This window comes from Saccopteryx leptura, chromosome 4 (genome assembly GCF_036850995.1).
Source record: "Saccopteryx leptura isolate mSacLep1 chromosome 4, mSacLep1_pri_phased_curated, whole genome shotgun sequence".
NCBI lineage: Eukaryota > Metazoa > Chordata > Mammalia > Chiroptera > Emballonuridae > Saccopteryx > Saccopteryx leptura.
Genome location: NC_089506.1, coordinates 207,491,274 through 207,562,807, shown reverse-complemented (window position 1 = coordinate 207,562,807; position 71,534 = coordinate 207,491,274). Strand labels below are relative to the sequence as shown.

The 71,534-nt window shown below is 48.5% G+C and overlaps 1 protein-coding gene across 3 annotated transcripts; it reads right to left on the bottom strand.

Annotated features, from left to right (window-relative positions):
• Window positions 1-40,864: 40,864 nt before the first annotated feature.
• On the bottom strand, window positions 40,865-58,446 carry TMEM114 (transmembrane protein 114). 3 transcript variants are annotated; one of them, XM_066379978.1, is made up of 5 exons: window positions 58,214-58,446; window positions 57,858-57,938; window positions 57,449-57,601; window positions 43,711-43,848; window positions 40,865-41,703 (listed from the first exon to the last, which is right to left on the bottom strand). In XM_066379978.1, the coding sequence occupies exons 1-5, from the start codon at window positions 58,431-58,433 to the stop codon at window positions 41,471-41,473; spliced, it is 825 nt and encodes a 274-aa protein (XP_066236075.1). In that variant the 5' UTR covers window positions 58,434-58,446; the 3' UTR covers window positions 40,865-41,470. The 3 variants fall into 3 exon arrangements, with proteins under 3 accessions (XP_066236075.1, XP_066236076.1, XP_066236077.1); XM_066379980.1 differs by lacking the exon at window positions 40,865-41,703 and adding an exon at window positions 42,822-42,945; XM_066379979.1 differs by lacking the exon at window positions 57,449-57,601.
• Between the last annotated feature and the right edge of the window lie 13,088 nt (window positions 58,447-71,534).

Sequence of the window (71,534 nt, the reverse complement as noted above, 5' to 3'; positions counted from 1 at the left end):
GGAGATAAAACCCCCAACATTAGCCTAACGAGACCTCTTGGGATGTCTGTCTGGCCCACAATAACGAAAAGGGTACTGCTATAAGACCTCCTCCTCTGCCAACCCAGCCATAGCTGCATGATCGCAGGCATGATCACCTGACCAAAGCTGGGCAAATCGGATTCCCTCCTGGAGAATTTAACATGGGGAAGACTAACATACAGAGCCTCTATCTGACTAATACAGAGCTTCTGTGTCACTGGAGCTGAGTCATGGCACTCCAAAGAGAAGCATCATGGGTCCCTGAGCATACGTCCCAGAGCAGACCCGGACTCTGCCTTGATTGATTCTTGGTTATTTGCTACTTTCTGGAGCTCTTTACACTACCCCGGTAGCTTCCCAATAAAGCCCCACTATTTTAATGTGTTGATTTTAGAGAAAGAAGAAGGGAGAAAAAGATAAACATTGCTTTGCTGTCCTACTTATTTATGCATTCATTGGTTGATTCTTTGTTTGTGCCCTGACCGGGGATCAAACCCACAACCTTGGCCTATCAGGATGACGTTCTAACCAGCTGAGCAACCCAGGCAGGGCGAAGCCCCAGACTTTAAACTAAGTTCACCACAGTCCATTTCTAGTGCATGCAAACAAAGTAACTATAACTGATAAGATAAAATTCGGAGAGGGTAAAAGCAATCGAACTGGACTGAGTAATATGACCATATACTTCCGTACTGTTTGCGTGGTGAATGTCAAGATTCTGTGCTTTGAAATTAGACCCAGTTTAGAATTCCAGCTCAGTTGCATGTTGGCTGAATAATTCAGAGTAAGCTCATGTCTCTGCACCTTGACTTCTTAGTCAGTAAAATAGGAATAAAGCTGCAGCTCTCTCGAGGCTATTTTGAAGAGTACCTGAGACCCTGTGTGTAAAGCACAGCCTAGGCACACAGTAGGTAATCAGCAATTACTCTCCCAACGGGAAGCTCGCGACAGAGTTGGGATTGTCTTCCAGGGTCATGTCGGAGCCCCGCGTAGTAATCCCGGAGGCTGAAGGAATGGGCTGGTGCAGCCTGGATCCACCTAGCTCATTAAAACCTGGTTTAAAATGCTTAACAGAGTCTCCTCTTGGAACAGCTAGTCCTCAGAGAGTGGCATGGCTGACACTGAGAAAGGGGGGTTCATCCCAACCACCCAGGTGTCCTCTGTGAAGGGAAATTAGGGCACCCCTGAGTGAGGACCAAAAGCAGAAGAATGAACTGGGTAATGGGTCTCACGTCACTGCATCTATTCAACAGTTCACATTATGGCCTGAAACCTTCATCTTTAGTCTACCCATCCTTTCCATTTCTACAATCTCTTCAATCGGGCCACTCCAAATAAAACTCACTCATCCCCCGGTGTTCAAGGAAAGCTAATGGATGTGGGCTGAGTTAGTGTCCCACCAACCCATGAACATCCTCCCATCAATGCTTTAAACTTGAGATGTAAAGACTTGAGGAAAAAAAAACAGACACAACAGGACAAACACTGTGTGATTCCATGTGTAGGAAGTATCCAGAATGAGCAAGTCCATAGACACAGGAAGTAGATTCGTGGTTGCCAGGACTGGGATGGGGTGGGGGTGATGGGGTGGGTAGCAACTGCCAATGGCTATGGAGTTTCTTTTGGGGTGATGAAATATTCTGGAAGTAGATGGTGATGACAGTCATATACCTTTGTGCATATACTAACAACCACTGAGTTGTACACTTTAAAGAGGCGAATTGTATGATATACAAATTATCTCTTAATCCTCCTCCCCCCCAAAAAAAAGGAAAACAGAGGGAATGAAAAATAAGAGGGAAGAGAAAATGGAGTAAAGAAAACGTTTAAGTGAGGTTCTTAGGAGTCAGAGTCAACTCTGAGGAAGAGTCAGAGATGGGGAGGGCTGAGGAGTATGGATTCTGAAGTCAGACGGCCTGGGCTCTATCTCAGTTCTTTCCATTATCAGCATTTCAGGTCTTTTGGCCTCACTCCCCCTGAGGAAAGGTACCGATGTGGGGATTATTTTGAGGATTAAACAGGATAATCCATGTAAAGTGCTTAGCATGGGACTTGGCATATACTCAGGGCTCAATAAATATTCATTAGTAGCATTAAGAAGGAAGGACAACATGGAGTTAAAGGGAGAGGAAAATTGGGGTAGAGAGAAAGAAGAGGCAGGTTGAGGAGGTGGGGGAGCAGGAGGGGAGGGGCGAGGCAGCCGTTGGAGAGGTTGGGGCTTTGTCTGAGACGCAGGGACAGTCAGGGCAGGAAGCCTTCGCAGGGAGAGGAAGCAGGCCACACACCCGAGGGCAGCGCGGTCCCGGTTCGGTTCGCTGTAGCCAGGGCTCTGCCTCTCCGCCCCTGCTTGGATGGCGTGCTCAGAATTCACCCGCCAAGAAGGTCCGCAGCCCTTCAATGTCACGTTGTGTTTCCCAGTCTTCCAACTGCCCTGGTGAGGCAGGAACACGGGATGTCTATCCCTCCCCCGGCCCCCATTTCTCAAGGCTGAGCCAGGCCCGAGGTGGGAAGAGGAGAAAGCACTGAGCTCCCACTGTTTTGGGTGCCTTTCTGTGCTTGACTGTGGGGAGCCACAAACCAAACCAGGACTGACCCTGTGACGCAGCAGGTGCAGCCACCCTCATCAGTACGAAGGAGAAAAGTGGAGCTCGGGAAGAACGAAGAGCTTATTGATCCCTTCATTCATCCATTCAACAATATTTATTGAGCCAAATGATGACTCTAGGACTGTGGAGATAGCAGGGACAAGAGAGAGTTGTTTACATTCTCCTGGAGGAAAAGAGACAAACAGGAGCTAAATCACTAAACACCACGTTACATATTGTACCGATTGCAGGGAAGGCAAGAGGGTGGCATGACAGAGTGGCAAGGTAGGAGCATTGCTTTCATAGGGTGGCCTCGCTGAAGAGGTGACACTAGAGGGTGATATCTGAAAGATGAAAAAGAACCGAGGTGTCCAGATAGTGGGAAAGAGCATTCCAGCAAGTGCAAAGGTCCTGGGGCAGAACTAGCTCACCTTGCATTATACAAAAAAGAATGGAGAATGACCTACCCTTATAGCCAGCATTGTGTTTAACTCATACAGGTGCATGAATGGTGCTTAATCCATGTTCGTTATTGACTGTTCATCTCATAGGCCCTTGTAGCTTCCAAACCTATGTAGGAAGTCCTCCAGGGCAGCAAACATCTTCCCTTAACCTGTATCCCCAGAGTCAAGCATGTAATCAAGACCACTTGCCAAATGAATTCATGAGGAGGCTTTGACAAGTCTGTACTTGCTAAGTGAGGTGGCATGGGAAAGCAGAAACTCCCCAGTTTTGTCGTCAGGGAGACCAGAAATCAAATCCCAAGTCTGCCTGTCAGTACCTGCATAATTTAGGGCACAATATTTATCCAAGCCTCAGTCCCCACATCTGTGAAACAGGCATGAAATGGACGGTTCCCCATGGGTTTATTGTGAACACAAAATGAGATAATATAAATATAAGTAAAACCCAAATAAGATGCCTAGTCTGCGGTAAGATTTTTTTAAGTATGAAATTTTGTGTCTGTAGTCAACTAACACGGAGCTTTTGAACTCAGCTCCTCTCTTGTGCTGTCTTTTGATCCTCCCTTTAGACCATTAAGGGAGGTGCCGGTTTATGGTTTTCTTTCTTTTCTTTTTCCCAATGCCCAGAGATGTTCAGTAACTTGCTTAATGTCACACAGCTGTAAACAACTAATAAACAGGCTCTGACTCCAAATCCATCACATTGCCCTGTCTCTTCACAACAAGGGGTTGGGAACAGGGAGGAGGGGGCTGTGAGCTCATGTTAACAAGTTATTATTTTCCCCTCCTATTACCTCAATGCTATCTGTTAAGCCAATTCTCTTTTTCCTGACAGTTTCTGATAGGAATTTGTGAATTTGTGTATCCAAAACCATGCACATGTGCGCACACACACACACACACACACACACACACACTTTCTCTTTTGAAAGAATCCATAAATTCTGATAAAAAATAAAAGAAAAAGAAGATGCATCTCCTTCCACCCGGCTGTCCCCCCCTCGCGCAGACGCCCCCATGCTGTTCTAGTTAATAAGCATCAACACCCCGCGCCCCTTCTGACTTGCTCCCCTAAACACAGCCAGTTCTCTCAAAGCATCCAATCATCCCTCTCTCGGCCCCTGCACACCACAGGGGAGAGCCCGGGCGGAAGCCCGCGCAGGGGGCCCCTGCTCTTCAAGGGGAGCACCGCAGGCTTTTGGCAGCTCCGGGGGACCGACTCTGCCACTCTTCACTCTGTTAACATAATGAGGGGATAACCTGGTATTTAAATCGCAGCCAAAGTGGTAAATCTGCATTGTCAGCCTTCAACGTGATTTACAAAATAACTTAAAAATGCATGAGCCTTCTTCTTTATAAAGCACGGGGGTGCTAAGTTAACTTCTAAATATTTTATTGCCCAAGGTGAGCGGTTTGCCTCGTGGCCATCACTCACGGAGCCAGAGAGCTGGGGCAGCTTCTGAACACTCTGTGAACAGGACCCTCTTGGGGGAGGGGGAGGGCTTTGTGGCTCGTTTTTGCCTCTGGTCATTTGAACAGTGCTTTTGTTCACCATCTTCTGGAAAATGTCTGCTGCAGGTATCCCTGGAAGATGCTAGACATTCTTCATTAATCCGAACTGAGCAAGAGACCATTGACAATGACGGTCTCATCGACCGGGGTTTCCGGAAGGGAGGGAGACCTGTCGGAGGGGGGGAGGGGGAAGGGGAAACTCTCCCCGTTCAGTACTTTTGAGGACAAATAGCAGCACCCCCAGCATGTCTGCCACCTGGAAGAGATTGCAGCGGGAGAGGAGAGGGTGCGAGCAGGCCGGCGGAAAGCTCCGTCAGTCTGGGGAGAGAAGAAATGCAGCACCGGGAAGAGACTGCCCTTTCTCTCCGCCCCTAAGGCGGGGCTCATGTACACACCCCTGTTCAAGGCGGGGTCCTGTGCACATCCCTGGTGCTAAGTGTGGAGTGGTGATATCCCAGGCCGATTCTGACCAAGGCTCCCCAAGGAGTCCTGATTCTGGGACTGTGGGCCTTGGGTCAGAGCTCCAGCAACCGGAAGTCCATCCATGGTTGGAGCCGGTTCCTCCCTGTCACTGGAAGAAATGAAGGGGCTGCTGATAGGCAGGGGGGTGTGGTGAAGAGCAAGGAATGTCACATGGGAGCGTGGCCAGGTCCCCCACCCCACCCCCATGGACTGAATCTGAGTATCTAGGAAGAGGAGCCCAAGATCCTGCGTTTATAATTAACTTACATGGTGGTTCTCAGGCACCCTAAAGTTTTAGAACTTCTGGACTATTCTAGAAGTCCTGAACCTTTTCTAAACATTGGAATTTGTAAAGTGGAGCTTTCAGAAGTACTGATATCGCCTGATCTGTGGTGGCGCAGTGGATTAAGCATAGACCTGGATTACTGAGGTCGCCAGTTCAAAACCTTGGGCTTACCTGGTTAAGGCTCATATGGGAGTTGATACTTCCTGCTCCTCCCCCCTTTGCTCTCTTTCTCTTTCTCTCTCTCTCCTCTCTAAAATGAATACAGGCTTTAAAAAATCTTTTTATAAAAAAGTACCGATGCCCCAATGCCCCAGAACCCACCCCCAGCAGTCCTGATTTAATCCACTGGCAGTGTGGCTTGGGCGTGGAGGGCATGTTGAAGTTCTCAAGATGTTTCTAAGGTACAGCCCAGATTGGCAATTCTAGTCTGAACTAGTCCTTCGGACTGTTCCAGCTCTCAGGATCTAATCTGGGAAAGAATTGAGAAGGGCAGGAAACATGGCTATTGTAGTCAGCCAATGGATGGAGAATGTAGGAGAGGGGTAGAGGAGGAAGAGATAGGAAGAGAGGAAGGGAGGGAGGGAGGGGGATGCCGTCAAACAATAGAAGGAAGATGGGAGGTGGGGAAGAGGGAGAAAATAGGGAAAGAAGGGAGGAAAGAAGGGAGGTAAAGGGAAGGGAGGGAGGGGGAGGGAGGGAAGAAAGGAAGGTAACCTTTTGAGAACTTTCTAATGCATCAAGCAAAATATTTTGAAAATTTAGACACCACTACTCTTTATATAGTTACTTATTACACGGTGCTGGTGTGCTGTTTGAATCACAAATTGCATGCTAATGGCCTAATTCATAAACCATTGACATTCTTTATGAGTCCTTAGTATTCAGAAATGAAGAATTTGTGTTCAAAATATAATTTGCATTGCAAAACTCAATAATTTAGTTTCTCATATTCATTAATGCCTAAAACCACAACACATAACTTATCCCATTCCAACTCCCTCCTTAGGACACTGGGCAAAGAAGGGTTGCAGCCGGGAAATCAAGTACTGCTCTTTATGGCCAAGTTCAGAACGATTCTGAGAGTCACCACGTGGGGAAGCCATGCTGTTTTCCTTCAGGAGTCCACGCCGAAGGATAATAGAGCGAGAAGGGGCTCTCGAGTGCCTGTTGATTTAACCTTTCCGATCTCCAAATCCCAACTGAGACTAAAATTCCTGCTGAAATAGATGTACATTTCCAGTGAAGTAGTCAGAGGAAGATTCTGTGAAATGATTAGTCTAACATTCAAGGGACTAGTGGGACACTCCGAAATATTGTCAATCAGATATTTAATGGAAAGGGCTATAGAATCCTCTGAGAACTGGAAATGGAGAAGAGTCCCTTGGTGGATCTATCTCCTGTGAGAGAGACTTGCCGGATTCATAGCACGTATGGCTATTTTTGTGTCCTAGAATACAAGGTAGGCAGTGAGAATTGTTGGGAGAAAGAAAGAAGCAGTGGATTGTTTGTGGAAGTGCCAATGGAAATGCCTACCTATGGCTCAGGTGCCCCCTAAGAACAGGTATTTTAAGATTCTACCCAGGGTTCAGTTTCAACACACCTATCGTGGTTTGCTAAGCTTGATCAAAAAGTGTTAGTGCTGCCTGGCCAGGTGATGGTGCAGTGGATAGAGCATTGGCCTGAGAGGCTGAGGACCTGTGTTCGAAACCCCGAGGTCACCAACTTGGGCACGGGGTGGCTGGCTCGAGTATGGGATCATAGACATGACCCCATGGTCACTAGCTTGAGCCCAAGGTCACTGGCTTGAATCCCAAGGTCGATGGCTTGAGCAAGGGGTCACTGACTCAGCTGGAGTGCCCCCCAGTCAAGCACATATGAGAAAGCAATCAATTAACAACTAAGGTGCTGCAACGAAGAACTGATACTTCTCATCTCTCTCCCTTCCTGTCTGTCATTCTCTCTCTCTCTCTCTCTCTCTCTCTCCCTCTCTTTCAAATAAATAAATAATAAGAAAGTGCTAGTGTAAATTTGTTTCATTTGAAACAATATGTAGGCTACTGGGACAAAGCAGAACTGTTCAGAACCCAGACCTGAGTGTCAGGACAATGAGATTAAGCCAACACAAGTTCTGGAGTCAGAAAACCTGGTTTTTCACTCTCATTCTGCCTCCTACTTGTTGTTTGAACTTGTCCAATCTGTGCCCTCTCTCTGGAACTTATAAATAGAGAGGCTTGGATGTCATGATCCTTAAAATCTCTTCTAACCCTGAAATCTCTAGGACTTCAGGAGCTGATCTTAGTATCATGACCAAAATTGGACAGTGGTTATTCCTGCCTGGGTGTGTTTGTCTGAGAGCTATTTATTTGAGTCCCTAGAAGGTCAAAGACCAACCAACTTATTAGAATGTAAAGTGGGCCCTGGCCAGTTAGCTCATTCACTTAGAGCATTGTCCCAAAATGCCAAGGTTGCAGGTTTGATCCCTGGTCAGGGCATATATAGGAAGCAACCAATGAATATACAACTAAGTGAAACAACAAAATGAATGCCTTTCTCTCTTTCACTTTCTCCCTCCCTCTCTCTCTCCCTTCTTTCCTCCTTTTCTCTGTCTTACTAAAAATAAATAAATAAATAATAAAAAGAATGTAAAGTGGTCCATTAAAAGGACTACTTTAGTGTCTCATTGAGGGCTATATTCCCAGCACTTAGCACACAGCCTGCACATGATCAGTGCTTGAGAAATAACCACTGTTTCATTCAAGAGAAGTGTTCTGAGCACTGACAACGTGATGATCTACATTCCAAGAGGTAAAGGTACAGTGATGGGCAACATAAAGTCCCTACCTTTATGGGATTACATTAGAGTGGAAGTGATCAATCACAAACTAGTAAAGCACACATAAATCAACAAAACAAGTTCAACTGGGTGATTAGAGTTGATAAAATAAGGTAATAGGGTAAAAAGTGGTTGAAATGGAAGGCTACTTCAGATTAGGTGCTCAAGCATTTTCTGATGTTTGAAGAAACATTTGAGTTGAGATCTAATTACTGAAAGAAAATGTGAAGGCAGAGCATTCTAGATAGAACAGACAGTAAGTGCAAAGGCCCTGTGGCAAAAAACATGCTTTGTGTGTTCATAGAAGATGAGCAAAGGCCCATGTGGATGGAATATAATGAGCAAGAAGCAATGAGTAGGAAAGATGGGTAGAGGAGCCATAGGAGCAATGTAAGACCATATATGTTCATGGTCAGGAGTTAGGATTTTATTCTAATTGTGATAAGACACTCTAGAATGTTTTAAAGCAAGTGGTGGCACAATCTGGTCCACAGTACTAAAGACCCCACTAGATGCTTCAGTGAAAACTGGATTGTTGAATAAAGGGAATACAAAGTACCTCCTCTGTGCACCTTGGAAGACAGTCAGCCTGGGAAGGTGACGCCCATCCAGGAGAAGAACAAAGTCGAGCATTTCCGAAAGCCACTGTGACCCCTGGCACAGCGGCATATGACTGGGAAAGCCACTCTGCCGCCTGGCAGAGCACCCCTTTGTGAAGCCTGATGCCTTTCTCATTTTGAAATTTGCTCAACGTCCTCCTCCTCCCGCCCCTGCAAACTCGGCAGCCTTGTAGTGAGAGCAAGTCATTCGTCAGCAAATCTAAAATATTTATTGTGCATATTTTAAAGGCCAAAGTGCTACATCATCGAACTCTGCCCAGATGGGACAAGGCTTCGCAGTTCAATAACTGAGATGAGGACGTGCCGGACAAGATTGCAGACAATTAATCTGGGCAAATGGAACTCTTCAAAGGGGACTGAAGGACTCTCTTAAGCGCCAGAGACAAACCAGCCCATAATGACCACCATTAAAACTTAATACAATTTGCTTATTTTAAAAAAATGGAATTCCTCGTGTCCTTTATAGCTATCACTTATCTTACAGGGGAAATGTGAGAGATGGGGAGGGTGGAGGATATAGGACTCCTTCGAGGATGAATCTTCAGCCAAATTCCTGCGAGGGCACATCTCTAAGGCATCTGCATTGTAGAAGGCCCTCTTTCTTGCTCCCATTGGTTTCTCCTTTAGGAGGGGTGGGAGAATATGCTTAAGTGTTTGGTGGGTGTATTGGAGACAGAGGCACTGGCAGGTGAAGGGTGCAAGGTGGGCAAGCTCATGGGTGTTACTTGACCTTGAGCAAGCCCTATAGTCTTCTAAGTCTCAGGATCCCTATTTTAAAAATGGAGTGAGAGGAAAATTTATTTCGTGGGGCTGTGGCGAGGACCAACAGGTGGTGCGTGCAGTGTACAGAGCACTGTGTGGGGCACACAGTCAACATTGGGTTCATGAAACCATTGTCATCACCATTGTTGTTGTTGTTGCCGTTGTTATGGCTGTACTGCTAGATACCGGGTTTGGAGGCAATCTCCTAATCTCCCATAAAATGGAGTTATGATTGTCTCTTCCCCGATGGGTTCTTAGAACATTCGACAAGGTAGCATGTGCCCAGCCCCTAAGAACACACAAGGCCAGCAAACAGGTGCTCTCATCATCGTCACCATTTTCCTAGTCTTCAGTGATTGACTTCACCCTCAAGGAAGAATGTGTCTTCCCACTGGGGTTGGTGCTGGGAGGCTGTTGCAGGAGGAGGTGTTGTTGGCAGAAGATGAGGCAGCAGGAGGTCTCACCATCTCCGTGTCTGCTCTGCCGAATCCCTGAGCTCCTCAGTGCCTCCATGTGTCCAATCGGTGAATCAGGATCAGACTGGACCCACGCTGTTCATTGCATTGTTTTTAAATAAAATGCATTCATAGATACTGAGGCACTAAGAAGGGTTAAAAAGCTCTCTGTAAATATAAGGTGCTCATGGTTACTGTTTATTAAGTAGAGAGGAAGGTTTTTGTTATTATTTTGATTCCTCCAGCCCTGAGATTGCTGATAAATCAGAGAAATGTCAAGTCAGAGTGAAACATGGGTTTCCAGGAACCGGAGAGCAGAGCTTCATTGGGATTCTTTTTTTTCTTTTTGCAATCTTTGCTGAAAGACATTTGAAGTGAAGTTAATAATTGAAATGTAATGAATAATTGCAGTTTGGGGTCCATAGCACAATCATAATTGCCAGTTTATTACTTTTTTAATATATTTGCCGAGTATTAATAATATTGAAATAATGCAAAGAGATCATGGGAAATAAATGAAATATATCATTTGTCAAGGAAAAAGGATCTCCAAACAGTAGGCACCGCTCTTATGAGTTCTGTGATGAACGCGGTGTTACACTGAATCCTTCATCGTGGGGACGTCACCTGTAAATTTGGGGTCCTGCAGAATCCTTATCAAGTCAAATAAAGGTGAAGGTGGGGGAGGAAGATTGCCACCATTTCTGTGCTTCTCGGGGATGTGGAGCCCAGTGCTGAAGAAAGTCCCAGCACTGGGAATAATCATACCCAGGTTTTCGTCCTTGCTCTCCGGTTTGACCTTGGGCAAGCACGTTCCCCCCTCAAGTCTTCACTGTAAAAAGAAAGGCAAAAACATGAAAATAGGTGGAAGGGGTTAGACTAGGTTCTGCGTCCCAAAGCTTTCATTTCTTAAAACCCATTTTGTTATTTTTTCTCCCCCAGGGACTGTGTGTTTGGAAAGCACTCCACAGAATAAGTTAAATATAACTAAATCCACCATGCCTTCTACTCTTCTCCAGGAACAGTGTGGGGACCAAACACCACCATCTTTACAATGAGGAGGTTGATAGGCAGAGGCATGCAACACTGGCGTCTCAACGCTGAGCAACCATGACTAGTGATGGAGAGAGGCACACCCTCATTTATTACTGAACTCAACCGAAGTGTCGAAGTCTGCTAATAAGTCTCTAGAACAATTAAGAGAGATTTGAAGGTCCGTCTGACAAAGCCATTCTTGCTCCTTCAGGTTCAGACACATTTCCTTTAATGTGCTACTGCATCTAAGGTCTTTCTGATATGCTGGGCGTCGAGCTAAGGAAATGAGGAGCAGGAGAAAGGTGGGCTCACGGCTGAAGTTCTGCGCATCGCCACCACTCATGATCTGTGTCACCCATCTTCAGCCTGTAGTGAAAGGCAGCCCTGGGGGTCTGGATGGTGGGACCGCCTCCCATGGGAGCCTGGAGAGCAAAGCATTAAACCAAAGAGGATTATTCTCCAAACTCCAGATCTCGTGCAGTTTGCCTGGTAGCTTGGACTTGTTGCCACCCACGATCCTTCCTTCTTTCCCTTTTCTTCCTTTCGGAATGAACCTGTTGACCCAGTGCTCATTCCATCATTGTATTTAGATCACCCCTTTCTGATTTCGATGACATTGAGAGGAGACTTCGGCTCTTAGACTTTAGAGTTGATTCTGGAATGAGTTAAGATTTTGGGCTGTTGGGCTGTGATGAATGTATTTTGATGTGAGAAGGACATGAATTTTGGGAGGCCAGGGGCAGAATGTTATGTTTATATCCCCCCAAAAAATCATTCATATACTGAAATCCTAACCCCCCAATGAGATGATATTTGGAGGTTAAGGCTTGGAGGTGACTAGGTCATGAGGGTGGAGCCCTCCCGAATTGGATTAGCACCCTTATGAAAGAGAACCCAGAGAGATCTCTTACCTCTCCTGCCATATGAGGACACAGCAAGAAGACAGCCCTCTATGAATCAGGAAGAGACCTTATCAGACCCTGCATCCACTGGTGCCTTGATCTTGGCCTTCCAACCTTAGAACTGTGAGGACTAAATTTCTGTTATTCATAAGCCACTCATTCTACAGCACTTTTGTTACAGCAGCCCAAATGGACTGAGACACTAATGGATGCTAACGTTCTAATGACATTCTTCTCAACTCACCTAGCTATCCTTCTATACATGCAGATTCAACCTTACATAAACGTGATAATATATGTGCTAAAATATAATAGAGGGTTTTTTTTCCCATTTGATCCTATGCCAGAAACTTCCATTACAACAACAAAACCCTCCCGAAGTTTACCATTGTATTGACTTACTGTTAATAATTCACCATTGACATTTATACTGCTATCAAACACAGCTATAAAAAAGAACTAGAAAGCTTTTTGTGCTGATATGAAACAATCTCCAAGATAAGTTGTTAAGTGTAAAAAGCAAGGTTCGAACACTGTTTACTCTGCTCCCGTTTGTTTAAAAAAAAAAAATGGTGGAAGGGAAAGGATATCTAAACATATTAGCTCTGGACGAGAAGCCGAAGAACTGGTGGTGCTGGTTGTTTCTGAGCAAAGAGCCTGTGGGGGGAGGGGAGACCTGAGGCAGCAGAGAGACATTTATTGCCTGGTCTATTGTGTCAATGGAGTCTGGGATCATACGTGATTGTATAAACCTCAACGAAATGTGTGTGCACTCTGTTTTTACACTCATTATAAGTCACTCTGCATGTGTCTACAATTTTAATATAATAGATAAATTTGTGTTGTATTTAAATTATAGAATTTATAATGTATGTATCAATGACTTTGAAAAGAAATAGTTTATCACTGCATCCCCAGTCCCCAGTCAAGTGCCTAGAATATAAGAAAGATAAGGACGAGCTCAATAAATAAATAAATAAACTAATTATTAAAATACCAAGTTTGTGAGTTGTAATGTTTTTCATAGTTCCATTCTTTTTCAGTTTGGGGGGTTTTGTCACAGTCTGGGTATCGCCATAGGAGTGAGTCACGTATGCGAAGAAAAGTCCGCCGTGTAGGGGAGAGCAAATGTTTGAGAACTCCTGGGTTCGTTTTGCTCAGGATCCTTCCGGCTGATACATCCAGACTTCTGAGACAGAGTCTAGAAGTCATGACATTCAGGAGCTGTTTCCCTCTGAGCATGGAACAGTGAGTGGGTAGACGGGGATGCTGGTGGAAGAAGCCTCGTCCGGAGCCTGAAGTCTTGTAGGAGGCAGAGGTTGAGGGTAAATAGGTCTTGTCTCCCAGACCCTCCACCTTGCCAGGAGAGCATGCTCAGGGAGGTACAGGAGCTCTGGGGTCCACTCACTTCTGAGGGCATCCCAGTTTCATCCCTCACCCACCGGTTGTCATCACCTTAGCCTTAGTTTCCTCGTCTGTAAAATGGGGGTGATCATGAATGCATTGATTGAACTCATTGGAATATTTTAAGTCTTAAAGCAGATAACGCAAGTGAAGTGCCTGGCATATAGTTAGCGCTTAAAAAAAATCCCAGCGATTATTCCTGTTATGGTGGCATTCATTTTATCCAAAGCTGGGTGTGGGGGGGGGGGGGGGTTGGGGCGTTGATGAAAGATTCAGAAAAAGATGTGGACCCTTGGGAGTCAATAAGGACAGAGGTAGCAGAACTGAAAGGGTCAAGAAGCAGTGACGACTCACTATGGCTCAGCACAGAACTAGGTACCGGGAGGCGAGGCGAGCAGAGGCAGACACAGCGCCACCTCTTCGGAGTTTCCAGTCTGGTAAGAGAAATAGACGTGGCCCAGAACTAGGCACCGGGAGGCGAGGCGAGCAGAGGCAGACACAGCGCCGCCTCTTCGGAGTTTCCAGTCTGGTAAGAGAAATAGACGTGGCCCAAAAGGTCACACAAATAAACATAAGCTTGCTACTGCGACAAGTGCTGTGAGAGAGAGGTGGGAGATGTTTCCAGAGCTGATAAAGAAAGATTCGGTCTCATGAAAGGAGTCAGGGCAGGCTTCCCTGGGAGAGATGTTCGAGCCAAGATCTCAAGGACGACTCGGGATTCTTAAGGTGCAAAGGGGAAGTAGCAGGTGGAAGGTCCCTTGGCCAAAGGGAACTCTACCTGCTCCAAAAACTGAGAAAACCAAACCTGTTGGAGAAAGGCTACAAAGGTGAGTGTGGGGTGAGGTAAGGCGGGGAGCTAAGACTGGGTCAGTCCCTTGCAGGGTCTAATGATAACAACACCTACTAACATGATGGCAGCCATCACACATGAGTCACTGGCTGTACACCAGACCCTTGTGCTGGGCACGTTAACCTCATCTAAACTCATAACATCATGAAGTTGGTGCTGTTATTACCCCGTGTTGCAAACGAGGAAACAGCCTAAGGAAAGGTGACAGGGTTACCAGGAACTTGAACCCGTTATGTCTGGCTCAGAAGCCCCTGCAGTTTTGAACTTGGAACACCATGTAATTTGCCATGCAAACAGGAACAGTGAAAAGGGGGCATTACTAAAAATGCCAGGACCACAGACATAATCCAAGACCATCCCAGACCATACCAGGTAGTATCTCGGGATACAGAAAATGAAAGCACTTTGCAAACAGTGGCATCTACTGAGAGACCGGAGACAATTAAGCTGACTGTGCATTTTAGGGATAGAAGTCTCAGTGTCCACAGGTGATGGCTTTCTGGAACAACTTCCTCCCTCCGCTACAATAGGAAGCCTGCTTCTACAAGTCCCATGTCTTAAATATATTTGACATTTCAAAAAAATTAATTGTCAGCTTTATTAATGTTTTAAATATAAATTACAAATGTGACAAATGAGTGAGAAACAGCAGTCTGCTTTAATGAAAATTTCATATGCTCCATCAATAAATCATAGATCAAAAAGTACCCAACATGGGCCACCGGCCTTCTCGCCTGTCAGCGCAGGGGTGACGGCAGTTGGCCAAAGTTCACCTGGCAGAAGGGTTTCACTTGGGAACTGGGAAGGCTCTGGGATACTGCAGGAGCCAGGAGGCCAGACTCTGGGGGGAGGGGAGCTGGCCCCAAAGGAGAGGGCTTGAAGAGACTGGCCCAGTGGCCTGACATGGACCTCAGCACACTGGTGGCAGCTTCCAGCAGGGCACCATGGTGATCGGAAAACGCTCCCTAATGTTCGGTTGAAATACAGCAAGACTCAGGGGAAGCTCTCCACCCGCACCCTTCCTGGTAGAGATGCCAGAGACTGTCCAGGTCAAGAGTCCCTTGTCTAAGAATAATGTGAAGCCGGGCCCCTTCTCCCCTCCTCCGTGGTGGTTCCCCCTGATGCAAACACTATTCCAACTGCAGGGCTCATTTCCAAACTTCTTGTCCAGAATCTCTACTAAAATTTTGGGTTTTTTCTTGAAGTTTTACAAGTGATGCTTTATCTTATCCCCTAGGTAGCATTATTCTTTATACTTTTAAAGAAATCCAGATAAGGCGTTGCTGTGGGCTCCCCCAGTCCTACACGCTGATGTTTGATCCCAATGACTGCTCCTTCTTTCGACACCACGTTCATACTCGGCTTGTGGTCTACAGAGGATAGAGTCAGTTTGTTGTGACCTGGGTCAGCTGTTCAAACACTTTACGTGTGCAAGAAGGCATTTGGGGGGAGCAGATGGTTGCAAATGCAGATTCCTGGGCTGGGGTCTTATCCATGCTGATTCTTGCATTGGCGGAGAGGGGACAGCAGTGTACCTTGTACACAAGGATCCCAGGTGAGTCTAACGCAAGCCATTTAAGAACCACGCCTTCAGAAGCTCTTGATCGAATGAGCCCGGGTGGGAACCCGAGGTGTGGAGCTGGGGTGGGTGGTTCTTCAGGGGAACTGGGATATTTCCAACCAGAAGCAGCTAGGGGCTCGCTCCACAGTCCCCCTGGCTCTTCCCTGCAGCTTCCTTCCACACCAGCGGTTAGCAGAGCCAGTCTTCTGCAGCCAGATTGAAATGCCAGAATGTATGGAGATTAATCACAGAATAATACAAAGTGCCGCTTATCATCCCGCATATATTTGACATAATTACCCTACAAGCAACATGAAAATGTTATACTGTAATAACTCCGAGCCGGAAGAAAAGGCAGCACCGCTGATAACACAAAAATAGAGAAGAACACAGAATACAGCCCTTCACAAACTTTTAATTAATTTTTCCCCCTTTCAGCATAATTGATGTCAGTTCAGGCTTCTGCGTTTTCAAAGCGCCTGGCCTCATAGCAAAGGAATTGAGGGCCACTGCCGGTTGAGCACGGAGCAGAGCTAGGCCCTGGTGGGGACTAAGGATGGGAGACATAAGGAGCATCACCACAGCTTTGAAACATATCACTTAGACTGCGTCACTTCTCCCGTTTAAAATCCTTTCAGAGCTCCCCGTTTCCTGCCTGTGGAATCCCAAAACCACGGGCCTGCTCTTTCAGGGTCCTTATTGGTGGGGCACTTGTCAGTTCTACCTCTTGCCCCTCCCTTACGTGCCCCCCGCCGTAACCACTTTGTTTGCAGTTTCTCCGGTGAACTCGTTACAGTCCGTTTACGCTGCTGTCACAAAGCACCGCAGACGGGTGTAACTTATAAGCAGCAGGAATTCGCTTCTCACAGTTCCGGAGGCTGGAAGTCCTCCATCAGGATGCAGCCTGCTCAGGCTGTTGTGAGAGCACATGGCAGAGAGAGGGCAGGTGTGTTCTGTGGGGTCTCCTTTCTAAGGGCACTAACCCTATTCATGAGGGCTCCACCCTCGTTACTTAATCACCTCCCAAAGACCCTCCTCCTAATATCATCACGTTGAGGTTAAGATTTCAGTGTATAGATTTGAGGAGGACACAGACGTTCGGTCCATTGCACCCGCATGTCTCCAAACCCTTGCACCCATGTTCAAACTGCGGGGCGCTTCCCTCCACCCCTTGCCCACCTGCTTCTTTATCTAGCCAACCCAACTCATGCTTCAAAACTCAGCTCACATGTCACCTCCTCCTGAAAACCTTCTTTCGTCACCTGCAACCCAGGTTTCCACACTCGGTTCCCAAAGTCTCTTGATCTCCCCTCTGACAAAACTTACCACACTATATTGCAGGGGTCCCCAAACTTTTTACACAGGGGGCCAGTTCACTGTCCCTCAGACCGTTGGAGGGCCAGACTATAAAAAAAAACTATGAACAAATTCCTATGCACACTGCACATATCTTATTTTAAAGTAAAAAAACAAAACGGAAACAAATACAATATTTAAAATAAAGAACAAGTAAATTTAAATCAACAAACTGACCAATATTTCAATGGGAACTATGCTCCTCTCACTGACCACCAATGAAAGAGGTGCCCTTCCAGAAGTGCGGCGGGGGCCGGATAAATGGCCTCAGGGGGCCGCATGTGGCCCGCGGGCCGTAGTTTGGGGACCCCTGCTATATTGTCTGAGTTGGTGTATCTCTCTCCTCCATTAGAATGTGATTGTATCTTATTCCTCTCTGTAGCCTAGCATTTATAGTGTCTAGCAGAGACTATATCTCAGAGAATATTTGAAGAATAAACAAATAAATGTTCTTTGTAAATAATATTAATCTAACAGTTTGTTGATGCCCATTATATAGGAACCTACACTGTAAAATCCCCATATGAAACCACTCAACTCTCTTGATGAATTACTTTTATGCATTGGTCAGGCCAGTTTGTATAAGCCATTATTTACCCTTCTCCTTAGACTGCCAAGAAGCTCAAAATTAAATGTCATGTTAAACCATCACCACAGTATTGGTCTAGAGTTTTGCTGATTAATTTTCTCTTTTCTTCTTTATGATTTTCTTACTGTTATTGTTTTCTATTTTTAATTTATTGGTCCTACTTTCTCAATTTATTTAGGATTGGTATTGCAGATGACATCACATAGGTGGGCTATAAAGAATAAGTAAAGGATATACACGCTAATGCTTGCTTTGTGTCTGACTTAGCAGTTAAGCACACCTTTTAGATAAATAACAAGCACAGTTTGTCAAAGCCGTAAACAAACACTCGGCAAATATTTGTTGAGCATAAACACAAGCCCGGCATTAAGCTTGGTCCTATGCATCGAGCAGAGAAAGAAACAGGGCTCCTTCACTCAAGTTCACCGTCTTGAAACAGACATAGCACAGCCCAGTGTGGGGACCTGCCATGACAGAGGTGTGCCCCGCGTGCCATGGGGGTAGGGCAGGACTCGGAACCTATGGCTCGCGAGCCAGATGTGGGTCTTTTGATGGCTGCATCTGGCTCGCAGACAAATCTTTAATTTAAAAAAAAATAATAACGTTAAAAATATAAAACATTCTCATGTATTACAATCCATTCATTTCCTACCGCTCATGTTCATGGTTGCGGGTGGCTGGAGCCAATCACAGCTGTCCTCCGGGACAACACCAAATTTTTATTGGATAATGCATAACGTACACGGGTCGTTGTATGGCTCTCACGGAATTACATTTTAAAATATGTGGCGTTCATGGCTCTCTCAGCCAAAAAGGTTCCCGATCCCTGGAGTAGGGAAAACAAACCGTGGGGCTTCCTGAGGAAGTTGGGCAGAGGTTTTCCAGAAGAGGTCGTGTTTGAGCAGGGTCTTAACAGATATGTAGGAGTTCCCCAATGGAGGAAGCGCATGCTGAGGAGTGAGGATCATATCTGAACTGGAGGGTTGGTGGCTGACCAGTCTGTTAAGGGAAGCTTGATCATGAGACACGCAGAGGCAGACCCTCATGACAAGTTTAGATTTAGCTTACAGGCCATTTTGCATAGGAGGACTGCGTTTCAATGTTCAGAAATCGTGTGGCAGTAGTTTCCAGGCAAACTGTCTGAGCAAACACATCACAGCAAAAGTTATGGTAAGTTCAGCCATGCATTTAAATTAACTTGTACTTGGTTCGGTCCAATCAAATCCAGACATTTGAAAAACAGCTGCATTCAGCAAAACATACACTGTCCTGCTCATAGCTATAAATAAAATATGACTGTGTCTATTCCACGTGGTTACTCTTCTCCCCAGTGTCTTATCCTGCGATGCTCAGCCTTGAAATATGGTCTCTGCTCTGTGTACTTCCTCCGTGTTACCAATGCGAGGATCTTTTTAGCAATGCTCCTCTCCTTTATTTAATTGGGTCCATGCTGCCTCTTTCCTCTTCTTTCTAATTGTTTTTCTCGCTCTTCAATGTTTGTTTGTTTTTCTATCAATGTCTCCTGTTGACAAGTTACATTCCATGTGATCTTTGAATTTTGGTGCCCATCATATCACCCAGAGGGCTTCTTAAAGCACAAGTCTCAGAGGAGCCTCCCAGAGATTCTGATCAGCAGGTCTGGGCCTGGGGTGAGCCCTAAGAATCTGCATTTCTAACAGTTTCCCAGGTAACTCTGACGCTACTGGTCCAGGGGCCAACACAGCTGGAAAACCACTGACTTCCATTATCTCTTAATTTATTAGCGATTCGTCTATGGTGGGGTCGGGAACCTTTTTGGCTGAGAGAGCCATGAACGCCACATATTTTAAAATGTAATTCTTTGAGAGCCATACAACGACCCATGTACGTTATGCGTTACCCAATAAAAATTTGGTGTTGTCCCGGAGGACAGCTGTGATTGGCTTCAGCCACCCGCAACCATGAACATGAGCGGTAGGAAATGAATGGATTGTAATACATGAGAATGTTTTATATTTTTAATGTTATTATTTTTTTAATTAAAGATTTGTCTGCGAGCCAGATGCAGCCATCAAAAGACCCACATCTGGCTCGCGAGCCATAGGTTCCTGACCCCTGGTCTATGGTTTCACAACTTCTTATATATTTTTACCATTCTTAAAATTCTCAAGCCCTTGATTTCATAAAGAAATTCCTGAAATATATAAAATAATCAGATTTAAAATATAATTTTCCAGAAATGCATGCAATCCTTATAAACACTACTACATCAGCCTGATGTTTAAGATAGATAGTACACACATTATAGGAATTCCTAACTCATTTTAAACTGGTAAGCAAATAAATGCTTATAACTTATATTAAATCTGTCACCTGTCGATCAAGGTGAACATTTATAAATTAAGAGCCAAGTTATCACTCTGTATTTATATATTCATTATAATATATATAAATTTATATATAAATGCTGAATATACAAACAGACAATGGCCTGACCACATATAACAATAGAATTTTGACCCTCAATCTGAAGCAATCAGCCCAGAAAATCAACCCATTATAACCCACCCATGGAGCCAGCTTGCTATCCGTAAATCAGACTGCAGGAAGTGAGACCACTAATTTTAGCAACCAGTCCAGGAAGACAAACCTTTGTAACAACTGGCCCCAAATGGGACTTGTTTAATGACTGATAGCCTCCCTAAGTTTTGTTCCCTCTGTCAACCTGGGACCAACTTTAAAAAAGAGGTCAAAAATACACCTGAACCAATCACATGGGATGTCCTACTTCTAATGAGCCCACGCCCAGCTTCCCCAGGCAACGGCCTCCACTCAAGGAGCAGCTGAGGCCTTCCCTCTTTTCTCCTACAAGCTTTCTGTCTCCTCGGCGGGCCTTTGAGCCTCTGCCAGAATGCGAGGGAGTCGGCCACCATCACTGCTTCTTGGCAAGCTTTCAGTGAAAGCCTTTGCTTGTTCTCACTTGGTTGGTCTTTGTTTATTGCCACAGCGAGCTGAGGCAGCCCGAAGAAAGCCACAGCCCACTGGCCCTTGGGGAGCTATCCTAAGCATTTCATAAGAAGAGTTCCATGTGCAAGCCCCACTGAGATATGTGCCCGGTCTGTGTACCATGTTGGCTGTACGTTTGTGTTCTCAAACCCCTTTTCGTGACCACGTTGAAGGACCCTGTGGCCTCGAAAATGGCAACCACTGTGGTGGGCAAGGGGGACCCCGTGGGATTTTTTGAGCTGAGATGTGCCATCATCTATTCATTAAAAACATTTTCTGGACAGCTGTGTGGATGGGAAGGAAGTAAGGACAGGATGAGTCAACCAGGGTTTCTTTAAGGGGATGAATGAGAACCCTAGACCAGAGCCTGTGTCCACGGTGCAGACAGTCCTTGTCCTGAGATACATTCCCATCACCCCCGGAGAGCCAAGTGCCCTTCCTGACCACAAAGGATGGCGTCTTTTAGTTTCTGGGCAGGCCCTTGTGTGGCTCCATGAGCAGCCACAGGCCACAGTCATGGTTATTTAACTCACTTGATAGACTTTCATCAGGGAACCAAGGGGCACGTTCACAGCAGAGAATCCCCTCTTCATCGCGGCGTGTGGGAAGCCCTTCATGCCTTTGATGGGCCTGTGCTCGCTCTTTTGACCTCCAACATCTGGACTTGCTGGAGCCGTGGAAATGATTCCTGGTCTGGGTGATGGGAATCCCAGAAATGAGACTCGGGCCAGAACATTTGCCAGACTTTTTAAATTTCATGAGGAAGGGGAAATGCAACCCTCTCAGAGCTGCGGCAGGCAAGACCTCCAGAAAAACACCTGATCGTCAAATAAGTAAGTCAGATGGCCTGAGTTTGATCCGAGCCCCAGCCCTTAGCAACAATGGTCCCTGACTGCGCAAGCGCCTTACCCTCTCTGCCCCTCTATTTCCCTGTGCGTCAAAAGGGTGCAATGTGAGTGTCTGATTCTCGGGGTAAAATTATACATCTGAAGGGCTTGGCGGCGTGCCTGACACATAGCAAACTTTGACAATTATGTCACACATGTCTCAAGCTCTGGTGGCACTGATACTGCATCCTGCAATCAAGATTAGCAATTCCCAAATGCCAACCCCAAGCCCATTCAGATCTACAGCAGTGCCTCACGACCTTGTATTCATAAAGGGTCTTTTAGACTTCTCTTTCCTAACTGCCACCCCATCCATGAAAATTTAATAGCACAGTTATGTTGTATATCTGTTTATGTAGTATGGTCCTTTGGAGAGCCAAAAAACACGATTCTATCCAAGTTTTTCCACCTCTCGTGAGCCAATTTTCTGAGCAGAGATGAAATCTTATCTGCATCTTCCATTCTTTCTCTCCACCCAGTGGGAGGTGAGCTACTGTTCGCTGTGCATCTATGTGCATAACGCATTGATGCACACATAGACTACGGTTGGTATTACTGTAATTGATGGGTATGACGATGTAAAGTGTTTACATTTTACATAGTCAGGGGAGGAACTGGCATCACAAGAAATAAAACATCTTTTGAAAAAGAAAGCCAATTTTCATTTATTTTAAGGATGCATCTCAAATAGAATGAACTGAGGAAAATAAGAAAGTCCACGTATATTTAATTTACAGTTTAACCTTTGATTCCAAAATATTTCCCCTCCAGTGTGCGTGTGTGTGTGCGCACGCTCATGCACGCACGGACACAGACAACATGGTCATGACAGGAAATGGTAGAGATTGTCTCTTCGTATGCAGGTCTCTGTGTGTCTGTGTGTTTGGGTGTTGTTTAATTGATGCACATACTTGGCAAAATAAAAAATGGGTAATAAACGTTGGTCCCCAGAAATTTTTGTTGTCTATGAAATCTGGAATTTGGAGTCCTCTCAGCACTCTGCCACTCAGGGCTCCGAGTCTCTGCCCCCTCCCACAATCACATGCACGCATGCTCAGGGCCTCTCTGTCACCCTGTGGTCTTAGCTGGGCCCACTGCATAGAGTGCCCACTCTTCCCCGGGGAGGAAATAGCAGCAGAAGGGATTCACATAGTTGGGCACAGCTGTTCTGAACCTTGCCTCGTGCTTCGCACACGTGGGTACAAAGATGGACAGTTCCCAGCTCTGACACTCAAGATGCCCAAAGTCTAGCAACAGTGTCTGATCTCTCCCACCTTCCTGCTCCTCCACTTTTCTCTTTCGGATCCCAAACTCAGCTTCATGGTGGCCGATTCCCAGTTCCTCGGGTAAGAACCTACTAACGTTTGAAGAGCAGCATTGCCTTTCTGTCCATGAGGCTTGAGAGAAATGCTGCCTGCAGACTCTCTAAAGACTAGCACAGCTGACAGGGAGGGGGCATCTAAATCAGCACCCTGAAATCAGATGCAGCAGCAGATTCTTAGGAGTATTAGCAGGGGTTCTCCTCCATTCAAGCTCGTGTACCATTCCGTGAAAACAGTGGCCATAACTGCCAACAACTGGAAACCATTCGAACGTCCTTCAGTGGGTGAACGGACAAAGGGGACAATGCTACGGCCCTGCCACAAAATGCAACTCAGGAGCGGAAAGGGACAAGAACCGCTGCGTGCAACAACCAGGCCGGACCTTGGAGCCACGATGCTCACTGAAGAAAAGCCCTTCTCAAGAGGTTTCGCACTGTATGACTCCATCCAGGTAACAGTATCGAAATGACGAGATTCTGGACATGGAAAACACATTGGTGGTTGCCAGGGATCGGGCACAGGGAGGCAGTGGGTTTCAACAATAAGAAGGTAGCGCAAGAGATGTCTATTGTGGGGTTGGGAAGTTCCGTACCCTAATCATGGTGGTGGTTACAGAAATCTATATATATGAGAATCGCACATACACACACACAAAAAGAAGGTCTACAGTCTAGTTAACGAAATTGCACCGACGTTGATTTCCTGACATTGATGTCGCAGCGCACTTACATTAAATGTCACCCTCGGGGAAGCTGCAGGAGGCTGGAAGAAGGGTTCTTAGGACTCTGTGCATTACTTTTGCAATTTTCTGCGTGAGTCTATGATTATTTCAAAATACGAAGTTTAAACAACAACAACAAAAAAAAAAGACAATGGCTGTTATCTATGGTCCTCCCCGCCGCCTCGGAGGCCTGTGCCTCGGGGCTTGAAGGTGAAGCCCTGCTGAAGTCAGCACAGCCCCGCCCCCTCCCGCCCGCCGCCTTTGATTCCGGAGCTCAGGCGGCTCTCAGGGCCTCTGAGCTGTGATTCTGAAGTCGTCTTTGATCGCTCACTTTGGGTCTCTTACCACTTAAGCTGTCTGTGTTTAAACTCTTCCCGAGTGATCTCCCTTCTTTCATCCAGCCCTTTGATGACTTAGTTCTGGTCACTTGCTAATCCAGCCGAGGTTCCTGCTTCCTGCCGGGCTTTTCTTCCAGCTTCTCCTCAGTGCCTTTGTTGCTGGCCCTTGGCCGAGCTGAGGGGCCAGGATGGAGCGCAGGGGTGCTGACCACCTCTGTTTTCTTCCCGGTCTAAGAACCTGGGGCATCTGCTCAGTGATCCCACTTCCCTAACCAAGATCTATGATTTAATTGGCATCCCTTCATAATACTTTGAAATTGGAGTTCTGGGAAAATCTGACAATGGGTGGTCCCTACTGTGCCTTTCTGTGGCCAGAGATCTCCTTCCCGAGAATGGAAAAGGCCACACAGAGTTTAAAGAATCAGGAGGTGGGAATTCAAATAGTGGTCTCACCATTACCAACAAGTCCCTTTTTCACTTCCTGGGGAAATGACTATTCCTTATCTACAGATGTGCATCCGAACATCTGATGAGATCATGGCAGGAAAGGGTTTACAAATAAGACAGTACTTTCCAAATAAAATTAAAATGTTATTACCCTAGCTTTACCTTCTTCCTTTTCGAAGAACACTTTGGGTTGCCTCGTTCACCATCCCACCAATGGAATTGGTCGCTAGGCACACCTGAGGTTGTCCCGCCTAAGGCAAGGGAGCCAGAGTCTAGACAAGCACCATCCATCATGGAGTAAGAGCTGTTCCCAGGGGCCCTAGTGCCCCGGCTCTTCCAGCCTTCCCAGGTGTTAGGCAAGCAGACCCCTGAGGCCAAAGAGTGTCCTCAGGCAGAGGGTCATGGATGCCTCTGGTAGAAAGCCAGCAGCACATGAGGGGGTGTTGAGCAGATAAAATATATCATGCTCACTTTGTTAAAGATGGCGCTGCCCACGTGGAAGCCTGTCGCCCAGGTGACATTAATGTGTGTTGGGGGTGGGCTGTCGGCAGGCAGGATCCTTGTAGCCTGGGGCTTTGTTATAGGACTAAGCCGTTCCCACCCATTTTGATGTGGGGTGGTGCAATCCCATCATGCCTCAGATAAGTGACTTTGTATTAGAGACTTCCCCTATTTTGTATATTGGATTAAAGGTTTTAAATCTACACTATAAAATGGGGGCAGACTGGGAGCTTGCTCTCTCTCGGTTCCTGAGATTAGCATTAGAGAGCAGAGAGCAGAGAAAGGCCACATGAAGGAGGCCAGGAAAAACAGCCAAGATGGCGGAATGCTGAAGGAGAAGTAAGTTAGTGCAGAGTTTGTGCAGGGAGAAGGAAGGAGATGGGGAACTGTTGGGCAGATAAAATATATTATGCTCACTTTGTTAAAGTGGCGCTGCCCATGTGGAGGCCGTTGCCCAGGTGATATTAATGTGTGTTGGGGAGCAGGCAGGATCGTTGTAGCCTGGGGCTTGGTTTTGGGATTAAGCCTTTTCCACCCTTTTTGATGTGGGGCGGTACAATCCAATCATGCCTCAGAGAAGTGACTTTGTATTAGAGACTTCCCTATTTTGTATATTGGATTAAGAGTTTGGATTTCTACACTATAAAATGGGGACGGAGCGGGAGCTTGCTCTCTTGGTTCCTGGGATGATTAGCATGAGAGAGCAGAGGGAGCAGAGCAGAGAGCAGAAAGAGGCCATGTGGCCAGGAGAAGCAGCCAAGATGGCGGAGTGCTGAGTGAGATGCCAGTTTGTGTAGAGTTTGTATCTGGGATAAGGAAGGAGATGGGGAACTGAGGAGAATAAGGCTGGTGAGCTAGAAACTTTGATTCTAGGAAACTTGGATAAGTCAGTGGCTTTGTGAGCACTGAATGTGAGTGGGTTTTGGAGCCCAGTGTGTTTTTTACTTGCCCGCCGGGTGCAAGCTAGAATTAAAGAAAATGGCCTATCAGTTTTTGGCTCCATTGTTTCTTTACCGACTGTCCGAATCCAATGCGAACCTGCATGGCCCTGGCCCTGGCTTCTGGCTTTACAGGAACAGAGGTGAATAAGGCTGGTGAGCTAGAAACCTTTTGTAAAGCCAGAAGCCAGGGCCAGGGCCGCTATCACAGCAGCCTTCTGGCCTATGCATGTTCGCGTTGGATTCGGCCAGTCGGTAAAGAAACAATGGAGCCAAAAACTGATGGGCTGTCATCTTTAATCCTAGCTTGCACCCGGCAGGCAAGTAAAAACACACACTGGGCTCCAAAACCCAATCACATTCAGTGCTCACAAAGCTACTGACTTATCCGAGTTTCCTAGAATCAAAGGTTCCTAGCTCACCAGACTTATTCACCTCTGTTCCCCATCTCCTTCCTTCTCCCTGCACAAACTCTGCACAAACTGACTTCTCACTCAACACTCTGCCATCTTGGCTGCTTCTCCTGGCCTGCTCCACGTGGCCTTTCTCTGCTCTCTGCTCTCTCCTCTAATGCTAATCTCAGGAACCGAGAGAGCAAGCTCCTATTCTGCCCCTATTTTATAGTGTAGAAATCCAAACCTTTAATCCAATATACACAATAGGGAAGCCTCTAATACAAAGTCACCTGAGTCAAGATGGGATTGCACCACCCCACATCAAAAAGGGTGGGAAAGGCTTAATCCTAAAACCAAGCCCCAGGCTACAAGGATTCTGCCTGCCTTTAGCCCACCCCCAACACACATTAATATCACCTGGGCGATGGCCTCCTCGTGGGCAGCGCCATCTTTAACAAAGTGAGCATAATATATTTTATCTGCCCAACACCTTTGATTCTAGGAAACTCGGATAAGTCAGTAGCTTTGTGAGCACTGAATAAGGGGGTTTTGGAGCCCAGTGTGTGTTTTTACTTGCCCGCCGGGTGCAAGCTAGGATTAAAGTAATGGCCCACCAGTTCGTGGCTCCGTTGTTTCATTACCATCTGTCCGAATCCAATGAGAACCTGCATGGGCCAGGCGGCTGTGATGGTGGCCATGGCCACTGGCTTTACAGGGGGAATGGTGAGGGCCAAGGGGAGATGGGCAGACACGGAGGGCATGTACTGTGAACAGAGTATCCCACAGCCTAACTTGTTGTAAAGTAACATTCCGCCGGGTTTACATGGAAACACCAAGTCCAAATGAATTTTTAAGGAATTTTATTAAAAGGAGGAGATTTATTAATTTGCCGGCCGCATATGACTAACACAGGGCACAGCTGACCCAAATCTTGCTGTCTGGACTATAATCCTGAGGCAGGTTATATACCTTTGATCACACACAGGTTGGCGGGGGGAAAAGGAGGAGGAGGGGGAGATGACACAATTCATTAGCAAGCTTATAACATTTGTCTATAGGATTTCTAAAAAAGATTTCTACATATTAAAACTTATAAGATAACATAATAGCGAAAAATGTTGCTTTTCATATTAAAAGACATTTCCAAATCTTTCAGTGTTTATCTGCTATTCCTTTGTTTCGAGGTGTATACTATAGGCCTTCAAGATGGGATGGGGAGCCTACATGGAGCCGGGGGGTAAGTGTCTGTGAATGACCCATGAAAGAAAGAAAGAAAGGAAGGAAGGAAGGAAGGAAGGAAGGAAGGAAGGAAGGAAGGAAGGAAGGAAGGAAGGAAGGAAGGAAGGAAGGAAGGAAGGAAGGAAGGAAGGGGAAAGGAAAGGAAAGGAAAGGAAAGGAAAGGAAAGGAAAGGAAAGGAAAGGAAAGGAAAGGAAAGGAAAGGAAGAAAGGAAGAAAGGAAGAAAGAAAGGAAGAAAGAAAGAAAGAAAGAAAGAAAGAAAGAAAGAAAGAAAGAAAGAAAGAGGAAAGGAAGAAAGAAAGAAAGAGAAAGGAAGAGAGAAAGAGAGAGAGAGAAAGAAAGAGAGAAAGAGAGAGAGAGAGAGAGAGAAAGGAAGAAAGGAAGAAAGAAAGAGAGAGGGGGGAAGAAAGAAAGAAAGAGAGAAAGGAAAGGCTTTGCTTAATCTCTCTTCCCCCCCCCCCACCCTGCACCTGGCTAGGTGTTTATTTTCTTCCTTATACGTATGGGGGAGGGGAGGGAACTCAAGTTTTTTTTCTATTTCTATTCAAAACCTAGCACAAAATCTTTTTATTTATAATACAATGCTGTCGTCTATCCTGAGTTGGTGCAAATCACACACAAGTATAAGAATCATATTTACAAAATCTCTCTGTATGCTTAGCCCAGATTATAAAATGCCCTTTAATCTTCCTAGTAAAAGGGGTTTCCTACACAGTATGTCTCTGCAAGCCAAAAAACAAAAACAAAACTCCCTCATTCCTCTCTACAGAAAAGAGAGAGCAAAAAACCTGACTCTTTTTTTCTAAAATATTAATATTAATTTTTTAATTCTTTGGTACCTTACCACAAACTGTTCCATTTACCTAGTTTTGACTAACAAAATCACTCCAAAACAGAGTGACCGAACACAATGACAACACTGGTTTTGCTCACCGATCCACACGCAGGCAGGACTTGATGCAGACAGCTAACCTCTGCTCACTCGGCCTCAGCTGCTGCAGTGGAAGACTGGGGTCTGGAATCATCTGAAAGCTCCCTCTCTCCCATGCCTGGCGGTGAGACCTCAGCTGGGGCTGGGGCTGGAACTCTAACACATGGCGTCTCCATGTGGCTGCTTGGGCTTCCTCATAACATGGTGGCTCGCTTCCAAGGGCACATGGAAGGGCAGTGGGGAACCAGACAAAAGCTGTATCATCTCTTACAATCTAGCCTCAGACACCATACAGCCATGCTACTGCCTGGCACACACTGATTAGAGGCAAATATAAGAGCCACCTCATATTTAAGAGAAGAGAGGACTTAGACTTCACCTTTCCACAAAGAGGATGTCAGAGTATCAGCAGACATATTCAAAAACCACCACACGATGTATTTCAACTCAGTTTTACACATACAGAGCATTTTTTCGGTGCCAGATACTTTGCTGGATACCAGGGAGACAGAAATGGGCAATTCATCTGGAAGAGAGATTTAATGCACAAGTCTGGAGTCAAAGCATTTGGGCTTATTGCCCTACTTATCTCAACTATGATTTTATCATTTGCATAAATTTTGCATGAATCTTTGATTAATATCTATTCCCTCCCCCCCCAAAAAAAGATATTAAAAAACGCCTACATTGTTCAAGAATGGTTTTGTGTGCAGGGCCACCACATATGCCTGGGCAGGTTGAGCACTGCACAAGGGCACCCCTGAACACAGGGAGGCAAGGTGAGGGTGACATCTAAACTGCACCTGCTCACCAGACTGTGTGCCCTGGTGTGGGGCAGCTTTGCAAAAGGACGTTTTCTGGTTGCACCTGCTAAGCCAGGTGCCCCTATCTGGAGGGGGCATCTTTCACTAATTTACACAAAGGTGCCATATGGGCTGGTGCACAGGAGCTGATGGTGGCCTTGTTTATATAAGCAGAGACTTTAGTGAAACTTAAAGATATGTCTAAAGATAGAAGGGGATCACACAGATGCTGGAAGAATAAAGGAAAACCACCTAGTCAGTTAACTATGTTTTGCCTGACCGGGCAGTGGCGCAATGATCAGAGCGTCGGAATGGGACGCAGAGAACCCAGGTTCAAAACCCCAAGGTTGTCGGCTTGAGCATGGGCTCATCCAGCTTGAGCATGGGCTCACCATCTTGAGCAAAGGATCACTGGCTTGAGCATGGGATCATAGACATGACCCCATGGTTGCTGGCTTGAGCCCAAAGGTTGCTGCCTTGAAGTCCAAGGTCACTAGCTTGAGCCCAAGGTCACTGGCTTGAGCTATGGGTCACTCGCTTTGCTGTAGCCCCCCCCCCCCCGGCCAGTCAAGGTACATATGAGAAAGCAATCAATGAACAATTAAGGAGCTGCAACGAAGAATTGATGCTTCTTATCTCTCTCGCTTCCTGTCTGTCTGTCCCTATCTGTCCCTCTCTCTGACTCTGTTTCTGTCAAAAAAAACAACTGCCCTGGCCGGTTGGCTCAGCAGTAGAGCGTCGGCCTGGCGTGCAGGAGTCCCGGGTTTGATTCCCGGCCAGGGCACACAGGAGAAGCGCCCATCTGCTTCTCCCCCCCTCCCCCTCTCCTTCCTCTCTGTCTCTCTCTTCCCCTCCCGCAGCCAAGGCTCCATTGGAGCAAAGATGGCCCGGGCACTGAGGATGGCTCTGTGGCCTCTGCCTCAGGTGCTAGAATGGCTCTGGATGCAACAGAGCGACACCCCAGAGGGGCAGAGCGTCGCTCCCTGGTGGGCATGCCGGGTGGATCCCGCGGGAGTCTGTCTGACTGCCTCCCCGTTTCCAGCTTCAGAAAAATGAATAAATAAAAAAAAATAACCTTGGCAGGGTGGTTCAGTAGATAAAGCATCAACCCAGTGCACCAGAGGTTGTGGGTTCAACCCCCAGTCAGGGTACATATGAGAAGCAATCAATGAGTGCACAATTAAATGGAACAACTAAATGAAACAATGAGTTGATGCTTCTCTCTCTCCCTTTCTCCCTTTCTCTCTTTCTCTCTCTTTCTCTGTCTCTTTCAAATCAATGAAAAAACTTTTAATTAAAAATAAAATGCATCAAAATAGTATTAACAGGTGTTACCCCTGAGTGATGGAACTATAGAATAAGTTTATTCTCTTTCTCTTGCTTTTATGTATTTTTCAAATTTTCTACATTGAACATGTATTATTGTTGTGAAAAGTAATATTATTAAAATCATCTGAACCAGCCTGTTTCACCGTTCTGGTTGAGCTGTCCAAGGAATAGAGCAGGAAAAAATCTCCCTGAGCTGGTATTTGATTCCTAGTTGCAGTATTTGGTAGTCTGATTTGTGAACCTGAGCAAGTTATTTCCTTTCTCTGTGCCTCAGTTTCTTCACCTGTGAATGGACGACCAGCAACCCCCACCATAGGTGTTTTCTTGGACATTCAAAAGTTCAAAACAGAGCTTAGAAGTGAAATCATCTTGAAAGCCCTAAGGTGTTATGGAAACACAAAGGACATTTTAACCCAACTGTCTCTGAGATAAAGGGGGGGGTCTAGCAGGAAGCCCCCCAGGATCAAAAGCAGAGTGAAGCAAGTGAGACATTCACCCTGGGTGCAAAGGTAAGGGCACACCAAGTGACTAGGCCGTACAGATAAATAATATTACAAAGCAATACTTTCTTTTTCTTTTCTTGTCTTCTTTTTTAAGTGAGAGGAGGGGAGATAGTGAGACAGACTCCTACATGTGCCCTGACCGGGATCCACCTGGCAACCCCATCTGGGGCCAATGCTTGGCCCATCTGGGGTCATGCTTGCAACCAAACTATTTCTAGTGCCTGAGGCTGAGGCTCCACAGAGCCAGCCTCAATGCCCAGGGTGGAGAAGCAGATGGTTGCTTCTCCTGTGTGCCCTGACCAGAAATCGAACCCAGGACTTCCACAGGCTGGGCCAACATTCTACCACTGAGCCAACCAGCCAGGGCACAATACTTTTCTTTAAAAATCAAAATTAGCCTGACCAGGCAGTAGCGCAGTGGATAGAGCATCAGCCTGGGATGCGGAAGGACCCAGGTTCGAGACCCCGAGGTCACCAGCTTGAGCACAGTCTCATCTGGTTTGAGCAAAAGCTCACCAGCTTGGACCCAAGGTCGCTGGCTCAAGCAAGGGGTTACTCTGTCTGCTGAAGCCTGCAATCAAGGCACATATGAGAAAGCAATCAATGGACAACTAAGGTGTTGCAACGAAAAACTGATGATTGATGCTTCTCATCTCTCTCCGTTCCTGTCTGTCCCTATCTATTCCTCTCTCTGACTCTCCTCTGTTTCTGAAAAAAAAAAATCAAAATTAGTGATCCAAACTCAAAATTAAGTATGAAAGGAATATCACCAATTTTAAAGAAAGATAGGATCTCACTCTGAACTTCCACAAAGCTGTCTCACTCTCCTAACTCTGGTCTCAACCCTGAGGGCTGGACTCCCGTGCAGGAGTGATTGAAACTTCAGTGTCTAGTAAGGGAACAGCCTGAGCTCAAGGTCATGCTATGAGTTTGGAGATCAGGCCTGGACCAGGACCCAAATCTCTGAATCTTTAAGGAATTCTTTCTATCCCACTGGGTAGCATGAGCCCCGGAGAAAGCTGCTTTGTCTGTGCGTGCTTCCTGTCCCCCACCATCAATACTACATCAACCTGTGCAAGCAGGTGTTTTCTCCAGAAAAGCTGAGAGATGCAGGAAGCCTCTTTAATTCTGCCCCTGATGTTTCTACCTTATCAACCACATTTTGGGCCCTTGGTATTTCAATCCGAAGCTAAAATGAGAGAACTGAACCTCCTTTAGTAGAATTAATGGGTCCTAAGACTGCTTCCCAAGAGCCCTTGCTCCAGGACAGTAAGAGATGCGTTTGAGAGGGCTTCATCCTGGAACTGTTCCCTTTGTTGAGTGCCGGGCCCCACGAACAGATGAAGACGTCGCACCCTAGCTGGACAGAGAGGGCCTCTCCCTCTTGGTCTCTCGTGCACCATTTCCTCCTCCATCACAGCGCTTGTCCCCTTTTGTAATTGTGTGTGTGAGACATTTGACACATCTCTGTGCCCCACCCAACCCCAACCCTTGCTTTCTGTGGGATCAGCTTCCACTCTGCCCCCTGGTGTCCCCTGAGGGGTAGTGCAGAGTCGGTCTCCCATACGTCTTTGCTCAATGTTTGAATGACAGAGTTAGCTAACTCCATGATGTGAGGCAAGGTCCACAGTCTGGGACTGAGTCGAATAAGAAGAACAGCAACATTGATTCTGCACGTATGAATGAGAGGCCTGTTAGCACTGTGCCCGCAATGACTCGTGTCATCACTACAACAGTCCCAAAGGGGGTTACTAATACTAACCCTGGTGTATAGATGAGGAAGTGGAGGCACCAGATGCTTAAGCAATGCACCCACAGTGACACATGCAGCCTGTGCTCCACGCCGTCATGCTCTGCAGCCCCCCCAAAGTAAAAGTAGCAAGGAGGTGCTCATGGACACTCGGATATAAGAAAGTGCATGTGGCATTCGCACCGTGACCTGCTCGTTTCTGAGGTTGATCCTCTTTCTTCCTCCTTGGTCCCTACTTCTTAGTAAACTTTGTAGGCTCCTCTGGTTTTTCCCACTGGACACATTCGGGGCCTCTCTTCTCACACCACACTAACTCTGAGCACCTCAAGCATCCCAAAGGCTTACACTACCATGTAGACACCAGTGACTCTCCAATGCATGGGATTGATTCATTCTTAACCAGAGCAACTGCACCCCAAGCACAATTGGGCAATGTGGGAATCATCTTCAATTGTCACAACTAGGAAGGAGGGGCGATTGGCATCTACTAGGTAGGGTCCAGAGAGGCTGCTGAATGTCCCACAATGCACAAGATGGCCCCCCAAACATAGAATTATCTGGCTTCAAATGTCACTAGTGCTGAGGCTAAGAATTCCTGGTTAACCCAACACTCTGTTCTAAAAAATATTTCAACTGTCCCCTGGACATGTCCACCCGGATGCCTCCCAGAGTCTCAGACCCAGTGTTCTCCAGAACTTATTAATGATTCCTCTCCCGCAACACCACCAGTGGGTTTGCCTGCCAGCATTTTTCAGCTCTGCAGACCACAACACCACTTACACCGATAGCCCATCTGGGGACCTTGCGTCACCCCCACAGCACGCTCTCACCAGGTCCGGCAGTCCTACTGCTTAAACACCACTGCGAACTCTCCCCTCTGCCCCCTTCCCTCTGCCCCATCGCGGGCCACCATTCTCTCCATCTGCACTAGTAACAGCCTCTTTACTGGCCTTTATCCTAACTGCAGTGTCTCACCCCGCCCAGCCCAGCCCCCAAGCAATGAGCAGAGAAATCCTTCTAGAGCACGGAAGCGTCACGTTGTCCATAAAACCCCAAAGGGTTCCTTTTGGGATGATGAAAATGTTCTGGAATTGGATGGTGGTGACTGCACAGCATTGTGAGGGTACAAAATTCCACTGAACTCTGCACTTTGGCTAAATGCTGCTTTATTCTATATGCATTTTATTACAATTTAAAAGCAAAAATACAAAACCTCCCACGGCCTCCACACTCCTTTCTGTGGCTTCCATGATCTGGCCACTCCAGTCTCTGTTCTTGCTAAGGACTCAGATAAATCTTGGGACTTGGCTGGGGACCAGAGCAGGGGTGGCTGAGATCCTGCAGGTGGAAACTGCGGAGCCTGAGAAAGAAGATACTTACTAAGAAGGGCTCCTGCTGGCTAACTGGACTCAAGTTTTAAAAATTAAACAACAAAAAGAGCCCAGCAGCCATTTCTACACAGGGACCTCTCACATGTGCTGCACTCCAGCGAGAAGCCTGCACTGAACTGCCTGCCTGCTCTGTATTTCTGCTGGCTGAGCCATCCCTTAATTAAAAAGATCCTGGAATCCTCTTTCAACCAATGCGACTGAACCTTTACCCATCCATCAGAGCTGCACAGCTTCAACCAATCAGAGCAGCTCTATTCTGACCAATCAGGAAAGTGCCATTTGGACCAATTAAACTGTGAGAATTTGGAGTCCTTATTTGCATCAGGGCTGACCAATCAGGGAGCAGGACAGGAACTTCTGTGCATATAAGCCAGCTCCCTAGAGGAAGCTCTCTTCCCTCTCTGAGAGCACATTTTCCCTTTCCACCGGATAGAGAAACCTTCCTTCTCCCTGGCTAGAGGTGAAACACCAAAGACATCTCACTGAAGCAGAGTAGAGCAGACTAGACTAGACCAGACCAGAACTCGAGTGTCTAGCTGAAAAGGAGCCTAGCCGCAGGACCACCTCACAGCTGTGCTGTTGTCACAGCCATACAGCATCACAATTGAGCTTTTCCACAGCTGAGCTGTATCACCATTGAGCTGTTTGCACTGAACAAAGTTTCCCCTCTTCATCACACCCCAAACTGGGGACTCTCGTTGGCATTGAATTGGCACCAATGACTATCAGTTGACAAAATGATGAGTGGAGGATTAAGAAAATAGGTTACTGCTGGGCGGGTGGCAGAAAGTACATTCTAAAGATGCTCCAACACTACCGCCAATCCCATGCTCTTCTTATAATATGGCTTTAGAACTCCTCCCAGGAGCTCGGTCACTGTCCACTCTAATCCAGGATGACCTCGTCATCACTAAACTAATTGCATCTGCAAAGACCCTTTTCCACACACGGTCTCATTTACAGGTGCTGGAACTATTACTTCAATGCATCTTTGGGGGCATACATTTGTACCTCCCCCCACCCTTTTTTTTTCTTTTTTTTCTTTTTTTTCTTTTTTTTTTTTTTTTTTTTTTTTTTTTTTTTTTTTGGTATTTTTCTGAAGTTGGAAACGGGGAGGCAGTCAGACTCCCGCATGTGCTCTACTGGAATCCACCTGGCATGCCCACCAGGGGGCGATGCTCTGCCCATCTGGGGCGTTGCTCTGTTGCAACCAGAGCCATTCTAGCGCCTGAGGCAGAGGCCATGGAGCCATCCTCAGTGCCTGGGCCAACTTTGCTCCAATGGAGCCTCAGCTGCAGGAGGGGAAGAGAGAGACAGAGAGGAAGGAGAGGGGGAGGGGTGGAGAAGCAGATGGGTGCTTCTCCTGTGTGCCCTGGCCGGGAATCGAACCCAGGACTCCTGCACGCCAGGCCGATGCTCTACCACTGAGCCAACCGGCCAGGGCCCTTCCCCCCCTTTTAGGTTGACAACTACAGTGCCCTGAGCATCACCTTCCGAGACCTCGATGGTCAAAGGCGGAGACGAGATGGGGTATGATCCCATTCAGGTCTGACACTGGTGACATTAGCTGGCTCCACTGTGCAGAATCAGGACAAGGCCAGGTGAGGAGGAACACCAATGGCTGGCTCCGGGAATGACAGGTGAGCTGTCAGCTCGCCTCCTTGGGCTCCCTGAGGCTGCTGTTTTTAGACAAGGACCCAACAGCACCGGGTTTGCTGGAGAGAGCAAGCCGCACAAATGAACAAGGTGGAAGGGGGTGGAAGTCGACTCTCCCGGTGCATAAATATTTATTAGTCATCACATGCTTGCTCCTCCTCTGAGGCTCCCAGTGTTCCATTAAATTAAGCATTTCTAATTGAGGAAATAGAAATGAATATGGAACAAATGCCAGTGTTCTGACAGAATCCCCACATCACCCCTGCAGGGAGAGGTCTTCGCACACAGAGGGTGTTTCTTTGAGAGAGAAAGAGAGGCAGGGAGAGAGACAGGAACATCAAGCAGCTCCTGTATGTGCCTTGACCTGGGAATCGAACTGGCAACCTCCGTGCTCTGGGACGAAGCTCCAACCAACCGAACTATCCAGCCATGGTTTCATTTTTATTGATTTTTAGAGACAGAGAGAGGAAGTGAGAGAGGAAGGAAGAGAGAGAGAAGGGAAAGGGAAGCATTCATTTGTTCCACCTAGTCATTCATTCTTTAGTTGCTTCCCGTGTGCCCTGATCTGGGATCAAACCCACAACCTTGTCATTTCAGGATGATTCTCTTAGCTGACTGAGCTAACCAGCCAGGGCCACAATACTGTAGATTTGATGGGATGGCTGATGAAGAGTCAGCATGCCTGGGCCACCCGGGAATCCCCCACACGGTGGCCTCAGCGCCAGGACCACCATCCGTGTCCTGAGGAGTCTTCAGACCCCAAGGATAGCAGATGAGGAGACAGAAGTACGTGGCTTTGGCTTGGCAACCAGAAGAGGGGTTTGAGTCTCAGTTCCTGCAGATGACCTTGGACACGTCCTTGGCCTCACTGAGCTTTGGCAAGCTGGCCGTCAGCCGTCCCTCCTTGCGGGATGGTAGCAATAAGCCTGCTTTGGAAACCCTAACGTGCTGTGCTGTGTAAGAAAGGCATGTGGGTGATTTTGACCCCTCCTGAGCAGTGCTCCCAGGGAGCTTCTAGAAAAGGCCAGAGCGGGTGACAACGATCTGTGGCTGTGGGCGGGGGAGATGCCCCCGGGGGACAGTCGGGGACATCAGAGCATTGGAGGGCCTCGGGGTCATCCTGAGGTTTGGACTCTCACTGGGAGTGAGATGGGAGCCATTGTGGGATCTGAGCATACTTTTCTGAAGACACAACACAGGAAACGTGAGAAATGAATTACTGCCCCCCATTACAGATAGGGAAACTGAGGCAAGGCTGGCCCACACAATGTCCCTGGCCAGTCCGCTCCTAGGACAGGTGCCTGCTTCTATCTGCAAGGCTGCCTTCACCCACCAGGGAGTCGTTTTGTCCCCAGACTGCCCTCATCTCTGCAGGGCCCCACCTGGAGGGACCGCTCTCCAGACACACTAAACAGTGCCCAGAACTGTCCCCTGGGGCAGCGTCTGCAGCCCCAGGAGGGTCCCCTCAGGATCACCACCCTGTCCCCACCCTCTGGGCTCAGGGTGCCCTGTTTCTCTGCCTCTCTGCTTTTCTATTTTTTGTGTCTCGGTGTTTTCTGTCTGTGTCTTTCTCAGATTCTGTCCCCTTTCTGAGTCTCTTCCTCCATCTTCTCTCACTGTTTTCTTCCTGTTTCTCTTCTTTCTCTCTGTGGGCAATTCTTCTCTTCCCTGCCCTCTTCCGCCCTTCCTCCACCCCCATCTCCACCTCTGCCTTTATCTGGCTCCTACTGTATTTATATATCCTGAGTCGCCCGGGGTTTTGCCTGCATGGCGTGAGCCTCACCCCCTCCCATCTGCTCCAGAGGTGACCTACCTGTAAATATTTGAGAAAGTGCAGGCTGTTGTTGGAACAAGGCAGAGATTACAAGTCTCCCTCCGATGCTCTTGGAGGCCTAATATCAGGGCCCCAGCTGTTGGGTGTCACGCGCCAGCCGGGAAGACGACAAGCGAACCTCACTGAGAGGACGAGCAGAGGCCGCGGTGGCGCCCTGATTTTACTGTAAATTAAATCCAGGCGTTGACACTCGGGGAGGGAGCGAGCTGCTGGGCTGTCAGGGGGCCGGGACACGTGGTGACACTGGAGCAGGACCTCCTGGCCCTTGCACCCGCAGCGTTCCCCAGAGCAAGTCCTTTCCTTCTGGGGGCTTCAGGCGCCTCGTCAGCAAAGCGGGGCACGGCAGTGCCTGCTCTGTCAGCCTCTGGGCTCCACTCACCAGTCTGGGCTCCCACCCCTGCCCTGAGGTTAGTCTCCAGGAAAAGGCACCAAAGTCAGCGGGAGACAGAGGCTGGGTCTTCCCTGAGCCCCGACTGTCCAGCCTGCAGGGAGACTCCCCGCCCTGACCCTACAATAAGGCCTGGTTAGGACGAAGAGGTACAGTCTCTGGTCCCTCTGCTCAGCAGTGGACCCGATGTGACAGTCTAGTCACTGCACAGTGCACCCTCCTCAAGCATCGCTAACCCCTCGCCACTCCCTGATAGAACTTCCCAGGTAACAGACTGTGTTTTACCCTCAATGTTTATTGTCTGTCTCTCTGTCACACACACACACATACCCACAGAGACCAATGGCAGCTCTGTGAGGACCTGTCACTTCACTCACTGCTGAGTCCCCAGTGCCCCAAGCAGCACCTGTCTCATGGACATCCAATCAGCAGCTGCTGAAAAAGAAAATATACGGATGAGTGAACAGAGTGACACACACAGAGTCACCTAGGAACTCCGGGAAGTACCAGTGCTCAGGCCCACTTTTGAGGTTTTGATTCAATTAGGCTCAGTTTGAGGCTCAACTGCTAGAATTTTTTTTAAGTCCACAGGTGATGCTAATGTGAAGCCTGGTTGAGAAGCCCTGACTGCCTGTGCACATGCTCACCAGCTGTGGAAACCCTTAGAGGCTCCCGCTGCTCTCGAAGTACAATCGGAATGGAAGGGAAGGGAATGGGAATGGGAATCGGAATGGGAAGGGAATGGGAATGGGATGGAACGGAATGGAATGGAAGGAATGGGAATGGAAAGGAATGGAATGGGAATGGGAATGGGATGGAATGGAATGGAATAAAATAGGAATGGAAATGGAAAGGAATGGGAATGGGAATGGGATGGAATGGAAGGGAATGGGAATGGGAAGGGAATGGGAATGGGATGGAATGGGAATGGAATGGGAATGGGAATGGAAGGGAATGGGAATGGGATGGAATGGGAATGGGAAGGGAATGGGAATGGGAATGGAAGGGAATGGGAATGGCAATAGGAATGGGAATGGGAAGGGAAGGGAATGGGAATGGGATGGAATGGGAATGGGAAGGGAATGGGAATGGGAATAGGAATGGGAATGGGAAGGGAAGGGAATGGGAATGGGATGGAATGGGAATGGGAAGGGAAGGGAATGGGAATGGGAAGGGAAGGGAATGGGAATGGGATGGAATGGGAATGGGAATGGGAAGGGAAGGGAATGGGAATGGGATGGAACTGGAATAGAAATGGGAATGGAAGGGAATGCAATGGAATGGAATGGAATGGAGAATGGGATTTCAACCCTGCTCAATCATCACACCTCCTTACCATGGACCATGGGCACTACCACCCGCCTCCTCTCCCTCCTCCTTACCTTTCTCACTTCACCTCTTACCATCCTCCTTCAATTCTCCTTCTTCTTTTCCCTCAAACACATAAACCTGTTCCCATCTCAGGACCTTTGCATGTACTGTCACCTGCCTGATCTGCTGTTTCCTCACATAGCAGCTTCCTCATTCAGGTCTCAGCACAATGTCACCTCCTCAAAAAGACACTTCCTGACAGTCTTTTCTTTTCTTTTCTTTTCTTTCTTTCTTTTTTTTTTTTTTTTTTTACAGAGACAGAGAGAGAGTCAGAAAGAGGGATACATAGGGAAAGACAGACAGGAACGAAGAGTTGAGAAGCATCAATCATTAGTTTTTCGTTGCAACACCTTAGTTGTTCATTGATTGCTTTCTCATATGTGCCTTGGCCGTGAGGCTACAGCCGACCGAGTAACCCCTTGCTCGAGCCAGAGACCTTGGGTCCAAACTGGTGAGCTTTGCTCAAACCAGATGAGCCCGCGCTCAAGCTGGCGACCTCGGGGTCTCGAACCTGGGTTTTCCACATCCCAGTCCGACGCTCTATCCACTGCGCCACCGCCTGGTCAGGCCTGACAGTCTTTCTAATGGTGGTGTCTCTCCCAGCCACCCTCCATCTCATGAGCCTGTTTTATGCTCTTTGTAACACAAATTACAATCACAATTTCTCATGTATATTGTTGGTTCATGGGTTTATTGCCTATTTCCATGTAAGGGCAGGGATCTTCTCATCCATCCACACCAATGTGCCCCCAGACCCTAGAACAGTTCTTGACTCTTAGGTGTTTGGTAAATATTTATTAAATGAGTGAGATTCTTTTCCACTATTTGTCACTTCCTTAAGTACACACATGCTTTCTTTTTATTATTACTCATCTTCATCCCCCTATCAGGATTCCTCAACGTCAGCACTATTGATTGGCATGTGGGACTGGATCACTCCGTGTTGCAAGGGCTATCCTGCCAACCGTGCGATGCTAAGCGGCATCCCTGGCCTCCACCCACTAGATGCCAGTAGCACTCATCCCCAGATATAACAACCAAAAATGTCTCTAGACATTGTCAAATGTCTCAGGTGGGAGGGAGCAGGGATGAGGGAATGGCCTCTGGCCTCAGTTAAGAACCCCTGCCTTCCAGTATTTGCTGCTTTCATTACGGGGCACCCAGAGAGCTGAAGGAACACAAACGTTTTCAGACTGGTTAATGAAATCCTCTGATGCAGTTCTACCATGTGGCCAGCAGGTGGCAGCAAAGACCACCTTTTTACGAGCACAGGTGACCTCACTTTGTGAAAAATGTTTCATTTCCTTTCCCCAACCTAGCAACTGACTTTGCAACCGTGCTCCCTCTCACCCTTTGTAAGCGACCTGCTCAGTTTCGGCTCTTCCAGACTAGACAGAAAGGAAGCAGCAGCCACTTTGTAACCCAAACACAGACAGAAAGTCGAGTGGTGCAGATATTGGCTGGACAGAAAATCAGCCTGGAATCAGAGCGATCTGAATTTCAGTCCCAGTTGTATTACTTTCTCTCCTGTGTCCTCGGCCAGTTAACCTGTCTGAGTCACACACAGTAACCACACCCAGCTGTGAACCTGCTCAGAAAGCTGTGGTAAAGGATGGAGCACTGATTTGGAAGGAAGACTATGCCGCTAGCTGTGCACCTTTGTGCAACTTACCTAACCTCTCTGGTCTTCCATTTCCTGAACAAAGAAGAGGAACCGATCCAAAGGGCAGAGGTGAGGATGAAATGAAGCCAGAGCAGGCACACAGAGGTTGCAGTCTGGAAAGTTCTGGTCACAATTAGGCGTTTGTCTTTGTTGTTTCATTGGTTTGGCGCTGCCCGGGCCTCCAGGCCACACGATGTTGTCACCCCTGTCTGGACGCAGCACACACACCACACCAGGCAGCGCAGGTGCTGAGGCAGCAGCGGGGCAGGAGCTCAGTCCACGATGGTTCTGGGGTCTTTGTGGAACAGGAGGCCACAGCCCAGCGAGGTGGATCCCTGAGGCCCCAGGCCAGCCTCCCCCCTCCACAACCAGGCCTCCGGGCTCAGATGGCCTGGGCCTCCCTCCGTCTGAGGCTGAGCACACGGGCCGCGGCCAGGAAGGCTATCCCGGTAAGCAGCTCGGCGATGAAACTGACCCAGCCCAGGGCCAGGGACCAGCCGAAGCGGATGTCCACCTGGTCCAGGAGCGCCTTCTCCTCCAGCAGACACAGCGCCTCCCGGAAGGCAGCGGCCGAGTACGCGATGTAGATGCTGATGCCGGTGAGGGTGACCAGGGCTGCAGGGAGACAAGGGAGGGCAGGTCAGCCCCCACACTGCCTCCCCCGCCCCACCCGGGCTGCAGGGAGACAAGGGAGGGCAGGTCAGCCCCCACACTGCCTCCCCCGCCCCACCCGGGCTGCAGGGGGACAAGGGAGGGCAGGTCAGCCCCCAACACTGCCTCCCCCGCCCCACCCGGCCCCCCACACCGCCTCCCCCGCCCCACCCGGGCTGCAGGGGGACAAGGGAGGGCAGGTCAGCCCCCACACTGCCTCCCCCGCCCCACCCGGGCTGCAGGGGGACAAGGGAGGGCAGGTCAGCCCCCAACACTGCCTCCCCCGCCCCACCCGGCCCCCCACACACCGCCTCCCCCGCCCCACCCGGGCTGCAGGGGGACAAGGGAGGGCAGGTCAGCCCCCACACTGCCTCCCCCGCCCCACCCGGGCTGCAGGGGGACAAGGGAGGGCAGGTCAGCCCCCAACACTGCCTCCCCCGCCCCACCCGGGCTGCAGGGAGACAAGAGAGGGCAGGTCAGCCCCCACACTGCCTCCCCCGCCCCACCCGGGCTGCAGGGGGACAAGGGAGGGCAGGTCAGCCCCCACACTGCCTCCCCCGCCCCACCCGGGCTGCAGGGAGACAAGGGAGGGCAGGTCAGCCCCCACACTGCCTCCTCCGCCCCACCCAACCCCCCACACTGCCACCCCCGCCCCACCCGGCCCCCCACACTGCCTCCTCCGCCCCACCCGGGCTGCAGGGAGACAAGGGAGGGCAGGTCAGCCCCCACACTGCCTCCCCCGCCCCACCCGGGCTGCAGGGAGACAAGGGAGGGCAGGTCAGCCCCCACACTGCCTCCCCCGCCCCACCCGGCCCCCCCACACTGCCTCTCCCACCGTCTGCCCTCCTTCCCACCCCAGGGCCTTTGCCCATCCCCTCTCCTCTGCCGGGTGCACCATCCCTTCCTTTCCCTTCCTCCTGCCACCCGTTAATTCCTATCCGTCCCCACATCATAACTCACGTGTCCATTCTGGTCAAATCCCCCTGTGGCCTCACACAGCCCTCTGTCACAGCCCGGGTCAGAACAGCAATTTTGAAATTTATTTGTGAAATGACTTAACTAATGTCTGTCTTCCCCAACAGGCTGTGCGTCCCAGGGGCCTCATCCTGGAGTCCCCACCACCCAGCGCAGCGCATGCTGCAAGGTGGGTCTTCCGAGGCAATTAGAGCCGTGCTGTCTAGATCCACTGCCACTGGCCACACGTGGCTGTTCAAACATAATTTAAATGAATGGCTCCGCCTGTCAGTGGTGCCGCCACGTGTCAAGCGCTCTGTAGCCTGGTTGCGCTCCTCCACTGCACAGTGCAGGTTAGAGACCTTCAGAACCACGGGAAACTCCACGGGCAGTGCTGGCTTGGAGACTTAGCCATTGGGCAAACTATTAATGCCCATATTAATCACAATAGTGGGTGCTCAAAGACCTCACAGTATTTTCACCTCCACCCATTCCTTTTGTTTCTTTTCCCCCTCCGTGGATTCCAAGGGTACATGTCATGACTGTTTTTGTTCTTTTTTTAAGGAGGGACCCTTGCACGCACAGGGGACGTAGGGAAGCCCGGGACCAACCCGCCGTGGGCCGTATCCCATCGTTGGAACTGTCCGGCCTGCCAAACAGACGACACTGCCCGTTTTTTAATCGGTCAGAGCAGTATCTGTCACTAGGGTGGATGCCCGTCGGAGTGAGGTGGCCAGAGTCAGGTCTCCGACAGCCCACAGCCCAGGCGGAGCTCCCTCAGTGTGGCCCTCTGGTGACATCCTGGAAGCCGTTCTCAGAACCGGCTCCCACCCTTCCGCTTCCCTTGGGACCACAGACCCAGAGACCCTGGGCTGGAAACTGCTCGACCCTTCCAGCTGGGATATCACAGAGGGGAAACTGAGCCCCGGAGAGGCGGTGGGACCCTGTCCCCTCTCTCGCTGAGGCTCCGTGCGCAGCCTCTTCTGGAGTCTGAACCCCACAGAGGGTGGACGCTACCTCCAAAGAGGAAGAGGGTCCCCGTGAGCAGGAGGAGGAGGGAGGCACGGAGCAGGAAGCTCAGAAAGCCGGTCATGCCCCCGAACACCATCAGGATCAGGCTGAGTGGAAGCAGAATCACAAAGGTCCCGTGCATGACTGAGGAGAGAGGACAGAGGGCAGACACGGTTAGGAACCTCCTTCAGTCCGTCAGCAAACAGTTCCTGAGCACCTCCCGTGACCTGCACCCAAATGCTGGGGGGGAGGCCGGGAATGAACACCGCCATTACTGGTACTGCTTATAATGATGATGATAATAACGGCCACCGAGGCCCATCTGTGCCCGGCTTTGTGTAGGACAAGCATCACGTTCCATTCTCAAGCCCTCGCCAGGTAGGTGTGGTGAGCATTCATTCGCTAATTCACTCAGCACATGTGCCCAGCGCGTGGGCACAGCCGACTCGGTGACAAACATACCAAGATTTCTTCCCTCCTGGGTCTGATATTTAGTGAGTGGAGTCAAGCAGTGAACAAATAAATAACAAAGTTGAGAGGTGGTGACAGAGGCATGGGGGGGGGGGGGGGGGAGTCAGTGCCCTGGGGGGAGGGGCCGTGGTTCCATCAAGGAAGTGACATTCAAGTAAAGACCAGACAGAGGTGAGGGAGGCAGCTGTGCAGAATGAAGGGCGAGAGAGCAGGGGGCACCGGCCAAGGGAGGAGCAGGTGCCCGGTCCCAGGCGGGAGTGTGCCCGGTGAGACGGAGGCCCCGGGAGGAAGCCGGGGAGGGTGGCGTGGAGTGGGGGGAAGAGAGGCACGTTACGTGACAAGGCGTGATCAGAGCTCGCGTTACAAAACCAGCATGCAGAAGAGAATGCACAGCGTGAAAGTCAAGACCCATGATGGGAGGGGGTGGGGACCGGGAGAGGGAGGGAGGAAGTCTGGGGTTTTCTAAACATTTGCCACCACGCTGGCTCTGAGCTTCCTGGCAGCGAAAGCAGGAAGGGAAACAATTGCAACGTTCTATTTCACCAGTCGTTCCTTTACCAAACATTTATCGGTCAGGTGCCGTGAGTGGGGCGCCAAGCCTCTTTCAATCCTTTCAGCAGCAAGGTAGGCATGAAAACAAATACTTTCCTCTCATCCTTCAGAGCAAGTGAGGCAGCATTTCTTCCAGGAAGTCCTTCCTTACCCCCACGTCTGCCACTGTCCACAGAGCCCGGTGCCCCTGCTCCGTGCCCTTGGCGCCCACAGACACCTGGCCTGGCAGGTCTCCTGGGTGGAGGGCGTCTGGGCCGCTTCTCCGTCTCACCTAGGAAGCTCCTGCCCCCTTTATGAAGTGGTGTCCCTGCGGGTCTGGTAGAGCTGGCAAGTGTTCAACAGCCAGTTGTTGACCTAATTAACTCATTAAGAGCCACACGGTGTGACTCTGAGGCAATAAAGAAGAATGGCGGTTTTATTTCTCCCAGTGTGCTTAATTAAGATGTCCCGGTGCTCCGAGTCCGCTCTGGTGTGGGTGCGGGTGTGCACCTGTGTGCACGCGTCTATGTGTGTGCACATGTGCGTGCGTGTATGCTCATTAGAGGGAGGGAAAGAGGAAGATGGAAAGAGAGTGACAGAGACTGAAAAGGAAAATAGAGCTTTAAATAGTTGAGTGGATTTTTTTTAACTTCTCCTTCTTTATTCTCCCCCTGCTACACCCAGTTCTGTCAGGACAAAGTAAGGAAGAGAAAATAGTTACAAAGGTTGTGCGCCATGTGTGAGGGATAGACGTTACTATGCTCAGATAAAGTGGGTGTTTCTCATAGACATCACTAATGATCACCAACATCTGTTATCTTCTCCTTCCCGGAACAGATGCCGCTCTGGCGCTGCTCGCTCAGGCCCTCGGGGAGGCAGGGGTGCGTGTTTCCGGCCAGGACACGGCAAGAGGGAGGACGTGACCAGATGAGACAGCGAGACGCCCCTGGCGACCTGGGTGCCCCTGCCTCCCTGCCCCGGCTCCCGGGAGGCCTGTTGTTGGGAGGCAGCTTCTAAGAAATAAACCAAGGAAGCTTGTGAGATGCCCTCCCGGTGGTCAAACACATGGGCTTTAGAGGCAGGTGATCAGTATTTGAATTCCAGCTTTGACTGGGGGGGGGGGGGAGCATGTCACTTAATTTCTCCAAAGCTCCATTTCCTCATCTGCGAAACAGAGGCCATAAATGTGTGACTCGCGGTATTATCATAAGGACGATACGTGTCGGGACAATGGGGCCACACGGGGAAGTGTAAGGTATGCAGTTCATGCCCCATAGAGTAATGACTCAATAAACCGTGACCCTGCCAATAATAAAGACAATGAAGACAATAGTTCAGCCTGACTTCCCTTGTGACTAGATCACTATATGCCACCATCCGTGGTGAGTCAAGAAAACAAGGCTGATCTCCTTCCCAGGACTGTCACAAGAGAAACTAGAACTCAGGGGACAAAACGTGTGCCCATCTTTCCTTCCTTCCTTCCTTCCTTCCTTCCTTCCTTCCTTCCTTCCTCTCTTCCTTCCTCCCTTCCTTCCTCCCTCCCTCCCTCTTTCCCTTCCTTCCTTCCTTCCTTCCTTCCTTCCTCCCTTCCTTCCTTCCTTCCTTCCTTCCTTCCTTCCTTCCTTCCTCCCTCCCTCCCTCCCTCTTTCCTTTCTTTCTTCCTTCCTCCCTTCCTTCCTCCCTCCCTCCCTTCCTTCCTTCCTTCCTCCCTTCCTCCCTTCCTCCCTCCCTCCCTCCCTCTTTCCTTCCTTTCTTCCTTCCTCCCTTCCTTCCTCCCTCCCTCCCTTCCTTCCTTTCTCCCTTCCTCCCTTCCTTCCTTCTTTCCTCCCTCCCTTCCTCCCTGCCTCCCTCCCTCCCTCTTTCCCTTCCTTCCTTCTTTCCTCCCTCCCTTCCTCCCTGCCTCCCTCCCTCCCTCTTTCCCTTCCTTCAAGAAAAATCTTGGGCAAGGACACAACACAGCTGGTGTGAAAACCTGGTCCTGAGGCCCGGCGCCCGCATGCCACCACCCCCTGACAATGGCTGAGAAATGAAATCATTTCTCGTTTAGAAATTAATGAGGTTTCCCAGAGCCGGCTCAGCCCTGGCAGCCCGCATGCTGGTCCCCAGACGCGCCGCAAGCCGACTTGATGTACACATTCAATTAAAAGCCTGGATAGGAACAGGCTCCCCTTGGGAGAGTTGTAAGATCCCCTGCTGAGATTTGGTTTAGCTAATTTTTTTTTGCCTGTACCTTACTTAGTCTTTGTTATTTTGTAATTTGTCAGAACTGCCATCTTGGAACAGGAGTGCTGTCCTCTTTGGCTATGTAGCCATCTCCAACCACATCTCATTCCGAAACAAATGCCTTTGGACCTCTGATAAGGGCCAAGCTCTACCGCAGAGCCAGGGGACACTGCTGGGGACAAGGTTCCCGTCCTCATGTACAGGAGAGACCCTAGCAAGGAAACAGGAGAAGATTGCAGACTTGGATGATCACATGAAAAACAGGGTGAGGGCCCTGGCTGGTTAGCTCAGTGGCAGAGCGTCGGCCTGGCGTGCGGGAGTCCTGGGTTTGATTCCTGGCCAGGGCACACTCTGCCTCAGGTGCTAGAATGGCTCTGATTGCAGCAGAGCGACGCCCCGGATGGGCAGAGCATCACCCCCTGGTGGGCATGCCGGGTGGATCCTGGTCGGGCGCATGCGGGAGTCTGTCTGACTGCCTCCCCGTTTCCAACTTCAGAAAAATACAAAAAAAAAAAAAAAAAACAGGGTGGGCAGCGCGTGGGGGTCCCCTGCTGGACACAGTGGTTGGACGTGTTTCCCCAGGCTGCCGTCACACATGACTGTGATGTTCCTTGGCTTGTGGAAGTCTCACCTCAATATCGACCCCCATCTTCACCCGGCCCCTTTTCTCTCCTCTGTGATTCTCCTTTTCTGATAAGGACACTTGTTACAGGATGTAGGGCCCTCCAGTTTAATTCGGGATGATCTCAGCTCAAGATTCTGAACTGAATTACATCTACAAAGACACTTCTTCCAAATAAGGTCACAGTCCCAGGTACCAGGGGTTAGGACAGGGACCTGTCTTTTGGGGGTGGGGGCGTGACACCATCTCATCCCTTCCAGTTTACAGTAGTAACTCAACGGAGGATAGATAGCTAAGATTACTCTGTAACATTAGTATTAATAATAATGTTGGCAGTGTGTGGTTTCATCAAGGGCAAATGCGCACCCAAGTGCAAGAGATCTTTTAGACTCAAAAAGATTTTGTTGCTAGACAACCAACTGAATGGGAGTAGATACACTGCTCACAAAAAAATTAGGGGATATTTTATCTCTTCATATTCATTTGGAAATAGCCCCTAATTTTTGTGAGCAGTATTTGCAAATGATATGATACATCTGATAAAGGGTTAATAGCTAAAGTATATAAAGAACTCACTCAACAGTAAAAACAAACAATCCTGCCCTGGCCGATTGGCTCAGCGGTAGAGCGTTGGCCTGGCGTGCGGGGGACCCGGGGTTCGATTCCCCGGCCAGGGCACATAGGAGAAGCGCCCATTTGCTTCTCCACCCCCACCCCCTCCTTCCTCTCTGTCTCTCTCTTCCCCTCCTGCAGCCAAGGCTCCATTGGAGCAAGGATGACCCGGGCGCTGGGGATGGCTCCTTGGCCTCTGCCCCAGGCGCTAGAGTGGCTCTGGTCGCGGCAAAGCGATGCCCCGGAGGGGCAGAGCATCGCCCCCTGGTGAGCAGAGCATCGCCCCATCGCCCCTGGTGGGCGTGCCGGGTGGATCCCGGTCGGGCGCACGCGGGAGTCTGTCGGACTGTCTCTCCCCATTTCCAGCTTCAGAAAAATACAAAAAAAATAATAATAATAAATAAATAAATAAATAAATAAATAAATAACAATCCTGTTTCTTGAAAAAAACAGGCAGAGGACCTGAACAGACATTTCTTCAAAGAGGACATACGGGTGGCCACTAAACGTGAAAAGATGCTCAACATCACTAATCATCCAGAAAATGCAAATCAAGACCACAGTGAGATCCCAGCTCATGCCTGCCAGAATGGCTATCATTAACAAATCAATGAACAGCCGGACCAGGCAGTGGCGCAGTGGATAGAGTGTCGGCCTGGGATGCTGAGGACTCCGGTTCGCAACCCCAAGGTTGCTTGCTTTCACGCGGGCTCACCAGCTTGAGTGCAGGTTGGCAGCTTGAGCATGGGATCATAGACATGATCCCATGGTCACTGGCTTGAAGCCCAAGGTTGCTGGCTTGAGCCCAAGGTCACTGGCTTAAGCAAGGAGCCACTAGCTCAGCTGGAGCCCCCCCATCGAGGTACATATGAGAAAGCAATCAATGAACAAGTAAGGTGCCACAACGAAGAACTGATGCTTCTCATCTCTCTCCCTTCTTGTCTGTCTGTCCCTGTCTGTTTGTCTGACTCTCTCTCTCTAGCTAAAAAAATAAAATAAAATAAAAATAAATAAATCAACAAACAACAATTGCTGGTTAGTGTGGAGAAAAGGGAATCTTCATGCCCAGTTGATGGGGAATGCAGATTGGTGTAGCCACTATGAAAAACAGTATGGAGGTTCCTCAAAAAAATGAAATATTTAACTATCAAATGACCCAGCAATTCCACTTTTAGGTATTTATCCAAAGAAATACAAAACACTAGTCAAAAAGATATATGCACCCCCATATTTTTGCACCATTATATATAATAGCCAAGATATAGAAGCAACCTAAGTGCCCAACAATAGACAAATACAGTGGTACCTTGAGATACGAACAGACCAACATACGAATTTTTTAAGATACGAGCTGCAACTCGGTCCGCATTTTTGTTCGAGATCCGAGCGAAATTCCAATACGAGTCGTGATTCAGGAAGCTGCTGCTAGTTGGCATGTTGGCGCACGGGTCCAGTATCGACAGTCCGATATACGAGTTGACTGATTTAAGAGCTCGGTTACAGAACGAATTAAATTCATATCTTAAGGTACTGCTGTAGATGAAGACTAGATGTACATATACAGTGGGATCCTTCTGTGCCATAAAAAAAGGATGAAATCTTGCCATCTGCAACAACATGGATGGACCTAGAGGGTATTGTGCTAAGTGAAATAAGTCAGACAGAGAAAGACAGATAAAGAATGATTTTACCATATATGTGGGAGCCAAAGAAAAACAAAATAAATAAAACACAAAAGTCCTTTGTTACAAGTTAAAAGAAAACAAACCCATAAAGAAGCAAACATGCCCTGGCCGGTTGGCTCAGCGGTAGAGCGTCAGCCTGGCGTGTGGGGGACCCGGGTTCGATTCCCAGCCAGGGCACATAGGAGAAGCACCCATTTGCTTCTCCACCCCCACCCCCCTCCTTCCTCTCAGTTTCTCTCTTCCCCTCCCGCAGCCAAGGCTCCATTGGAGCAAAGATGGCCCGGGCGCTGGGGATGGCTCCTTGACCACTGCCCCAGGCGCTAGAGTGGCTCTGGTCATGGCAGAGCAAAGCACTGGAGGGGCAGAGCATTGCCCCCTGGTAGGCAGAGCATCGCCCCTGGTGGGCGTGCCGGGTGGATCCCGGTCGGGCGCATGCGGGAGTCTGTCTGACTGTCTCTCCCCGTTTCCAGCTTCAGAAAAATACAATAAATAAATAAATAAATAAATAAATATTAAAAAATTAAAAAAAAAGAAGCAAACATGTTCCTGCCAAGAAAAACTGTATTTGTGGCTGCTCTACTGTCTCACCGTTCAAAGAACCATTCGATGGGAAATCTGGGCTCCCGCTGTGCTCGCGAGATCAGGGGGCCTCCAGGTGAGGCCACTGTCTTTATTTTCCAACCTTGTCAATGTGACTTTGAGACCCGAAGGTGGGCTCAAAGACATTCAGGCCTATTATGCCTGGTAAAAAAGTGGATTTTTTTTTAACTTTTGTAAATATTTGTCCTTGAGTCTGTTGTCACCAGAACTTAGCCCCCTTGAGGACAGGGGCTGCATCCCAGTTATCTTCATGGTCTCCGAGATGCATCGGGGTGATATGGGAGAAGCGGGACTCTACAAGCAAAGACCCAGGTTCAAATCCCGACTCTACTTCATACCAAGTAAATGACATCGCCTCTCAAAAGCCTGTTTCCTCATCTGTCAATTGGTCCGTGAACTATCTTCTGAGTTTGCCAAGCTGTTGTGCACTCCGAATGCTTGAAAAATTGTTTCTCTCTTGTCTACAGGTACCTTAGGCTCTGCCAGGTAGGACGTTTTAATAGCCATTTCACTGATGAGAAAACTGGGGTCCAAGGCACAATAAGTCAGTCGCTCAAGACGGAACGGCTATGACATGTCAAAGCTGAAATGGGATGACAAAGGAGGCTGACGAAGGGTCGTGGGACTGCCGACAAGGGGAGTTTCACCCAGCCTGGGAGTTGGGAAGGGACAGGGGGGAGGCAGACCTCTCAGCTGAGGCCCAAGGGACAGATGAGGAGGCGCTAACTGGGCAGAGAGGAGCGATGGGTGTTCCCGAAAGAGCATGCAGAATGTGCCAAGCAGGAGATACCCGGAAGCACAAACATCTCTCAGCTCTTGCAGCTGGAGAGATGGGGGGTGAGGGTCACAAATAGTTACCTGCACCACACTCCAGAGAAATCCAGCCTCTAGGGCAGGCATCCCCAAACTACGGCCCGTGGGCCGCATGTGGCCACCTGAAACCATTTATACAGCTCCCACCGCACTTCCGGAAAGGGGCACCTCTTTCACTGGTGGTCAGTGAGAGGAGCACTGTATGTGGCGGCCCCCCAACGGTCTGAGGGACAGTGAACTGGCCTCCTGTGTAAAAAGTTTGGGGACCCTGCTCTAGGGCATCCTCTTGGGGCTTGTTTAATGGCAATATATAGCCTGACCTGTGGTGGCGCAGTGGATAAAGCGTCGACCTGGAAATACTGAGGTCACCGGTTCAAAACCCTGGGCTTGCCTGGTCAAGGCACATATGGGAGTTGATACTTCCAGCTCCTCCCCCCTTCTCTCTCTCTGTCTCTCTCTCCCCTCTCTCCCTCTCTGCCTCTCTCTCTCCCTCTCTCTCTCCTCTCTAAAAATGAATAAATAAAAAATAAAATTTAAAAAAATCCCTATATTTTTAAAATATATAACATTCTTCTTAGAAAAAAAGCAAACAAGACCTGTTTGGCCACCTGCCTCCTCTCTTCCCCTCCTCCCAGAGGGAACCTCCAGGAATGTCGGAGACACATCCTTCCAGTCTTTTTTCCATTTATTTCCATATCTTCCCACATATTTACCTATTTCTCTAAGACGCACACTTGGTCACACTTTAACATATCTGACAACAAGATGTGTTTGACCACCCACAGCATCTCACACTTATACTGTGCAGGGTTGTTTTCTTTCTTATTGGCATATAAAATAAAGCTGTGTCTTAAATTTTGGCATCTACCCATAGAAAAGGTATGATATTGGGGATTTAGGGAAAGAATAACAAATGCAACCATACTGCCCATACCATTGGGACCTGCCCTTCTCTTCACTCTGCAGTAGATCTGGGTGTTCTGTCCATGTTAGTGTGTTATTTTTGCAGGACACGTAATATTCCATAGAATGGATAGGTCACATCTACTGTATTTTTCGCTCCCTAAGATGCAACTGACCATAAGACACACCTAGGGTTTTAAGGAGGAAAATTAGAAAAACAAAATTTATCTGAACCAAATAGTGTGTTAAAATATTTAATAAAATACCGTATTTTTTAACTCCATAAGACACACGGGCATTTTCCCCTCCACTTTTCTTGGGGGAGAAGGAGTGCGTCTTATGGAGGGAAAAATACGGTAAATATTTAGCTGTAACTCCATGTGTGGACACTGGGGCTGAGTCTTGTTTTCAATGTTACAAAAATGGTATGGTAATCCACTTCTCAGAAGCCAAGCCTCACATGGTAAATCCCAAGTGAAATTTCTTTGAATATGATTATTTTTTAGTTTAGAACATATACTTGATTTTCGAGGAGCCCCTGAGCCTGAGGCTTTATGCCTGGAGAAGCTGAGAGCCCAGGCACCTGCTGCCTCCCTCCCTGCCTACAGCACAGCTCTGCACACGTCACCCTCAAAGTTCCCTCCTGGGTCCAGGCAGCCTCTTACCACCATCATGTCCCCAGTCCCTTCGTAGTGTCTGTGCCCCCACCTCCTCTCCTGTGGCTTGTACCAGGCACCATGGGAGGTCTGGCTCTAATTTTCCATGCTGCTACAACAGCCCAGCACCCAGAAACAGCGGGAACCAATCTTGTAATTTTCCAACCTCCTCTTCTCAGAGAATGACCAAGTGGGCCACTAGCCCTCGGTCCAGCTTCTGCCACGGTGGGCTATGTTGGGCGAGGCATTGATCCCTCTGTGTCTGGGGTGCTTATCTGTAGGAATGACCAGCCTGACCCCCATCCTGGGCTCTCAGGAGATGACAATGCGGTCAGCACAGGGAGGACTTGAGGTGTAGGTAAGAAGCCCTTTCTGTACTACCCGCCAGAAACACCGCCTTCTGGCTGCGTCTGGAACACGCCAAGCTCCATCCTGCCCCTGCCTCTGCACTAACTCCTCCTCCTCCTCCTCGTCTGTGTGTGTGGGGGGGGGAGCAGCAGAGTGGGACTCCACACCCAAGATACAGGCTAGGAGCTCCTCTTCTGGATTGACTTGGCCTCTGGTCTTAGCACACTCACCTTATACTGAAATTATACTTGGTGTAGCATTGTTCTAAAAGGGTAGAAACTGCCAGGGTTCAAATCCCAGATCTACCAGTTACAATGCAAAGTTGGGTAACTTACCTAACCTCTCTGTGCCTCCATTTCCTCATCTGCAAAGTGAGGATAACAATAGTAACTCCCTTGTGGGATTGTTGTGAGAGTTAACTCCATTTTACAGATGAGAAGCCTGAGGCTAAGGGAAGCAATAAGACTTAGAGTAAGAGGAGGAGATAGATATTCATTGAGCTCCTACTGCATACAGTGCCATCTGCACTGGGTGCTTTGCTTATGTGACTTCATTTCATCTCAAAGCAGTCTGTTTAAAGAAGCAGGTGACTTGCCAGAAGTCACACAGCTGATAAGAGGTGGGCCTTTATCTATGATAGGATTGACCCATCCCCTGTTACAAATAGCACATGACTCAGCCTGGCCAGAAAGCCCAGCCCATCCCCCTCTGCCACAGTGATTGGCTCAGACCTGGCCATGTGATCTAATCTGGTCCAGCAAGAACATGACCTGAAAGTTTTGCAAAATTTTTTTTTATTTTATTTATTCATTTTTAGAGAGGAGAGAGACAGAGAGGGAGAGAGAGGAGAGAGAGACAGAGAGAGAGAAAGGGGGAGGAGCTGGAAGCATCAACTCCCATATGTGCCTTGACCAGGCAAGCCCAGGGTTTCGAACCGGTGACCTCAGCATTTCCAGGTCGACGCTTTATCCACTGCACCACCACAGGTCAGGCCTTTTTTTTTTTTAGTATTGCAAAATTTTTGAGAAATAAAAAGTCTCCTTCTGCTTGGGTTGCTAAGACTGGAAAAGATTTGAAAAACAAACCCAAACAGAACCAAAGCCCAAAGAGAAGAAAAAAATTGAGTTCGGTTCTCTGGAGGCCAGAAAGCTGGAGTTTTCCGGTTACATGGACTATGAAACAAGTATGATCTGAGTTTCTGTCACTTTCCACCAAAAGACTTCAGGCAGTACAACTAGACTGTGGCTCTTTTATCTCCACTGTGCTGAGTTGGATGACCCCTCTCTACCAAAATTTATTCCAGTCCCTAGCCAAGGAATCGAAGCCACCCTGTCCCCAGAGCTGATCTGAAAGACGGGGGATTTGGATTGGGCGCTGACCTGGTCTGCCTGCTCGGGCTGTCTTGGAGGACAGGGCCGGTTGTGCCCATACACCCCCAGTAGGATTTTTCCGGGAAGCCGACTCGGAAAGGATGCTGCTTTGACAGCTGGTATCTCTCCTTTATGGCCTCTGCAGCAGGTCCTTAAAGGAGTGAAATGTCTTCACATAATAAAAGAGTTTGGATAAGATTCAAAATTTGTTCTGGAGATAAAAAGATTCTGGGAAAAGCTCTCTCTGGGGGTGATTTGCAGCAAGCACACAGTCGAAGGGGCATTCTGCTCTCTTCCGTGGCTGATATAATGGAAATAATAGCAGCTGCCACTTGAGGGGCGCTTACAGAGGCCAGGCACTGCCTAAGCCTCTTCAAATACACCCTCACGCTTCATCCTCGCAATATCCTTGTGAAGAGAGAGAATACAGTTACCCTCAGTTTGCCCGTAAGAGGTACAGAAACCTGCCCAGGTCACATGCCTTGTTGGTGGGGAAGCTGGAAGTAGACCTCAATCAGAAGGTGGACAGTAAAGACTCTGGACATGAGTTTTGCCTGTTTCTGAAAATTCAGGAGCTCCCAGGGTTGTTGCACCATCAAGTTTCACAGAAAAGCCAAACCACTGACAACTGTAGTTAGCCATCCAATTTACCCATAGATGTGATAAGTACACTGAATGCCAGCACCCAGCCCAGCATAAAAACAGATGTGGCTGCATCTGAAAAAGGTCGGAGGGAAGAGTCAAGAGGACTTGTGTTTACTGAGCACTTACTATGTGTCTAGCACTTTTATATCAAATCATTATTTCATGCAGTGTAGACATCCCACAACAACCAGGCACTATGTGAGGTCCAAAGTAAGGTTAATTTTTCATCCAGTTAGTTTGTGGAATCCTGACCACACCCCCTTATGATTTCGACTTATTATTTTGATAGATGTGAAAGTAGAGGCTCAGAGAGGCTAAGACACTTATCCTAGGTTCATAGAGGGTCCTGGTAAGGGTCTGAGCTGAGGTTTTATTTATTTATTTTTATTAAGTGAGAGGCAGGAGGCAGAGAGACTGATTTCCACATGCGCCCAACTGACCAAGATCCACCAAGCAAGTCCCATACTGGGAGATGCTCTGCCCACTTGGGGCTGCTCCAGTTGCTCGGCAACCCAGCTATTTTAGCACCAGAGGCAATGCCATGGAGAATTCCTCAGTGCCAGAGGGCCGGGGGCCAACTTGCTCAAACCATTCAAGTCATGGCTGTGGGAGGAGAAGAGAGAGAGAGAAGGGGAGAGGAAGAGGGAGAGAAGCAGATGATCTCTTCTTCTGTGTGTCCTGACCAGGAATTGACCCAGGACTTCCATACACAAGGCTGATGCTCTATCACTGAACCAACCAACCAGGGCTGAGATTTTTATTATTATTATTATTTGTTTATTAATTTTAGAGAGAGAAGAAGGGAGAGACAAAAACATTGATCTCTTCCTGTATGTGCCCTGACCAGGGATCAAATCTGCAACCTTTGCCTGTCAGGTTGATGCTCTAACCAACTGGGCCAGGGCTGAGCTGGTATTGACCCCCACCTCTCCCATGTCAAGGACAGGAACTCTTGGTTATTCTTAAAACAGTGTTCCAAAAACACCCAACGTTCCTCTTGCTGCAGCTTAGGGCTGAGGACAGAGTCCCTGTTACCTCCATCTTCATCATGCTCCCATACATCCCACGTGCTGGAGGGTGTCTCCTTCGGTGGGATTTTTATGCAGTGGTGTGCTGGAACTGGATCAGTTCAGCTCACAAGAACTATTACATTTTTTAAAAATTTGTGAACCAGTTGACATCATGTTGATAGCTTGAAGTTGATCACAGTGGGAATATTTACACCACAGAAATTGGCAAATGCTACAGAGTAAGACCCCCACACTTCTCCAGAAAGCCAGTTGTTAAATATTTCCCAGCATGCCACTGGACTTCAGAGAAACAGTTCTGGTTCATTAATTTATTCATTCATTCATTCAACAAATAGATACTGAGTTCCACCTCTAACATAACATAGTCTGCATTCACTCTCATACCTGTTCAGCAAACCTTAGTTCATGGCCTACTCTGTACCAGCCTCTGTGCTAATATGGAGAATTCAGCAGTGGCAAGAGAGGCATGGCCTCTGCCCTCATGGACTCATGATCTAATGAGGGCAACATGTTTTAACCTCTAAAGATGTCATACAACCTAGGAGTAGGAGCTTGACCAAGTCAAGTTGGCAGGGGGGAGTAGGTAGACTCCAGGTGGAGGAAATGGCATGTGCAAAGTCCCTGTGGCAGAAGAAAACTTGGCTGTTCCAGGAACTGGTACAAGACCAGTATTGTTGGAGAACAAAGAATAAAGGAGAGAATGAAGTTGGAGAGGGACCCTGGCAGCCCTAGTGGGCCATGCTAGGCACAAGCCTCAGAAGTTCTATCAAATACTGCCCATATTTTTCAAAGTTTATAGAACTCAGCCCCCATTGCCTCATCCTTTCTCTGGTACCTCTCTGGGCCTCAGTTTCCTCACTGGAAAAGTTAAAATAAAAATGGAGGCCGTGGGGATTAAATGACAACATAGATAGAAAGCATTTAGCTCCATGTCTGGCCCACTACAAGCCTCAGAGAATCGAACTGTGACATGTATCTCCCTCCTCCCACAAGTGTTCCTTCAACCCCTGTTTGCTTTCTTGCATTCAGTCCTTACACCTTCGCTGAGTTCCAGGCACTGTGCTAGGCACCTGGAAAATCAGCCATGACCAAGACAGACACAGTGGCTCCGGAGGGCAGGGGCTTTCCTGTCTCCGAATTGCCTTTCTCGGATCATTCGACAAATATTTATTACATCCCTGCTACAGCCAAGAGCTTTTGCCTCCTCAGCAGTGAGGAGACACACAAGGCTGACCTGGGGTGTGCCTTCCGGTCTCCGGATTAAGACCTCCTCTCTTTCCAGCATTCAGCAACCCTGACTGATTTAGGTGTCCACCCTCCCTCACGCTGCTGTCACTCCGAAATGTGACTGCAAATTCCCACGTCTCCCCGGCTGGTCTGTGAGCTCCTGGAAGACAAGGTCTGGGTCTTAATCATCAGCACCGTGCCTGGAGCACAAACAGCCGGTCGTCAACGTTTGTTGAATGAATCCTACATCGCACCGTGACAGGTGGAGCAAGAGAGGCCCCGCCCGCTGCTCCCAACCCCGCTCCCTCCTCCCGCGCGTTGCAGAGACCGCCCGCCGCCCTGCTCTCGCCAGCCGTTGGGAGAAGAAACTGGTAGCCAGTCGTGGGGTCCCCCACATGCTCCCTCCCCGGACTCACTGAGAAGTTGTCGGCTAGAGTCGCTGACCGTCACATTCTCCTGCCAGAAGGGGTTCATCAACGGCGCGCACGGGCTCTGGACTGGAGGGGGCAGAGTAAGCGGTGTGCAGGGGCCCTAGAGTTGGGATCCCACCCCGCAGATACCCCCACCCGGAGCGCGGGCGGAGAGCACCTCTCGGAAGGCTGCTGGCAGCCGCCGCCTTCTGCCTGCCTCCCTCCCTCCCGGCCCCCGGGCACCGCGTCTGAGGCTCAGCGGCTGGGAGGAGGGGTGCGCGCCCAGCAACAGGTCCGGGGCAGGCAGGGCAACGCACAGGGGGCGCTGGCGGTCCCGGCCCGGGTCCCCAGGGGCCCCTTACCCCGGCAGGTCCTCCAGAGACCAGAGTGCGAGCTCAAAGGCTCGAGCTGGCTGTGGTTGGCGCCCCTCGCCCCGTCCTGCGCCCCCGGGCCGCCGCGTTCCAGCCGCTGCGTGTCGATGATGTACCAGAAGTCGGTGCCGATGGCGGCCGCCAGGAGCACGAAGCTGAGCGCCCCGGCCAGCGCCGCTGCGCCCGCCAGCGCGCCCAGGGACACCCGCATGGCCCAGCTCCTAGTTCCACTGCCCGCGCCGCCCAGCTGCGGTCTGGAGCCCCGGCCTCGGACCCGGATCCCTCCCACCGTCCCTGGCTCCGCCCCTCAGTCTCACCTGCGCCCTCAGACGACAGGCTTAGCCCAAACTCACCCTCTCATCCCACTCTTCACTTCTTCCCCAGACCCTTCTCGGGCTAATCCTCCCTCCCTCTCCCCACCAAGCCCCAGCTGCTGCGCACTCTGCCCGGCCCTCGCTTTCTAGCCCGGCCCTCCTTGCTCTGCCCCCACCGCCTCCTCAACTCCCGTCGGGTGAGCCACAGCGCCTGCTCCCAGCCCGATGGTGAGCCGCCTCTTCCACTGCGCCAGCCGCACCGTGCGGGAGGCTGGGCGGGGTGGAGGAGGGAGAGTGGCCTTCCCACAAACCTGCGGAGTAAGAAGAAGGGGCCTTGTGGGCCTGACAGTCCCCAGGCTTGCAAATAATCTTCAAATAGCTCCTCTCCGTCTGCCTCCAACGACCCTTTCACCAAAATCCACCTTCAGTTGATTTTTCTGCTCTGGCTACAGAGGAAAAAACAGACCCGTTTTTTATAAAAGTTATTTAAAGTAATGATCTAGGCCAGGTTCTTTTAGTCTATTGTTTATACTACCAAAGGCCTTCTTCATCACCATCACTGCCACCATCAGCACTATTATCACCACCATCACCACCATCATCACCATCACCACCACCATCACCACCACCATCACCACCATCATCACCACCATCATCACCATCACCACCATCATCACCACCATCATCACCACCATCACCACCATCATCACCACCATCACCACCATCATCACCATCATCACCACCACCACCACCACCATCACCACCATCACCACCATCATCACCACCATCACCACCACCATCACCATCACCACCACCATCACCATCATCATTATCACCATCATTGTCATCATCCTCATCAATTCCATCATCTTCTTCACTACCATAAAATATTTTATTCTTTCAAGAAATACTTTTTAGTGCCCACTGTGTGCCATCACCACCAGCATCATCATCACCATTACTACACCACCACCATCACCACCATCATCACCACCACCATCACCACCATCACCATCATCATCACCACCATCACCACCACCATCACCACCATCACCACCATCATCACCACCATCACCACCATCATCACCACCATCATCATCACCATCACCACCACCATCATCAACACCATCATCATCAACACCATCATCACCACCATCACTACCCTCATCACCACCACCATCACCACCATCACCACCATCATCACCATCACCACCATCATCACCACCACCATCACCACCATCACCACCATCATCACCACCATCACCACCATCATCACCATCACCATCACCATCATCATTATCACCATCATTGTCATCATCCTCATCAATTCCATCATCTTCTTCACTACCATAAAATATTTTATTCTTTCAAGAAATACTTTTTAGTGCCCACTGTGTGCCATCACCACCAGCATCATCATCACCATTACCACACCACCACCATCACCACCATCATCACCACCACCATCACCATCATCATTATCACCATCATTGCCATCACCTCATCAATTCCATCATCTTCTTCACCACCATAAAACATTTTATTCTTTCAAGAAATACTTTTTGAGTGCCCACCATGTGCCAGACACTATACTGCATGGTAAAAACATAGGCATGAACAACCCAGACACAATCAAGTGTATGGTGTGGGACTCCCAGCCTTTTCAAAGCAAAACATGCAGAGAAAATAACTGTATTTGTATGGCACACAGGGACAACAGGAAGAGGCTTTTAGATGCTGGAGATGACCAGCCTTGAAGGCTGAGCTATCAGAGGCCCCTAGAGAGTGCCCTTATGACCAGGAGATCAAAATCTTGGCACACCTGTGACATATACTTAAGAAAACATTGTGCCAAGACCCAAAAGTTGATGAATTGAGAGAATAATTAAACAAAATGTGCTTAGAACAGGGAGCTCTGAGAGAAAGTGCAGAGGGGAGGTCTTCGTGGCCTTGATGCTGAGACACACAGGATGTTAAGGCATTTCATGCATAGGGAGTGGCTTACATGAAGGGTTTGCTACATTCTAGAATAACTGAAAGAAGAGTAATCAGACTAGAACTTAGCGATAGAAGAGCAAGTAGAGAGAGTTGAGATAATGGGGAACAGGGTACAGGTGAGGGCCAGGTCCTATGGTCATGTAGAGAGAGTTGAGATAATGGGGAACAGGGTACAGGTGAGGGCCAGGTCCTATGGTCATAATCAAGAGTTTGGATCCTAGTCTAAGTCGCTTGAATGGTTTTGAGCAGAGAAGTGAAATGCTCTAGTTTACTTTTTTTTTTTTTACAGAGACCGAGAGAGTGATAGATAGGGACAGACAGACAGGAACGGAGAGAGATGAGAAGCATCAATCATCAGTTTTTCGTTAGGACACCTTAGTTGTTCATTGATTGCTTTCTCATATGTGCCTTGACCGCGGACCTTCAGCAGACTTAGTAACCCCTTGCTCCAGCCAGTGACCTTGGGTCAAGCTGGTGAGCTTTTTGCTCAAGCTGGTGACCTCGGGGTCTCGAACCTGGGTCTTCCGCATCCCAGTCCGATGCTCTATCCACTGCGCCACCGCTGGTCAGGCTAGTTTACATTTTTAAAAATCGCGGTCTCCATACCGGCTTTAGCGTGCCGTGCAGACTATAGGGAGATGGGAAGGGAAGCAAGGAAGCCATTTAGGAGGACATTGCAGTCGAAGCAGCAAGAGATGCTGGTGGCTTGGGCCCAGGTGGTGCCAGCGGTGGACAGTGAAATGAACAGATATTTTTTAATTGGGGAGGGCAGGTAGAATTGATAGAACTTGGTGCTAGACTGAGGTTGAGTACTATTCTTTCTCTGGTTACTTTACTCTCCCTTACCAGCAGCATTTTAATCTTCACCATCACATCGTCATTGTCAGCAGCACCAGCAGCACCCTGAACAGCTCCATCACTGGCAGAAACACATCCTCCCCTTGAAGCTGCAGAACGCTCTACTCCGTCACCCCTTCAACCACCGCCTTGATTACGGTGGCTCTCTCCCATCACTGTCACTACTGATGGCTTTGCTTCACACTCTGTCACGTTATGGCTGTTATCTTTCATTGCACCATCATCAAAATAGTCCTCAACTGTTGCATCAACATAAGGGAGCCTAGATGAAGGTAAAATTTAATGAGGCTGGTCCCAGGACCCCCAATTATGTCTTTAAGGGTTAATCTCTCTCCTCTCTCTCTCTCTCCTCTCTCTCTCTCTCTCTTCATCTCTCTGTTGCTTTCCCTTCTCTTGGCTTCATTCTTCAAGCAGACTCTCATTTGCTGGACCCCAGGGGCTACCTTTCACAACTCAGCAACCCCAACAAAAGAAGAGAATCTCTTCTTCAATGGGATTAGCCCAATTTCTGGAACTGAAGCTCCTTTGCCTATCTTTGGTCAGTTTCCATCACTGAACAAATCTTTGTGGCTCAGGGGGATAGTATGCAATGATCGGCCAAAATTCAGTCACCTGCCCATTCCTGGAGCTCAGTCCTACCCTAACCCTTTAAGCCAAGAGGTGTTATGGCAGCCAGGTCAGACAAATAAAAATACAAGACACCCAGTTAAATCTGAATTTCAGATAAACAATGCATAATTTTTTAGCATAAGTATGTCCTATGCAATATTTGGGATACACTAATACTAAAAAAAAAAAAATTATTATTTTTTACTTTGTTGTTGTTGAGTCTGAAGCTCACATTTAACTGCGTGCCTTGTATTTCATTTGGAAAACCTAGCTGGCTCTTCAAAGAAAAACCAAGGTGTCATTATCAAAATGAGGAGAACTGACGGTTGCAAACAAAAACAACAAATACCTCCACACCTAGCAGGTGCGTGTCCCTTCCCTGGGTCCCACTTCCCTCATCTGCATAAGGAGATCTTCTTCCAGACACCCTTTGCATAAACAACCTTGTAGGTTTTCATATTCTCTTCCTGAGGATTTTAATATAATCTACCTGAATCGTGCTTGATCACTCTAAAAAGAACAGAAAGTAATGCTTCTCAGTGAATCTGGGGAGACCCGGAGCATATGAGATATCAGGTGATACTGTTACCGAGCCAGTCAGTGAAGAGGCGGAGTAAAACCGGAAGTCTCCTGAGGCCGAATCCAGACAAGCCCCAAAGAGGCCGCAGCATTTAGGAGAAAAGCCACGCCAGGCGTCCTGCTGGGTACTAGTGTGGTGGAGAATGGCGTTCAGCAGGGATTGTACAGGTTGCTTTGGGGCCTTAAATCGGCATCTTACAGGCTTGTAAGCCCAGGGAAGTTACCTCCCTTCTCTGAGCTTCAGTTTTCTCAGCTGTAAAATGGGAGTGCTCAAATCGACCAACCCCAGAAGGGCACTATGACTACGGGACGAGATGATGAGTATAAAAGTACTTTGTGACTTATGCAGACTCCTCCCAATGTTATTATTAAAATATGTGGGGAAGGTTTTCAGAAGTGTAGGTGGGGAGTACCTTTGAAGAATGTAAAGAGGAAATATTTTAAAAGTGAAAGGAAGGCAGAAGGGAGGGAAGATGTCAGGCTATCAGGAAGAAATGTTACCTTTCAATATGTAGCATTCGGTGTCATGGGAAAAATAAACCACTTTTTAAATCAGTGAGATCTGGATTTGTGTAATTCTGGGCCCTCACACATGCTGTTCCCTTTAACTGGAATGCTCTTATCCCCACTCTTTTTTTTTTCCAGTCTCAACTTTAAAATTACTATTTTGGAAAGGGCCACAGGTTCTTATGATGTGCTGACTCAGGTAAGGTTAAAGCCCACCATACCCTCTCAGGTGCTCACCTTTTCAACTCATACCTACAGCATCCTTCTCCACATACCTGAGACTCTCCACAGGCGGACTCTCTCTTCCGATGGGAGGGCGGGAGTTATTGGAGAACTAAGACACCCAGGAACAGCAAGGATGAATGGGGAAGGGAAAGCTCGGAACTGTGTTCTCCTCTGTTCGCTAGAGGTCCCCAGTGAGACTGAGCCTCAGCTGCCCACCACAGTGATGTGCTGAATGGCATGTCACATTGGTTTCTTTCCCTTGTCCATCTTTAGTCCCCACTTCTGTACCAGTGCATTCGAGGCTCATCCTCAAATAAAACTGCTTTTCCTCAAATCCTTACCTCAGGGTCTACTTCAAAAGAACCCCAACCTAAGACAGGTGCTGTGTTAGTACTGAGACTGTCAAGAGTAATTAGTGACTATTTGATGATGAAGTTACTTGCTACCTGTCTGTCTGCCCCTTTGCACCTACAAGCAGTATGGGAGATACTATAGGATGACTCATCCAACATCATTTTGAATCACCTCCCCCTTCACATTTCTAGACACCTTCCAGCCAGTATTGGCCATGTGACTAAGTCTGACCAATGAAGGTAGTGAGCAAATTCTGTTGGGAAGGGCTCTCCTGAGAAAAAAAAGACACAGGCCTTGAGCAAAGAAGACTTTGGGTCCACTTGGAATATTGCTGTGATATCTGGAAGTACAGCAGCCACATTGCAACCATGAGAATAAACCTCCGTGTAAGTGGCAAAAACAAAAAGATACAGAGTCTGAGTCTCTGGAAGAATCATTGAATAGCTACACTGTCCTTGAATTGCCTAACTCCAGAATTCTCATTAGAAGATAAAAATAGGCCCCTGTTTAAGCCACCATCTTGGGGTTGTCTGTGTTGCAACTGAATGCACTGTGAACTGATACAGACAGGGATAATGTTGGTCTGATACAATGTATACCGTTGGCTTTTAGGTTAGTGCATGATGCACAGTAGATGTGTAATGAAGATTTGTTTATTTAATAAGTGAATCCTGCCCCAAAGCCTCTTTTTGCAAGCACAGAGCTTATTTTGTGTGGCAAACCCATAAGGAGCCAACTCCGGGCTTTAGACATATGGCTGGGATATCTGTACAGTTATTAAGTTTGCTGCACCAGAGAGAAATAGTTCCTGTTTATTAAGTCTCATGAGGTCATGATGTTCTACTGGCCAATCGGGCTCTACAGACCTGACCCCTGCATAACCATTAAAGTTCAAAGCCTCCATCTGTACATTAGAGACATCTAGAAGAACTGACTGTCATTCCTCATATCCTATACGACATAATTATCTCAGGATGAAAAAGGATCAGTAACCCACTGGTTTAATTTTCCCATTACGCGCCTGGCATAATGTCAAGAGAGGAAGGCTGAGCTGCCCTCTCTCCGTTTCAGGGAACTTCTTCCAAAATTGGAATAAAAACTCCCTGGCCAGAGAGAAGCGGCTTCCAGGAGCAATGTGGAAGGGAAAGAGCTAGGAGCAGAAGCCAGCATACCCGGTTCAGGCACCGTGAGCCTGCCTAAGGGTCCAGAACTGACTGACTGCTTCTGCATTCAGAGCCTCAGTCTACTCATCTATAAAAGGGGTTAATAAAAGTCCTCTTCAAGGCCTGGCCTGTGGTGGCGCCGGAGATAAGGTATCAAAATGGAATGCTGAAGTAGCCGGTTCGAAAGCCTGGACTTGCCTGGCGAAGGCACGTAGGGGATGTAACTGCTACAAGTTGATGCTTTCTGCTCCTCTCTCCGCACTCTCTCTCTCCTCTCTCTAAAATCAATAAATACATTTGTTTTCAAAAGTTCTCTTCAAAGACTCTACTCCAGGGACAGCTTACCTGCTGCAATATTATAACGTGGCAGGCACATCAAGTATGTTTTCTTCATGAACCTTCACATCAATTCTTTTTAATATTTTTATTTATTGATTTTATTTATTGATTTCAGAGAGAGGGGAGAGAGAGGGAGAAAGAGAAAAGGGGGTAGGAACGAGAAGCGGTTGCTTCTTGTATGTGCCTTGACTGGGTAGGCCAGGGTTTCAAATCCATGACCTCAGCGTTCCAGGTCGACACTTTATCCACTGTGCCACCACAGGCCAGCTCTTTACATTAATTCTTTGAGGAAAAATATGCTTCTTCTCTCAAGCTTTATAATTGGTAGAGTTAATAGACAAATATATATATATATATTGCACAAAATTAAGGTATACAATTTGGTAAGTTTGGACATATGTACACACTTGCGTTAGCAGCACCACAATCGAGGTAATAAATCTATTCCTCACCTTGTGTCCCTTACTTGTTGTTGGGGGTGGGGTGGTGCTTTGCCGTAAGAGCGTTTAACCCTCTTAACAAATGCTCATCTCGTCTGGAAATACCCTCACAGATACACCCAGAAATAATGTTTGGTCTGGGCACCTTGTGACCAGTCAAGTTGACACATAAAATTAGCCATCACAGGAATGCGAGAAATGCCTGTAAACAGGCACAAGTTTCCTTTTGGGGGTGAAACCAATGTTCTATAATTAGATTGTGGTGCTGGTTGCACAGCTCGCCATTGAATTGATACACATGCAAATATGCAAATTTGTAAAGGCCTCCTCAGACTTACCTGGTCTGAAACGGGACACGGAGAGCTCAGGAAAGAATCACAAAAATGGTGATATGATGATGGTGGAGGTGACAAGGACGGCAGTAATCACAATGGCACGACTTAAAGAAAGCTGACGCCTGCTCGGGACCAGCCCCGTGGTATCCATCATGTCTCCCCATGATCACAGCCACCGGGGAGCTGGTTGTCATGGAGAGGCAGTGGGGTCCACAAGCAGCTCACGGACTCTGGAGGCCGGCTACCCCAGTTCCAACCTCCCTACAGCCATTCCTAGCCTGGGACCCCAGCAAAGTCTCCAGCCTCACTAAGCCTCAGTTTCTCCATCTGTATAGGAGGTATAAGATGATCATGACCTTGGGATTTTGAGGACATGGCCCAGAATCATGCCTGTGAAGTTCTGAGTGAAGTCCAAGCAGCCTACAGAAACAGCCAATAAACATGAGCTCTGGCTGTAAGCGCAGGTCCCTGTTTTACAAAACATGACAGAACAGCTCAGAGTTTGACCCAGCGAGGTCACATGTCTACTAAGGAACCGACTTGGCATTCCAAAGCCAGGCCCAGCTCCCAGCTCCCAGCTCCCAGCTCCCAGCTCCGGGCTATTCCACTACCCAGGTCTGAATGTGAGCAGCGAGGTCTGACGGCTGCCGCCTGGCCCAGCCCCCCCCCCCCCGAAATGTCTGCAACTCCAGAAGGGACAGCGTCTCCTCAGATTGCTAATGTCAGAATTGGCACCTCAGTGCCCCGCGCCAGCCTCCAACCGGCTCCCCACAGCCCTCGAGGCTGGGGCAAGAAAACGGCCATGTTGGAAATTCACTGATTGAGATTCTGAGCATCACAAGGGGGTCCAGAGCCAGCCAGATCTCCGAGGTCATGTTCCTGTGACACTGCCTGCAGCTGGGGACATTGCCGTGCCTTCCTCAGCCAGGACCTGAAACAAAAGACCATGAGAAACAGATCTGGTCCTTCTCCCTACCACGGCTCAGCGGGGACAGAAGAGTGTAAAGCAGGGGTCCCCAAACTACGGCCCAGCCCGTGGGCTGCATGCGGCCCCCTGAGGCCATTTATCCAGCCCCCCACCGCACTTCCGGAAGGGGCACCTCTTTCATTGGTGGTCAGTGAGAGGAGCATAGTTCCCATTGAAATACTGGTCAGTTTGTTGATTTAAATTTACTTGTTCTGCCTGACCTGTGGTGGCGCAGTGGATAAAGCGTCGACCTGGAAATGCTGAGGTCGCCGGTTCAAAACCCTGGGCTTGCCTGGTCAAGGCACATATGGGTATTGATGCTTCCTGTTCTCTCTCTATCTCTCCCTCTCTCTCTCCCCCTCTCTCTCTAATAAAAATGAATAAATAAATAAAAATCTAAAAAAAAAAGTGAGCAAACTAAAAAAATACATTTAAAATAAATAAATAAATAAATAAATAAATAAATTTACTTGTTCTTTATTTTAAATATTATATTTGTTCCCGTTTTGTTTTTTACTTTAAAATAAGATATGTGCAGTGTGCATAGGGATTTGTTCATAGTTGTTTTTTTTATAGTCCGGCCCTCCAACGGTCTGAGGGACAGTGAACTGGCCCCCTGTGTAAAAAGTTTGGGGACCGCTGGCGTAGAGCAGGGAGAACCCACAGCATCAGCCCGGTCACCTGGTGGAGGAGAAAAGTGAGGCCGAGGAAGAGAAGAGTTACCGTTACTCCAGCCCTCTCTGAAGACAAGAGGACCATCTCTGTTCAGCCTGACAAGATCGAATTTACCGAGCCACTACAGTGTACCAGACACGAAGGATCCAATGGAACAGGACAAGGTCCCCTTCCTCCTCTGAGGACGTTACAGTGTCCTGGGGAACACAGCAAAGGAAAGGAATACATGCAAGACAAGGCAGCACGTGCAGTCATGGAAGCAGACGGAAATCACACTGGTCGACGAAAACTACCGTTTACAGAGGGCTGACTTAAAAAGCCCTTCCCACACTACTAGCATATGAAACAGCCCCTCACTCTGGCCTCCGCCCCAACCCTTGCCCCTCACACCCTTGTCCTGTTGGTGAGATTTCATCAACACCGCAACCCTGCATGAGTTTCCTCTGGCCACTATGCCACACTATCACAAATTGAGTGGTTTAAAACATACAGACACTTATTTTCTTTTAGTTCCGGAGATCAGAAGTCTGAAGTCAGTGTCCCTGGGCTCAAGTGAGGTGTGGGCAGGGCTGTGTTCACTCTGGAAGCTCCAGGAGACAGTCTGTTTCGCAGCCTTTTTCAGCTACCAGAGGCTGCCTGCATTCGTTGGCTCGTGGCCCCCTCCTCCGTCTTCAAAGCCGTCAGTGGAACATCTTCTCTCCCCTGACCTCTGCCTCTGTTCTCGTGCCCCCTCTCTCTGCCCTGCTTGCCTCCCTCTTCTAAGGACCCTGTGATCACATTGAGCACACCCCAGGAAACCTCCTTACTTGAGATCCTTAATCACTTCTGCAAAGTCCTTTTTGCCATGTGCAGTAACATAGTCACACATTTAGGGGATTAGGATGTGGACATCTTTGGGGGGCCGCCACAAATCCCAATAAAGTAGGGACTCACTATCTTCCCCCTGTTAGAGATAAGGAAACTGAGGCTTAGAAAAGTCAAGTAGTTTATCCAAAGTCACAAAAGGTGCAGGGTTTTGAACCTGGGTTTATACGACCCCTAAGAAAAGGATCTAGTCTCAACGATTCCACAAAAAGACGGTAGGAAGCAGTCCAGAGCTGGCCAGCAACAGAAGCTTCTCAAAAGTGAGGACACTAGCCCTGGCCAGTTGGCTCAGTGGTAGAGCGTCAGCCTGGCGTGCAGGAGTCCCGGGTTCAATTCCCAGCCAGGGCACACAGGAGAAGCGCCCATCTGCTTCTCCACCCCTCCCCCTCTCCTTTCTCTCTGTCTCTCTCTTCCCCTCCTGCAGCCAAGGCTCCAATGGAGCAAAGTTGGCCCGGGTAGTGAGGATGGCTCTATGGCCTCTGCCTCAGGCGCTAGAATGGCTCTGGTTGCAACAGAGCAACGCCCCAGATGGGCAGAGCATCGCCCCCTGGTGGGCATGCCGGGTGGATCTCAGTCAGGCTCATGCGGGAGTCTGTCTGACTGCCTCCCCGTTTCCAACTTCAGAAAAATACAAAAAAAAAAAAAAAAAAAAAAAAGTTAGGACACCAAACCAAACTGCATTTGCAGTTGAAGCATAAACTGCAGGACACTTGGCCGAGCTTCTGCTACTCCTCCCCAGAGCGACCTCTATGCGTGCCCTGCGGGAGACGGGAGCTGGTAAGTTAAGTGATGTCACCATATCACGCCAGGCCAGCTTCCCCTATGGTTCCGGATCACCGGGACAAAAATAGAAGCTTCACTGGAGGCTCCAATAATTTAGCCAATTATCTCCATGCCCTAACTCATTTGCCTGTCTGCAACCTCCACCGGCGTCTGCAACCTCCACGGGCGTCTGCCTCCCCTCTGAAAAGTGGGCGTAATTGATGCCTCATCACATAAGCGCATTAACCGCCCCCCTACCCCCTTCCATTCTCCCGGGCGCTGGGTTTAGTTCAGAAACATTTTCCCGTGTTAAGAAGTACCTCGTTTCTACAAAAGTCCGGGGAAGTAAGGCGTCTAGACACAAACCAGACAAGCCCAGCCTTATCTCACCTCAGCCGTTACCTGAAGTCTGAATAGAGCCTCCCAGAGAACAAGGCACCCAGAGACTCTTGGGATCGTCTAGGCTGGGAAGGGGTTGAAATGTTTAGTGTAAAAATAGGATGTGACCTATTTTTTTTTAATCTTGGAAAAAAAGGAATAAAATAAAAAAAAATTGCTTATTAGACCACAGCTTAGAGAAACCTTTCCTAACATGTATTAATATAATAATGTAATAAGGTATATAATATAATAAGTGATATAACATAATAAAGGTGCACTTCTTTCTGATCGTTTTTCTGCAAATAAAATAATGATAATAGCGTTTATTAAGCTTTCTCTGGGTGCAGGGCTCCGTTCGAAGTGCTTTGCCTGCATTATCTCAGGCCTCCCGGCAATTCTATGAGACGGGCACTATGATCATCCCCAGTTAACAGGTGGGAATAGGAGGCGAAGAGAAGGGGAAAGCCACGAAAGAATTGATACAGCCAAGATGGTGGGTAGAAGCACAGGCTTTAGGGGCCGACCACCGGGACTTCTTTCACTTTTTCCCTCTAACTTGATGTATTCTTTGTGTAGGTAATGTTGAGACAAGTTGTGAAATACGCAAGTTTTAAAATTCAGAAGACACAAAGTGCCCTGCTGTGAAAGTCTCCCTTCCTCTCCTGCCCCCAGTCACCAAATTCCTTTCCTCAGAGGCAGCCACACTGAACAGTTTCTTGATTTTTTTCAAAGATGTTTCCGTGCAAGCAAATATGGTTTTGTACACACGTGTGTGTCTGTGTGTGCATTCCTTTTTTACACAAATGGCAGTATACGCTACATCTTGCTTTGTTAACGAAATCTCTCACGGGGTCACTACACGTCAGTCAGGGGTGGGTTCTAGCTTACCTGACGCGCAGCACTGAGAAGACCTGAACCAGTTCCTCTTCCATCCAGTCGCTATGAAAGGCAAATAAGACAATGCAGGTAAAACACTAACTGAGAGCCTTACACGTAGTAAGCGCTCCCGATGTATAAGATACTATTGTTGGAACTGTAATCATATCGCATGCAGAGTTTTCAACTATAATTATATCACTCAATTGAACATCAATTGCAAAAATTAAAAACTCAATCCTTACCTTATGCCTCATGTAAAAATTAACTCTAAATGGGTCACAGACCTACATGTAAAAATAAAGCTATAAGACTAGAAGCAATATAAGAGGAAATCCTTGCGGCATTGGGTTAAGCAAGATTTCTTAGGCAGGACACGAAGAGCACAATTTATTTATTTTTATTTTTTTAGAGAGAGAGAGACAGAGGTGGGGAGGAGAGAGATGAGAAGTATCAACTCATAGTTGCTTCACTTTAGTTGTTTATTGATTGGTTCTCACATGTACCTTGACCAAGGGGCTCAAGCCACGCCAGTGACCCCTTGCTCAAGCCAGTGACCTTGGTCTCAAGCCAGCGACCTCTGGGTTCTAACCAGCAACCTCTGTGTTCTACCTAGCGACCTTGGGATCATGTTAATGATCTTGAGCTCAAGCCGGTGACCCTGTGCTCAAGCTGATGAGCCTGTAGTCAAGCCAATGAGCCCATGCTCTAGCCCAGGGCTCAAACTCAAACTCAACTCAGCATGTGGGCCGCAGAGCAAGATCACAGCCGTTAGGCGGGCCGCACTAGGTCTACAAAAGGCAACTGTTACGCAACACTTTTCTCACTGCAGTTGAAAACAAAAAAAATCAGTACAACAAGCACAATCATACATGCAGTTTACTCAGTGTCACAAAACGACCAGAAACTGTAGTTCGCATCACAACTGCTGTTAACTAAGCTAATATCTAGCTAGGATGCTAGAGAAATGAAAAATACAAGTAGGCCCCTAGGCTTACTTAATTTTATCCAAAATATTTTGAACTTCGTGAATTAGTCTGCGGGCCGCACAAAATTGTTCGGCAGG

Bases quoted from the DNA above. Each gene is read 5' to 3' on its own strand.
- TMEM114 (XM_066379978.1), bottom strand. From the start codon at position 58,433: ATGCGGGTGTCCCTGGGCGCGCTGGCGGGCGCAGCGGCGCTGGCCGGG. The intron at 57,939-58,213 runs GTAAGGGGCCCC...TGCCCCCTCCAG, and splicing joins TCTCTGGAGGACCTGCCGGG to TCCAGAGCCCGTGCGCGCCG. The intron at 41,704-43,710 runs GTAGCGTCCACC...GTCTCCCTGCAG, and splicing joins GACCCTCTTCCTCTTTGGAG to CCCTGGTCACCCTCACCGGC.